At 46.9% G+C, this 71331-nt stretch overlaps 2 protein-coding genes and 1 pseudogene across 13 annotated transcripts; 1 reads left to right on the forward strand and 2 right to left on the reverse strand.

Annotated features, from left to right (window-relative positions):
* Positions 1-2501: 2501 nt before the first annotated feature.
* Positions 2502-28900, forward strand: LOC146631347 (sodium/calcium exchanger 1-like). 12 transcript variants are annotated; one of them, XM_085355275.1, is made up of 11 exons: positions 2502-2621; positions 5883-7699; positions 14320-14426; positions 16650-16670; positions 16801-16818; positions 16910-16924; positions 20049-20117; positions 21889-22016; positions 26157-26256; positions 26384-26650; positions 28524-28900. In XM_085355275.1, the coding sequence occupies exons 2-11, from the start codon at positions 5904-5906 to the stop codon at positions 28898-28900; spliced, it is 2898 nt and encodes a 965-aa protein (XP_085211401.1). In that variant the 5' UTR covers positions 2502-2621; positions 5883-5903. The 12 variants fall into 12 exon arrangements, with proteins under 12 accessions (XP_085211401.1, XP_085211408.1, XP_085211406.1 ...); XM_085355282.1 differs by lacking the exons at positions 2502-2621; positions 16650-16670; positions 16801-16818; positions 16910-16924; positions 20049-20117 and adding exons at positions 17768-17779; positions 17953-17964 and having other exon boundaries at positions 5969-7699; positions 14320-14434; positions 21891-22016; XM_085355280.1 differs by lacking the exons at positions 2502-2621; positions 16650-16670; positions 16801-16818; positions 16910-16924; positions 20049-20117 and adding an exon at positions 15584-15621 and having other exon boundaries at positions 5969-7699; positions 14320-14436; positions 21922-22016.
* Positions 28901-31516: 2616 nt separating this feature from the next.
* LOC146631348 (phosphofurin acidic cluster sorting protein 1-like) lies at positions 31517-54343 on the reverse strand. Its single transcript, XM_085355291.1, has 24 exons — positions 54189-54343; positions 50794-50881; positions 50634-50723; positions 50412-50537; positions 50079-50241; positions 49518-49609; positions 49163-49246; positions 49024-49083; positions 48414-48565; positions 48166-48241; positions 47963-48019; positions 45802-45890; positions 45578-45710; positions 43896-44000; positions 43689-43789; positions 43366-43520; positions 36245-36355; positions 35886-35988; positions 35146-35188; positions 34030-34075; positions 33854-33947; positions 33584-33771; positions 33397-33507; positions 31517-31629 (listed from the first exon to the last, which is right to left on the reverse strand). The coding sequence occupies exons 1-24, from the start codon at positions 54341-54343 to the stop codon at positions 31517-31519; spliced, it is 2535 nt and encodes an 844-aa protein (XP_085211417.1).
* Positions 54344-57776: 3433 nt separating this feature from the next.
* Positions 57777-58865, reverse strand: LOC146631349 (transmembrane protein 121 pseudogene; annotated as a pseudogene).
* Between the last annotated feature and the right edge of the window lie 12466 nt (positions 58866-71331).

The raw sequence follows: 71331 nt of genomic DNA on the forward strand, positions 1-71331 counted from the left end.
AAAGTGGGTGGATGACACCATTTTTGAAGCAGCTACTTTGCCAGAGGCCAGGAAACGACAGTGAGCACACTGGGGGTGATGCTCTGTGGGACATTTTTGATCTGCTGGTGTAGGTAACAGAGATGGTACCACTAAGCTCGCCAACTCAGGTAAAGTTACTGGTGTTGGACAACAGGCTGAACTGGTGTAGGACAGATACAGATAAATAAAAATAACACAGCGCTGGTCCGAAGTAAAAATGTCCTGAGAACAAGGTCCAGAGTGCCCTTTGGCGTGAGCTGAGCCAGATACATGCTGGTAAAAACGAAACGTGTCCATGACTCTCATAAAACTCCCAGCAGAGGTCAGAGCCATCATCAGTATGGACGTTAACATCCCAGCTATCATGAGCCTCAAACAGCACCTGCTCTCACCTGCTCTGAGCAGACACCTGAAAGTTTACCCACAATGCACCAGTGCTGGTTTCTGCTCTCTGATCCATGTCACTGATGCTGAGAGGAGGTCCGAGTTTCTGTAAACTTGCACTGATGCAGCGGAAAATAACAGAAAATGAGACGTAGTTCTGGGAGGGTCAGCTGACCCCCGTGTTTATCTCATGATTGGTCTGCACAGACACCAGAAGCACGAGTTTTACAGTTCACTCCTAAACCTTCATCGTTGAGACTGAACCGCAGCACGAGCATGTTGCTGCAGGAAATGATCACGATAATCACAGGAAGTGTTGCTCTGTGAATGCTTAAAGCTGAACTCTGTCCTCATAACCCCGCAGCAAGGGTTTCAATCTGCAGGTGAACCTGCACAGGTGTCAGCCTCAGTCACAAAAAGCATCTCGTTGTAATATTAAGAACTTACAATAAAATCAGAAGTTGTGCAAGGCTCGTCTGCTGTGAGGAACCGTGTTTAAAGGTGTGAGTGTGTCGCTCTCTGGATGCCTCCCTGTGAAGGTTGTGCAGATGTCATGTGTGGGGGTTTGGGGATGGGGGTGGCTGCGAGGCACTTGTCCCAGCATTCCTGCCTCTGTTAGCCGTTAGCGGTTATCTCCCCACGTGTCGGTGGTGACGAGGAGCTGCTGAATGGCCCCGGGCCCTGCAGAGCCTTGTATGGCCATGGCCCGCCAGCAGAAGGACGATAAGCAGCACGCAGGCAGCTACGCAGCCATGTTTAGTACGACATGTTTTTCTGTTAAATTTAGAGCAGTTATCGGACTCGGCTCTCCCTCCTGAGCGCACTCTCTTCTCCTGCTGCTGCTGTGTCAGGACCAGAGGTGAGTACCAGCTCAGAGAAGCACCACAGGCCGGGTTTACTCTGCGGCAGCTGGGCTTCTTCAGGTCATCGTCACGCCTCTGGGATGGAGTGATGTAATGCAGACGTAGGTGATGCTGTAGGGTAGCTGGTGTAATGTTGTGTGATTTTATAGGGTGTAATGGTGTGGTAATAGTATACAGCAGTACTTTGGCGTGTGAGGATTAGTACTGTTGTTGCTGGTACTTTGTACCACAAGTGAAGGACCAGAAGGACCAAAGCCTGCAGTTCCTCTGACATCCAGCGGAGGCAGCAGTGAGTCAGTCCTCATAGACTCCCATGTTAAACTTCCCATGCTTACAGCCTGATGCACCGATTGGTTGATCTCAGTAGATATTTCCATCCTTCACGCCACCTGTACGGCGGGAGGATGATTTCATAACTCGCCTGTTTAAATCTGACTAAATCGGAGCCAAACAGCTGTTTTTGGACACAGCTGATCTCTGATTGTAGCTCAGGTTCAACTCTCAGAGGGGAGGTCTGTGTGAGAGAGCTGAGACCAGAGAAGTACAGCTCGAGTACTTCTGGATAAGTTTTCACTGTAGCGGTGGTACAAGGAGAAACTCCTCCCAGCACTGATTGAAGTGAAGTAAAGGAGACGAGGCTGAGGTAACGGGGTGAATAAAATGCAGTTTGGTCCATAGATCAGTCTGATAAACGGCGGTTTCTTCCTGTTAAAAGGGAGTTTTTTCTTCCCACTGTCACCAAAGTGCTTGCTCATAGGGGATCATGTGATTGTTGGGTTTTTCTCTGTATGGATTATTGTAGGGTCGACCTTACAATATAAAGCACCTTGAGGCGACTGTTGCTGTGGTTTGGCGCTGTGTAAATCAAACTGAATTGAAGTTTGCAGGAAGCAGAGGAGGACCAAATCAGTTTAGGATGAGACGTGAGGTGTGGACTCACCAAACTCCAGATTCAGTAATCTGACCCCCGTTAAAGAGGAAACGTGAGAGCGGAGCTGCAGGAAACAGCCTGGCTCTGAATGAATTTGTTACACGTGATCTGATTTGCTGATTTCGTGTCCTCTTTGTTAACGTCACCCTGCGGGCGGCAGAGGGAGAGGAGGTGCTGAGGAGAGGACGGCGCTGCTCCGTCGGCTCTGTTGTTATTTCGGTGTTATCATCAGGTGGTGTTTCTGTTCCTCGTCTCCACGCCGTCTGACAGCCTCTCGCTGGTCCTCTGGAGGAGGTTTAGTGTCGGAGTTTCAGCTCTCTGTCAGATGAAAAGTCTTGTGCATTTGTCACCCTTCTGATTTTTTCTTCTTTTCCATCGTCCATCAGTGAGTTTGATCTTCACCTGAAACAGTTTGAGCCAAGGTAGGTTTCTGATTTTCTCCTGAGCAATCGTGCTCCAGCGTTTCAGCTGAGCTTGTGTTGCTGTTCATGTCACAGCAGGTCACAGCATCTCTCCCTGATCTAACTCTGACAGGGATGGTTTGGATTAATCGGTCTACGATTGTTCATTTTCGCACACCCATCCTTGTTTATTTATGTATATATTTTTTTATTATAAATTAGCATTTTTGACCTGGACGCTGACACGCAGCAGTGTTTGTGATCAGTGTGTGTGAGCTGCAAACTTGGTTGGGTTATTAAAGATCATCGAATCATTTTAAAGATGTCCATTCAAATTTTATCTTTATTTAAAAAGCTTGAATATAAAAGAGACATAAACGAATTTAAAGGACTGTGTCACTTTAGTCATTTTTTGTCACTTGTTTTAACAGTTTGATGTCCTCCAGTAGTAGTTTTTCTCTTTTCCAGCAGGTTTGCGGCTCACTGGTTGTCGTTTTCTCTTCGTAGCTTTGTCTTCTTTTATCACATTTCTGACAGCTTGTGTTGACGTTTTTCTTTCTTCTAAAGTGATTTGCAGTGTTCGTGGTACTTTTCTGTTTCTTTTTATTATATATATATATATATATATATATATATATATATATATATATATATATATTTATTTATTTATTTTATTATATACTTTTGTACCTTTGATTTCCTGTCTCGCTCTCTTGCAGCAGGTTAGTTTGCCTTTGTGTAATTGGGCTGCTTTGTGTCTTTTCATAGTCATACTGAGGTGTGAAATGTGACCTTGTAGGAACAGCCATGGTTGCTGTTGTCAGCTGTTATTGTAAGAGCAGCCTCTCATTAGACTTCAGTGTTGCTGGTGTAGGGTTGAAATAGGAGGAGCTGCTCTGTGGCTCCGCCCCATCTGCACTATCACATTCACACAAACACTTTTTTTCTACTCAAGTGCTTTCTCTCTAACAGCCACACTCTGAAGAATGCCTCAGAGAGCAACATGAGGTTCAGTGTCTTGCCCACAGATACCTTGGCATGGAGACAGGAGCAGGGATCAAACTGCCAACCTTTTGATTAGTACACAGCAAATCCAGCATGTCCAAATTAACACTGTCGGATTTGATTTCAACACTATTAAAGTGTCTATATGGGTCCACACCAGAGAGTGTTAATTTAACTCTTTTTGGAGAGTTGGTACGTTAACTCTGATTTAGTGTTAAACACCAAATCTGTCTGGAGTTGATAATTTAACACTTGGTGTTAAGAGTTTATATATTAACTCTCAAAGAGTATTTTAGTTTAACTACGTAAGAGTTATCTTCTAATTCATTCTAAAAAGCAGGAATTTTACTGTTCTGACCTTCTAGAAATTTCTTTTGGAAATAAACATTTACTAAAAAGATGCAATGGTTTTTGAAAAACATTTATTCTGAACTGTGCACCACAATTTCAAAACATTTTCTGAAAGATGTAACAGTATACATGTTCTCACTTTCATTAGAATTGTGTTTATCAGAAGGTCTGACATGGTAAATGCAAATAACAGCATTCTCATCACTTATTTCTTCAATACAATATGCATGTCCTTCATTCATCCCTTTGTGGAACTTCAACGCACTTCTGCTCTCCCCCATATTCCATCTTCACAAGCATATCCTGTGCGGAGATTGAATAAAAATTAGTTGACACTAATTAATGGCACAAATAATCCAGTAAACAATTGCAGCACAGAAAAAAAAAAGGAATCCTCTTTGAGCCATTACTTGTGTAAAGTATTTTCCCAAAAGACAAGGACACAGGCAACAGGTAATACTGAACTAAATGTAAAACCTCAACCTTTTTAATTTTTACCTAAACCGTGTGCACAAAACTCTGGAGGGATCTAAATGCTAACGTAGAATCGAGTCAGGACGTCAGCTACTGCTGTTTGCTCGTTTTTTTTTTATGGGCGATCGTTTTCAGGCTTCAAGTAGCACCATTATACCAACATTTCACATTCTAGACATTGTTTTAGGTGTATTTGACCAAAAGTTTGACTGAAAATTCACATGCAAGCTTTTTTCAGTGCTGTGGTATTTGCCCGCAAACAATACCTTTCAGCTAGCTAAAACAGAATATTATGCTATCAGCGAGCAACATGGCTAATGCCTTTCACACAGCTTTGTCTCAACTCCAAAGAGCCACAGAAGTAAAAGCTCATAATAATAATTGAAACAATCTTTGAAAAAATGACTTACCAAGCATGGCAAACAACTCAAATATGTAGAGCAAAATGTTCTGAAACGGCTTCACTTCAGCTTCGATTGGAGCCGTGCTGGGGGCGGAGTCTGTGAATTTACTCTGTTGGTGGTTAAAAGAATGTGACTCTACTTAGAGTAAAATTAACTCTACTTTTGCAAGAAGACTATTAACACCAAAACATTTAACACTTTTGAATTTGCTGTGTAGCTGACCTGATCTATTCAATTCAAATCACAACAACAGTCGGCTCAAGGTGCTTGATGTTGTAAGGTAGACCCTACAATAATACATACAGAGAAAAACCCAACAATCATATGACCCCCTATGAGCAAGCACTTTGGCGACAGTGGGAAGGTCACCTGGTCCAGCCCTAACTATATGCTTTAGCAAAAAGGAAAGTTTGAAGCCTAATCTTGAAAGTAGAGATAGTGTCTGTCTCCTGAATCCAAACTGGAAGCTGGTTCCACAGAAGAGGGGCCTGAAAACTGAAGGCTCTGCCTCCCATTCTACTTTTAAATACTCTAGGAACAACAAGTAGGCCTGCAGAGCGAGAGCGAAGCGCTCTAATAGGGTGATATGGTACTACAAGGTCATTAAGATAAGATGGGGCCTGATTATTTAAGACCTTGTATGTGAGGAGCAGGATTTTGAATTCTGGATTTAACAGGAAGCCAATGAAGAAGAAATCTGCTCTCTCTCCCTGTCAGTACTAGAAGGAGAGAGCAGATTTCTGAGCTACAGCCACCCCATAAGATACACCAATAATATTGTTCAGCCTGCCAGAAGCATTTCATGTTTCACAAACCAAGCCCATCTCATGAGAACATGACTCATGTGTGGGTCAGGACAGACTTTAGCTTTCATACAGATGAGAGGACAGACTCTCCTTTTTTCACTGAAGCACTGCTGCTGCCAGTTTCACAGCCACTTTTAGAAGTAGAGCTAGTTTGAATGTGGAACAAGGCTTCAGCTCCAGCTCGGTTTTAAACATAATTAGGGAGAAACCAGAATAATGAGCACTCTCTCTGTATCTTACAGGTTTAAGGGAGCTGAAGCACCATGAGCCCAGCCAGGACCATGCCGATGTTCTTCACCTATAAGCTGATTTTCTTTCTGACCGTCATCTCAACTGAGTTTCCATATTCAGCAGCAGCGGGCTCTACTCTGACTCTCACCTCCAACCAGACAGCCACCAACCACAGCAAATGTGGTGGAAGCACCAACTGCATAGAGGGCGTTATCCTTCCTATGTGGAAGCCAGAAAACCCAGCCTTCACTGACCGCCTCGCCAGAGCAACCATATACTTCGTGGGGTTAGCGTACATGTTCTTAGGGGTCTCCATTATCGCCGATCGCTTCATGGCATCCATCGAAGTCATCACCTCCCAGGAGAGACGGATCACCATCAAGAAACCAAACGGTGAGAAGATCACGACGACTGTACGCATCTGGAATGAGACAGTGTCCAACCTGACCCTGATGGCACTGGGTTCATCCGCCCCAGAGATCCTCCTCTCAGTGGTGGAGGTTTGTGGGCACAACTTCAATGCCGGGGAGCTCGGTCCCAACACCATCGTAGGAAGCGCCGCCTTCAACATGTTCGTCATCATCGGGCTGTGTGTGTCTGTCATTCCTGAAGGAGAGACCAGAAAAGTGAAGCACTTGCGCGTGTTCTTCATCACCGCTGCCTGGAGCGTCTTTGCTTACACCTGGCTTTATCTGATCCTGGCTGTCTTTTCTCCAGGAGTTGTGGAAATATGGGAGGGGCTTCTCACGCTCTTCTTCTTCCCACTTTGCGTTGGATTGGCGTACATAGCGGATCGCAGACTTCTTTTCTACAAATACATGTACAAGCGATACAGGGCGGGGAAGCGGAAAGGAGTGATCATCGAAACGGAGGGAGAACCAGAACTTCCCTCAAAGGTTGACATTGAAATGGATGGAAAAATGCTCAACTCTCATGGAGAGGAGTTCACAGATGGAGAGGCAGGATTTGAAGGGAAGGAGCTGGACGAGGAGGAGGCCCGCAGGGAGGTGGCGAGGATCCTGAAGGAGCTGAAACAGAAACATCCGGAGAAGGAGATGGAGCAGCTGATGGAGCTTGCGAATTACCAAGTTTTAACCCAGCAACAGAAGAGTCGAGCTTTCTACCGCTGCCAAGCGACCAGAATCATGACAGGAGCGGGTAACGTCCTGAAGAAGCATGCCGCTGACCAAGCCAAGAGAGCCACCCATGATATCTTCTCTGAGGTGTCGGTGAACGACTTCTCTTCCAAAGTGATCTTCGACCCTGGTACCTACCAGTGTTTGGAGAACTGCGGCAGCGTGGCACTGAATGTGGTTCGACGTGGCGGAGACCTGACCAGCACGGTCTCCGTGGATTACCGGACAGAAGACGGCACCGCCAACGCCGGCTCAGATTATCAGTTCACAGAAGGAACAGTTGTGTTCAAACCCGGTGAGACGGAAAAAGAAATCCGCATCGATATTATCGATGACGACATCTTTGAAGAAGACGAGCACTTCCTGGTTCACCTAAGCAACGTCAGAGTTACAGCTGAGGGTTCGAACAGTCACGAGGCAAACCACGTGGACACCCTCGCAGGTCTGGGTTTGCCCTGCACGGCCACCGTTACCATATTTGATGATGACCACGCCGGGATCTTTACGTTCGAGGAGCCAGTGATGACCGTGAGCGAGAGCGTCGGGGTGATGGAGGTCAAGGTGATCCGGACCTCAGGAGCACGCGGCGTTGTGGTAGTGCCCTACAAAACGATACAGGGGTCCGCTAAAGGAGGCGGCGAGGACTTTGAGGATACACACGGAGTTCTGGAGTTTGAGAACGATGAGATTTCGTAAGTACGAATCCTCTTTAACGATCTGAAACAACTTTAGCTCCACAGGTGTTATAGTAACAGTATCTTACATGCTAATCGCTTCGCACCCACCAGTGTTTTGGCTCCTCCTCCAGGACTAGAGTTAGGGTTTGAGTTCAGTCATGTTTGGATTAGTTCATGGATCAGCTTTTTAAGGAGAATTGCATTTCTTTGTGACCTAACATTTTCTACTGTCTGTTTGGCATGTGGCTGAAACAAAACCGAACATGTTAAGAGGTTAGCCCTTACACCATCACGTGGCAGGCCTGGCTTCTCTTACATGGTTTCTTATTAATCCTAAAATATAAATGGATTTATGTACGGATCACTCTGTAGATTTCAAACCTTTCCAGATTATTCTAATGAACAGGCATGGGAATTTTTTCATCACCTCTTTAAACTGTACACGACGCAGACAATAGTTTCAGCATCAGAAGCATCACTTCCATCGAGTTTAATCACTCGACACCTGAAGCACCATCAGATGCTGCTGACACTAAACAAGAGTCAGAGAACTCAAATTTGTCAGTGTGTGAATGTGAGAGTGAATGATTAGTGGCATTGTAAAGCGCCTTGGGTGCCTTGAAAGGCGCTTTATAAATCCAATCCATTATTATTCAGCTTCTGCTTCCACGTCACACACAGCTGGTCCTGATCTTTAAAGGTAATTAATCCACAACTTTAATGAATGAATCCACAATCCTCATGTAGAATTAAGACGCACACACACACACACACACATGTGCGCAAACACACACACACACACAGACACACACACACACACAGACACACACACACACACACACACGTGCACGCACACACACACACACAGACACACACACACACACACACACACAGACACACACACACACACACACACATGTGCACGCACACACACACACACAGACACACACACAGACACACACACACACACATGTGCACGCACACACACACACACAGACACACACACACACACACACACACACACACACACATGTGCGCACACACACACACACACACACACACATGTGCGCGCACACACACACACACAGACACACACACACACACACACACACAGACACACACACACACACACACACACACAGACACACACACACACATGTGCACGCACACACACACACACACACACACAGACACACACACACACACACACACACACACACACACACACACAGACACACACACACTCACACACACATGTGCGCGCACACACACACACACACACACACAGAGACACACACACACACACACACACACACACACACAGAGACACACACAGAGACACACACAGGTTGCTGGTGGTGTGGAGCCACACGGCGGGGGCCAGCTGGGCTCCCGTGCATAAATATAAAGCCACAAGTTAAGAAAACTACATCAAACATTTGGGGCACACCATGTGTAGAAGTAATCTAACTACTGTGTTTAGGTAGAGTAATCCTAGTGACCACTCAGGGTGCTGAGGTCGTAGGTCACGATGAAAACGAGCGAAATGCCTCACAGCTCTTGTACCCCGGTCTGAGTGTAACTCCGCCTCCACACAGTCACGTGACTTGTGTCTTCAGCCTTACATGCCTGGCATAGTGGCTGCAGGTCGCCTCTTTCCACGTCTCAAATGAAAACATTTATATCCGCGAAAGGAAGAGGACGGCGTGCTGGAATGGAGACGCTGCCTCGCTCGTCCTGTGTTTGAGTTTATTAATGAGGACGCTGGCAGCGCTGCGGCCGCAGCCTTATATAGACCGATGGAGTTATCGCAGCAGAGGCAGGATCTCCAAGCTCCACGGCACGTCCTGTTTTAGGCTGCGTTCAGTCACCCGGGAGACAGATGGCTGCAGGCGGGTCGTTTATAGTCAGTTTATTAGGCGCACCGTCAGTCTGCACGCCTCCCCGTCAGCACTGTGTGTGCTGCTCAGTGAGTTTGAAGGAAAGTCCTCCAGTGACAGAAGCAGGACAAGCCGCACAGCTTGCATCCATCAAAGCTGCAGCGAGTCAGGTACACAAACGCCTGCACGCTGCACGGCGGCGGTGAACGTGCTCGATGGCATTCAGTTTGACACGCAGCTGATGTAGTGATGTTGAAACAGCTGGACAGGTGATCCAGGTGAAGGGCTGCTGCAGTCGTCCTGACGGGAACATTTGATGGTCTTATCCAAGTGATTCTTTTTCCCAGAGGCAGCGTCTGCTTTGCCTCAGGCAGACTGTCAGGTCATGTGATGGCGCCCAGCAAATCAGCCACTGTGTGCTTTGTGATTATGTTACAGCGTGACTCGATGCGTGTCACACCCTGCAGGTGTCCCCTGGCTGTAAACAGCTGTCTGTGGGGACGGCGGTGTTTGCGCCTCAGCAGGTCACGCGTTGTGAAGCTGCACCCTCGATGTGTTTGAGAGGGCGGAGCTCTGATTGGCCCTCCGACACGTGATTGATCTGGATCACCTTCTTCTAGGTGTCAGACAATCCAGTAAATGATGAGATATTAAACATATGAAACTCTTCCTGGAATGTGTCTGCTGTCCTGGCATCATTGCGCCGGTTTATAGTTCGTAGCCGTCACCGAGGCAGCCGTAGCATATCCTGTGTCCGGTTTTTGTCAACGCGAGGAAGGAGCGATATGACGGCTCCAACAGAAGAGCAGAGACCGGGCCCTTCCTTCTTTCTTTCCTTCCTTGTCTTCTTTCCTTTCCGTTTTTCCTTTCCTTCTTTGTCTTTCCTTCTTTCCTTTCCTTGTTATTTCTTTCCGTGTCGTGTCAAGGCTACATAAAGCGTTACTTTTCTCACTGCCACACTACATTATGACTCCACCCATGTCTCCAAATATGCTCACTTTGTGTCAAACGAATGTGTAACATCACCTCACTCCTGACCAGTGTTGGTCAAGTTGCTTGAAAAAAGTAATCAGGAACTAATTACCGATTACTTCCCCAAAAAAGTAATCCCGTTACTTTACTGATGACTTATTTTCAAAAGTAATTAATTACTTAGTTACTTTTTAAAAACACGATTTACAACCTGAAGAGGTGATAGAGCGATAGAGGTGATTCAGCCCAATTCTACTTTTTCTGCATAATCCATCATACAAAATGTAATCAGATGGAAAAGTCTCTTTTTAAAACTTGTTTTATCAGTTTTAATCTTTTAACTTTATGCATGAAGCAAAAATTTAATTATCTGCAACATTCTCTGACTGGAAGAAATTAGTTTAACATTTAAACCTATTTTCTGCACATTCCAGCTCATAAAATAAAATATTTTTTGTGTTTACACTCAGTCTTTCAAATAGATGCAAGTAAAACACAGCAGAAAATAAATAAAGTCAAAGACTCAGCGGTCCTGTTGCTCTATTTTCACCTGTAAAGCAGGAGTGGGGTAGGCGGAGGTTTACCCTGGTGCAGGTGTGCCGCGGTCAGTGGAAGAATCCGCGAGTTTCTCTGTGAGTTTCCCATTACGTCGTAGCTACTCGGTGCTTGTTGGAAGTTTAGGGGTTTTCGCTGTAAAAAGAAGTTTTCTTCCCACGCACAGCGGACACTAATGTTTTTGTCACTTTTTATGGAATCAAACTCAAAGTAAGGTCAGTACTTCCACGCTTTAAACGCTGCACGCTCATACTCTCTCTGCACTCGATATATGATCCATTGTTGATCTGCACACAGCTGTTGTCACTAACGTCGCACTCGCTTACGTCACTGTCATGAGACACTCGCAAAAAAATCACGGTTTTAGTAACGCAGTAACGCAGCGTTCCTACGGGAAAGTAACGGTAATCTAATTACTGTTTTTGCAATAGTAATCCCTTACTTTACTCGTTACCTGAAAAAAGTAATCAGATTACAGTTACTGCCCATCTCTGCTCCTGATTGGGTGGGCTCAGTGAAACTAGGCCTTCTGTCATTGGCCAGACTCTCCTGTAATTATAAAACATAAAGTTTCAGTTAAGTCACAGAAAAAGCTTTTTTCTCATTAAGGACGTTTGTGAAATAAATAAAAATCTGACGTTTGTGTCGTAGACGGCAACACAACTTTCAGTGTTTTCTGTCACGTTGGTGCAGCGTGAATGAGCGTGGCAGGAAATGTATTCAAATACAGCCAACAATTTATGCCCTCCTTCACATTTTCCAAAGCCATCCAGGGGCCCGATTGTGGCCCCCGGGCCTTATGTTTGACAGCCCTGGTGTAAGGTGTCTGTCGCTGCCAGTCAAAGCAGTCTGTGACATCATGGCGGTGTGTGGTCGGATGCCGGATCAGTGAAAGTGTGATGATTTGAAACGTAACAGCTGCTGCAGGTGTGCACACCTGCATCCTGCATGGCAGCGGCTCGCTGAGGGGGCGGCCTGCAGCTGCCTGCTGCTGCCTGTAGCTGCCTGTAGCTGCCTGCTGCACGGATGCTGGATGTTCGCTCGTGTTTCCATCTTTTCTCAGGCGGCTGGAGGTGTGGGGGATTTTCAGTGTGTCAGATGTCTTCTGTCTGCTGTGCGGAGCAGATAAACACCACGCTGCTCTCTTCCTTATTAGGCCAGCCCGCGTTCAGGCAGCAGCACCTCGTCCCTGCTCTTCGTCGCAGCATCAGCCCATAAAGCAGACACATCACTGCAGCTTGTTCCTGTCACGGCCGACGACGGGGGAGGTCGCTGCTGGCCGGCGGCCACGTCTGCAGACTCGGTGTACTTTTTATCTCGTTTCTCCTTCCTCCACAGAAACCCTCTGCAGTGATAAAAAGCTGACTTACGTAGAGTTTATATGTAATCTCTGATTTTTATAGAGGCAGTAAATCACACAGACCTCTGCAGCTCGGAGAGCGTTTCCATTTGTAGCTCCTCGGTGCATTCACGCTCTGTCACTGCAACGAAGCAGCTTTCAAGATTTTACAACCCAGATGCACAAAACTCAGGATGCTTATTTTATTTACAATAAAACACAGACAACGAATCAAAGCTTTAAACTGACAACATTTTCCATTGTTAGAAAAATATGAGGTCATTTTGAATTTCATGGCAACAACTTTAAAAAAATTCTGCAAAAAGAGAAACAGGTGAAGGAAGAGGACGCGCGATCACAGCATCAAACCGCCGTCTTAGAGAGGCAGAGGGTCGCCGACCTGCGAAGTCAGCGTCTGTGAGCAGCTCAGCGTGTCTTCCATACATACAAGTTACAGCTCCAAAGCTCCTTTAAAACTGATCTGAGGTCAGACCCAACCAAACATCAGCCTGCAGCTCTGATGGGGGCGTGTCAGTGCCTGTGCACCTCATGATGGAGCAAGACGATGCTAAACCCGCAGTTTAGATTTGCTGTCCTGCTTTAAAACTGATCTCAGAACAGCTCATTTTGTCAGCTTTAACGTGTGACGTGTTTCTGTGTTTGATAAAATGAGTTTATGAGCTTCTGTTTTCAGTCCTGTTTACACAGAGACCTCACATTTACACAGTTAATATCTGAGGACGCGCCGTGGACGTCCGAGTCTCTGCGCGTTCTTTGGTTTACGGCAAAGCTGTGAGTGTGGTTGTAGCTTTACGGCAGAGAGTCTCGGCCGGGCGGGTTCAGTTAGTGTCCATGTTTGTCCCGTCCTTTCCTGTCCAGCTGTCCTTCCAGCTGTTTCCTTCTGATGGGACTTTTTAGAGTCTTGTGTTCCTGCTATAGGGAACAGAAGGTGCTCCTCTGGTGCTGTGAGATTTACCTCCACCTGAGAATCACCTGGGCACTCCTTCCATGGTGACATAGTCGATCTGTAACCAGCACTAAATATACTCGAGGTGGAAACAAACAGACGAGTATTAAAATGAGCAGCAGTAACTGTAATCTGCATTATCAGGTTCTTTAAAGATGACTTAAAAGTTAAATAATAATGAATCGGCACAAAGTGAGATCTAAGTCATCCTCGCTGATCCCAAACAACCTTCTGTCTTTGCAGATAACTTTGATGATGATTTACACTTTACTGGTTTTAAATCAGCTCTTTTGTCTGTGAGTTCTTTGATTGCTTTTATTTTATTTACAGATTCTTTGGATGAATAAAACTGAAACTCATACATCCACAAAGCTGAAAGTGTCCTGAAACTGTGACACCAAACAAACCGTGTCCTTGGATCACTGAGAAAGCCCCAAAGCATCAATCTGCTCACATTAAATAAACATGGGAGTGGATGCAGTTTCCATTCACACACACACACGGCCTGCTGTAGCCTCCAGCTCCGCCTCCAACACCGAACAAACAAACTGTGTCATCATGAGATCTCCTCGCCGTCCTCTCGTCTTCTCTGTTTCACATGAAATTCAGAAATGACTGACTCTCTTCTGTGCGTCCTCACACTCCTAACTCTGCTGCCTCACCTGAACAACTCAGATTTGATTTCCTGGAGTCATAAATATTAAGCATAGTACTGGCCTGGTTTAGGGTTGGAGCTCAGAGAGCTGCGCACATAACGTTCGTACGAAGCGGTGCCGGCGAACAGAAACACGAGGTCACGCGGTGTGTGTGTAAATGTCGGCGGCGTCTCCCTCTGCCCGCCGTGTTTCTCCTTTTGCGGTGTCTCGGGCTTCTGCACGCTTCTCCTTCTGCAAACTCTCTTTCCGGCTTTTCTCTGTTTCAGCAAAACCATTCGGATAAATATAATCGATGACGAAGAGTACGAGAAGAACAAGAACTTCTTCCTGGAGATCGGAGAGCCTCGGCTGCTGGAGATGAGTGAGAGGAAAGGTGGGGGGGTGTCGCCTTCCTGTACCCTGACCCCTTCTATATCACTGATAACCTTTGACCTCAGTCAGCCCTGTTGATGTGGTGTTTAATGTCATAACGAGTGCGGGGAAGTTTGAGTTGAGCTCATCCTTTAATAATCTGAGCTAATCATGTTTTTGCATCCCAGCAGGCAGACAAGGTGTCTGTGTTTGTGTGAACTAATGCATGACCCTTGACCTCTGACCCCCCTCCCCCCACAGGAAGATCATAGCCATTAAAATAATCGATCACGAGGAGTATGATAAGAATGCCAGCTTCTACGTAGAGCTGCAGGAGCCGTACTGGAACAGGAGGAGATGGACAGGTGTGGACGGGCACCTTAACCTCTGACGACCTCTGACCTGTCCTCCTTTGCCTGTCTTTGTGGAGTTTGTCTTTGCTGCTGTCACTCCTTTGCCCTCAGCTGGCGTCCTATTGGTCCAGACTGAATTATCAGTGCTGAGAGGTGCTAGGACAGTTTGAGTCAACTTTATCGATATATAAGGCGACAACAAAATCAAGGCGTTGATTATTTTCTCCGGGTTCATAGAAATCTTCACACAGTATTGTTGCCGTTCACTCAGACGTTTATGGCGAACACCCGGTGTCGCTTTTTCTTCTCGTCGGGTTTGTGATGTGAAGGCACGTGTAACCAGGTCACCTGTGGCGTTTAACAGCTCTTGGATGGCCCCGCCCCTCCCTGAGCCTGGTTCTGCTGGAGGTTTCTTCCTGTTCAAAGGGAGTTTGTCCTTCCCACTGTCGCCAAAGTGCTTGCTCAAAGGGGGTCATATGATTGTTGGGTTTTCATTGCAGGGTCTTTAACTTGAGGCGACTGCTGTGGCGATTTGTGATTTTTAAATAAACTCCTTTGGACTAAATTGAATAACATGAACAAATAATGGAAAGAATTTTCATGTGATTAAATTGCTTTATTTTAGCATTATGCAATGCTGTTATTATAACTTAATGGAGTTGGATCAACTTATTTACTGCAGTTGAGTCTAACTTAATTTATTTAAGTTGATCCAACCCATGAAAATGATGTTAGTCTGAAAAAAATGCCTAATGCTGACAGAAAGCCATTTATTAATGTGGAAATCCTTTTCATTAAGTTCATTTAAAGACTTAATTTTTTAGAGTGTTCAACAAATTCTAGACCAGGGGTGTCCAACTCCAGGCCTCGAGGGCCACTTAACGTAAAAACACTTTTACCATGGTTACCGGGGCCTATCCGGACGTGATAGGGCGAGAGGCGGGGCAAACCCTGGATAGGTCACCATTCTGTCGCAGGGCTAACACAGAGAGACAGACAACCATTTGCACTCACAGGTAATTTAGAAACACCAACTAACCTAACTTTTCAGTTGTGGGAGGAAGTCAGAGTACCCACTGCAAACTCGGCCAGATTGTGGATTTGACCACAGGACCTTCTTGCTGTGAGGCAACAGTGGTAACCGCTGTGCCACTGAGCTGTCAATCCAGGCTTAAAAACAGCAGGAAGGTTCTGATCACAAGGCTCGATACACAACTTTCTGCACGTTTTTGTCTCTGACAGGTTAAACCACAATAAAGAGCGATAGCATACACGTCGTCTGTGTGGTCGTCTGCCTCTTATAACTCCAGTGATTTTCCTGTGGTCTCAAATCTTTGGAATTATGGTCACCACAGAAACAGGAAGTTATTTTGTTCAGATTACCAGTTTGAATCTTTTAAACGTAACAACCGCCCACTTTCATTTCCCTGAGTGTACTGAGGCAGCCTGGGTGTTTCACTGGGTTTTCAGGTGGTTTTTGTGGAGTTTGTGTCTTCGCCCAGTTCGCCTCACTAGAACATGCTAGTTCGTCTTATCTTAGTCCCGGAGAGGCTAGGAGAGAGATTCTCGCTTCCTTGTTGGTCCAGGTGTGGACAGATGCGGATGTGTCCGGTCAAGCTGTGATGCTGGCAGGTTGGGGAGGACGGGTCAGGTCCATTCAGCCTGGACTCTCATATGAAACCTGCACGTGTCCGTGTTAATCGCACACTTTAAATTTGTGTTAGATGTAACAGTAAACTAACAGCTGACCATCGCTCGAACCGTCGTTGGCGTCACGTTTGTCACGCGTTCGTTCAGCAGCATGAAGTCCAGATTGAGGACAGGTGTGTCAAACAGAGACCTTCTGATGTCACTTCTGCTTCATGTCTCTCTCGTCTCTTTCTTCTCTTCAGCTGTGTTGCTTCAGGAAGTCGGTAAGCCGCTTTCTTTGTCCCCTTCCTGTCTGCAAACCGTTTATGTGTGTCGCTTTCATGATTTCTAAGAATTGCCACAAAACCAAATGACTAACTCTGACTTCCTGTTTCGTACTTGCTGTCCTTTCAGGTGGATTCGTTAAGACAGGTAGGTGAAAGCCAGCAGTGAGACGATATCTGACATGTGAGCATTCACTGTATGTGTGTGTTAATTTGTGCTTTTTGTGACTTTTTGATAGACAAACAGCTGTATGGTAAGACACCTGTCAGTGGTGTAAATGTTGGCTTTCAAAGTGTGTCAACACATAAAGCAACGTGTACGATGGTAGCGGCGTCTTGTAAGCTCTTCACGTGACTCTCATTCATCACCTTTAAACGTTGGGCGCCTGAGACGAAGCCCCGAATCTCAGATTTACAAACAGACCAAAGCCCGTTCCCGCTGCTCCACCAGGCCCGAGAAGCGTTTGTGTTTCACTGTGGTCACCAACGTGCGACGGGTGATTGGCATATCCCGCGTAGAGCTGGTCATGTGACTGCATGCGTCCTGAACGCCGCCACAGAGTGGACCTAGCTACAGTGGCTTGCAAAAGTATTCGGCCCCCTTGAACTTTTCCACATTTTGTCACATTACAGCCACAAACATGAATCAATGTTATTGGAATTCCAGGTGAAAGACCAACACAAAGTGGTGCACACGTGAGAAGTGGAACGAAAATCATACATGACTCCAGACATTTTTTACAAATAAATAACTGAAAAGTGGCTTCAGAATTGGAGTCCATCTTTTACGTACAGGCTATGCTCAGCATTTGAAATGCCCTGACCCGTTCTGTGCGTCATCGTGATCACAGATGAAACAGCACCAGCGCACCTCTTGTTATGTTTTCTTTCAGGGCATCACGCAGGGGAAGAAGCTCAGGGTAATTTAAACATGGCGTCCATCGGCACGCTGCAACACCATCATTCCTGTTATTTCGCCGAGCCACAGAGCGTCTCAACTTTAATGAAGTTGGTGGAAATAGAAGAGAAATTATAGTAAATAACATTTTAAGTCAAACACATCAGCGAGTATTTAAAAAATCATCATCCCAAAGCAGCTGGAAGAGCAGGTGTGACTGTCAGGCCGGCTGTTTCCAGACTTCCGGCTGAGCGTGAGACATGCTCTCAGTGTAGAACGAGCAGTTTCCTGATGCAAAGCGATGTTTTGGTCCAATCACAAGCTTTCCCTGAACCTAACCATGCAGGTTTTTAGTTCCTGAAGCTAATGAGTGAGGGATAACAGGAGAAACCCGATGTCAGGACTTATCTTTCACATAAGGATTAGACACAGGCAGCGTCAGACACAGTGGGATGAGAGGGCAATGGCTGTTTGCTAAATGAGAGCCTGTCTTTGGTATTGTGTCCTAGCTGAGACACAATACAGATGAAAACATCTGGAAAGACATTCATTCAGTTCTGTGAAGGCGTGACCTCCGTGGTTCCTGCAGGAACGATCCCATTCAGCTTTCCCTCAAACAGCGATCCTCTCTGGGGTCATTTACACTCATCCGCCTCAAACTCCCAGAGTTCATTTCACCATCCAATCGCCAAGCTTGAAATTCTGTGACGTGAGCTCCCGACAACTTCAGGCTCCGTCTCTGTGTCAGTCTGAACCATCAGCTGCTTCTCCAAGGCAGCGATGACAGACGTTTAAAGAAGGACTTAAACCTGGGAGATGATGGGAAACCTGCAGGAAACGGCGGCTTTGCACCTCACCACTTTGACAACACGTGTGCTCCTCACAGCTTGTGATTGGCAGAAATTTCTCTAAGATCCATTAACCTTTGATCAAACGCTTCCCCGAGGAACCTTCAGAGTGTCCAACATGAAATCTGAGCAGAAACTGTCTCAGACTCGCTCACAGCAAAACCTGGCCTTCGAATTTCTAACTACTGTAGTTACTTCTAGTTACTGTAACAACCCAAAAACCTCGCTGCCATTAACTAACCTTATGACTCCGCCCTCTTATCTAAATATGGTCACACAAAAACCAATCAGGCGGCCGATGCTGATGTCACCATTTCTACAGTGTACAGACAACACGTGAGCTTTAGAGCCTGTTATTGTGCCAAAAAATCACCTGTTTTGAGCCAATCAGTGAAGAGAAGACTCTTTCCTGACTAGGAAACATCTGGAGGTTTCCGGAAGCCTTAAAATTGTGAGACAAGGAAGGTTATTTCTAACCAAACTGAGCATGCTCAGATACACACAAACAGGTCCTCAGCGCTCTGAGATGCTGAACCGTCAGTGTGATCATTAATGTGAATGTTTGAAGGTAAGACCTTCAGAATAAAAGAGGGATCATTTAATCAGACTCTCTGCAGGTTCTCACAAACGTTTACTAAAAAAGTCTTAAACAGCATTAAATTAAATCTCAGACTCAATTCAATTTTATTTATATAGCGCCAAATCACAACAAAAGTCGCCTCAAGGCGCTTCATAGATACAGAGAAAAACCCAACAATCATATGACCCCCTATGAGCAGCACTTTGGCGAAAGTGGGAAGGAAAAACTCCCTTTAACAGGAAGAAACCTCCGGCAGAACCAGGCTCAGGGACGTCATTTTATTACTGTTATTATTATTTCAGTTCAGAGAGCAGCACAGCTCATCAATATTTTAAAAACATCAAATAATACTGCCGTCAGCAGACAGGATTTGTTTTCACTCCTCGCTGCTTCCTGTTAGCGTCACATGACCTCTGTAACTGTCCGTTAGTCTAACGCTCAACCCTCCACCTGAATGCCCACCTGAGGAGGAGCTGCAGGTGTGAGCGTCAGTGTTCTGCTCGTGTAAGCAGAGTGGGTGTAACCCCGCCCCCCGGCATGTGCTGATGGTAAAGCACACCCTTTATATTGCTCAGCACAGCCAGCCTAGGCGAACACTGCTACGATGCTAGCCCCATGGTGCGATCATAGACTGTGTACAAAAGAAGTAAGCCTGTCACTGTTCACGTGCTCACAGCTGCAAAATGCCGTTTGTGGACCGAGCGCACAGTTACCATCCAGTAAAATTAAGTCTCCACATCTCCCACATGAGCCGAGGTAGAGAGACATCAAGCTAACCTTTTAACTAACCTGCACTGGTTGAATGATAACTAACCTTCGTTAATGAAAAGCATCACAGGAACATAAATCCAGATTGAACAGCAAACACACACGTTTCATCCCGATTTTTGAAGTCTATTACTAAACAAAAACACCTCTGACATTTCACAGACTTACAGATTCTGTCCCTCTGAACAGACGCACATTAAACACACAAGCCGTCAGCTTGGTGCTGGATACAGGCTGTGATGATTCAGCCCTGTTCTGGTTTCAGTTTCTGTTCACCTGTTCAGGCAGAGACATCTACAGGAAGGTCCAGGGACGAGAGCACCCCGTCCCCTCCAACATCATCAGCATCGCAGGTTTGCCCATCATCTATCTTTTACTGTGCTAACTTTTATCACAGTGTCAAACGAACCATTATGATCATTTATTTTCGTAGCTCTGATCAGGACAGGCAACGCTCATATGTACACAGGTATCAATGAGAGCTGAGCTTTGAGAAAACTCGTGTTATTGATTGTGGGCTTTTGACTGGCCAACATTTCTTCACTGTCAGGGTTTAGACGTCTTCTTGGGAAATCTTTAGTGAGAACTGAGAGCAATTCAACCATCTCTCTCAAAAAACGACTCAACCCCATTAGAAATAAAGTGACAGATATTGGCTTCTGTATCAAGAATAGGCATATTTATAAATAGCTGCTCTCTCACATAATAAGGTAAATGAATCTTAATACACTCAACAAAAATATAAACGCAACACCTTTGTTACTGCTCCCATTCCCCATGGGATGGACGTAGAGACCTAAAATTCATTCCAGATACACAATATAACCATCCCTCCCAAACAGTGGTCACAAATCAGTCCAAATGTGTGGTAGTGGGCACATCTGCTATATTGAGATAATCCATCCCACCTCACAGGTGTGCCACATCAGGATGCTGATCTGACATCATGAGTAGTGCACAGGTGTACCTCAGACTGCCCACAACAAAAGGCCACCCTGGAATGTGCAGTTTTTTGCGCTATTGGGGGTCTGGGGACCCAGAACCGGTCAGTATCTGGTGTGACCACCATTTGCCTCATGCAGTGCAACACATCGTCGCATGGAGTCTATCAGATTGTCAATTGTGGCCTGTGGAATGTTGGTCCACTCCACTTCAATGGCTGTGCGAGGTTGTTGGATATTCGTGGGAACTGGTACACGCTGTCGTATACGCCGGTCAAGCACATCCCGAACATGCTCAATGGGTGACATGTCCGGTGAGTATGCTGGCCATGCAAGAACTGGGACATTCTCAGCTGCCATCTGCCCTGAACAATGTGAACCATGATTCATCCGTGAAGCGCACACCTCTCCAACGTGCCAGACGCCATCGAATGTGAGCATTTGCCCACACAAGTCTGTTACGGCGACGAGCTGGAGTCAGGTCAAGACCCCGATGAGGACGACGGGCATGCAGTTGAGCGTCCCTGAGACGGTTTCTGACAGTTTGTGCAGAAATTGTTTGGTTGTGCAAACCAATTGTTCCAGCAGCTGTCTGGGTGGCTGGTCTCAGACGATCTTGGAGGTGAACCTGCTGGATGTGGAGGTCCTGGGCTGGTGTGGTTACACGAGGTCTGCGGTTGTGAGGCCGGTTGGATGTGCTGCCATATTCTCTGAAACGCCTGTGGAGACGGCTTATGGTTGAGAAATGAACATTCAATGCACGGGCGACAGATCTGGTTGACATTCCTGCTGTCAGCATGCCAATTGCACGCTCCCTCATTGCTTGTGGCATCTGTGGCATTTTGCTGTGAGACAAAACTGCACATTCCAGGGTGGCCTTTTGTTGTGGGCAGTCTGAGGTACACCTGTGCACTACTCATGATGTCAGATCAGCATCCTGATGTGGCACACCTGTGAGGTGGGATGGATTATCTCAATATAGCAGATGTGCCCACTACCACACATTTGGACTGATTTGTGACCACTGTTTGGGAGGGATGGTTATATTGTGTATCTGGAATGAATTTTAGGTCTCTACGTCCATCCCATGGGGAATGGGAGCAGTAACAAAGGTGTTGCGTTTATATTTTTGTTGAGTGTATTTTTGTTGACTCTACAACCTAATGTTTCCTCTCTGATTCAGAGGACGGGGCTGAGGAGCCTTTGACAAAGAAAGAAGAAGAAGAGCGGAGGATTGCAGAGATGGGCAGGCCAATGCTGGGCGAACACGTCAAACTGGAGGTGATCATCGAGGAGTCGTATGAGTTCAAGGTAGGAGACGTTTCTCTTGGGTTAGTGTGAAATATGTAAGCCCCTTTCAGACGAAACTGTTCTGAGGAGCTCTGATGGCTACTCTGCATCAGAGAGCACCAAGAGATAGAATAGAATAGAATAGAATAGAATAGAATAGAATAGCCTTTATTGTCATTGTACAGAGTACAACGAAATTGGAGTGCCACTCCCTTGGTGCAAGTTTCAATAATAAATATAAATGTAAAATATAAAAAGTACAAAAAAAACAATCGTAAGTACTCAAACAATAGTATGTACAATATATACAGGATAGCAGCATTAATATGATGACAGTATGAATAGCAGCATAATATAATGACAGTGACGGTATGGAATAGGTTCAATTGTTTTTGTGCTTATTTACTACGGTGGTAGCTCTGGGAAAGAAGCTATCCCTGAATCTGTTTGTCCTGGTTTTATGTGACCTGTACCGTCGGCCTGACGGTAATAGTTCAAACAGTTGGTTGCTGGGGTGAGAGTGGTCCTTGATGATATTGCCAGCTCTGCTGAGGTACCGAGAGTTTGCAGTGACCTCCAGGCTGGGCAGAGAGCAGCCAGTGATCTTCTGGGCTGTGTTGATGACCCTCTGCAGTACTTTCCTGTCTGCAGCTGAGCACCCTGCATACCATGTTGTTATGCCGTACGTTAGGATGCTCTCTATGGTGGCTCTGTAAAATGTCACCAGCAGCCTCTCCTCCAGGTTGTTCCTCCTGAGCACTCTCAGAAAGTGGAGACGCTGCTGGGCCTTTTTAACCACCGCCGTAGTATTTGCAGTCCAGGAGAGGTCATCAGATATCTGCACGCCCAGAAACCTCATGGACTGTACCCTCTCCACACAGCTCCCGTGAATGTAAAGTGGGGCCGGGTCTGCTCTGCCCTTCCTGAAGTCCAAGATAAGTTCTTTAGTTTTCGTGGTGTTCAGTTGGAGGTTGTTAACTGAACACCACTCAGTCAGTCTGTTGACCTCATCTCTGTAGTCCGACTCATCCCCCCTTGAGATGAGTCCAACCACTGTGGTGTCATCCGCGAACTTTATGATGGTGTTTGAGAGATGGGTAGGGGAGCAGTCGGATGTGTAGAGCGTAAACAGGAGGGGACTCAAAACACATCCTTGTGGAGACCCGGTGCTGAGTGTGATGGTGCTGGACCGGTGGGGGCCGAGTCTGACAGACTGTGGTCTATTTGTCAGGAAGTCCTTGATCCAGAGGCAGATGGGGGTGGAGAGTCCCAGGTGAGACAGTTTCTGGACCAGGATCTCCGGGATGATATGATTGAATGCTGAGCTGAAGTCCAGAAAGAGCATTCTCACATAGCTTCCTCGGTGCTCCAGGTGACTCAGCGCAGTGTGGAGCGCTATGGTGATAGCGTCCTCAGTGGATTGATTTGTCCTGTAGGCAAATTGGTGGGGGTCCAGAGTGGGAGGCAGACCGGCCCTGATGTGCTGACAGACCAGTCTCTCAAAGCACTTCATCACTACAGGCGTAAGTGCAACAGGCCTGTAGTCATTTGGGCTGACCACAGCTGTCTTCTTGGCGATGGGGATGATGGTGGAGGTTTTGAGGCAGGGCGGGACGGTGTTTGATGACAAGGAAAGGTTGAAGATTTTAGTGAAGACTCCGGTCAGTTCGTCAGCACATGCTCTGAGAACCTTTCCATGTATTCCATCAGGACCTGCCGCCTTCCTGGGATTCACTGACCTTAGAACACACCTCACTTGGTGCTCCCTAAGTGTTAGTGTGCCAGTGCTGGGGGCGGGTGGAAGTGGTGTGGCAGCTGAGGGCTTGGTCGTCTCAAAGCGGGCGAAGAAACGGTTTAGATCCTCAGCCAGTGAGGCATCAGTCCTAGATGTTGCCTGGTTATTGCTTCTGTAGTTGGTAATGTGATTGATCCCCTGCCACATTTTTCTGGGGTCGTTGTCAGCAAAGTGATCTTCAATCCTCCTCCTATAGGCAGCCTTAGCTTTCCTGATGCCTCTACTCAGGTCTGCCCTGGCCGCCCTGTCCCCTGACTTGAAGGCAGTGTTGCGGCTTTTTAGGAGGGATTGCACTTCGCTATTCATCCAGGGTTTTTGATTTGGAAACACCCTGACCCTTTTGTTGACGGTGACATTGTCAACACAGTTCCTGATGTACGAGAGTACAGTGTCCGTGTACTCCTGGAGGTTGTGGCTGGAGAATAAATCCCATACAGTTGTTGAGAAGCAGTCCTGCAGTTGAGAAAGGGCTCCTTCAGGCCAGGTTTTTATTGTCTTTGTCTGGGGCTTTGTTTTTCTCAGCAGGGGGGTGTAGGTGGGGGTGAGGGACATGCAGAGGTGGTCAGATCCAGCCAGGTGGGGGAGGGGTGTCGCTCTGAAAGCATGCCTGATGTTTGAATAGACATGGTCCAAAGTGTGTTCTCCTCTCGTAGCAAAGTCCACGAACTGGACAAATTTAGGAAGCACAGTCTTTAGGCACGCTTTGTTAAAGTCGCCGGCGACAATAAAAACCCCATCGGGGTGGGCAAGCTGTTGTTTGTTTATGGTGTTGAGCAAGAGGCTGAGAGCCGTGCTAACGTTAGCATCCGGCGGTATATAAACAGCTATCACAATAACTACTGTAAACTCCCTCGGGATGTAAAAAGGTCTGCACGAGACTGCCAGAACCTCCAAATCAGGAGAACAGTGTGTGTGAATGATCCTGCTGTTACAACACCACTCGTTATGCACGTAAACACATAGCCCCCCTCCTCTGCTTTTACCTGAGTTGCTGTTTCTGTCATGCCGGTGTAGCGTGCGGCCTGCTAACTCGACTGCAGCGTCGGGAATCAGCGGGTGAAGCCACGTCTCCGTAATAAGAATAATGCTGCAGTTACGTGCAAAGCTTGTGTTGGCTATCTGTAGCTCCAATTTGTCAAGTTTGTGGGTGATGGATCTGGCGTTCGATAGGATCAACCAGGACTTTGTTGTTTGTACCACTAACAAAACAACAAAATCCTCAAATGTTCAGCGCTAACTGTTTTTAACATAACTAATTGAAAGAGAGTACCATGACCCCAAAAACTGAATTCTAAGGACTTTCCCACATAGTTCCTGCAATGTGGGCACACATAAAAAAGGAGACTTCCTCTAACAGTGATTAGAAAAAGGTCCTTTAGTCTGAACTAGCCTGACGAGTCGGATCTAAAGGACACTCCAAAACTCTCTCATAGATTAACGGATAGTTCAGAAATCCACCTGCCAACATCAAGGAAGTCCAATCCCTACACTGTCTTTACATTTTATACATCACTCCTACCACATAGCATGTTGGACTGTGACCTGAAAGACTAGTATGTTGACTTTGTTCCCTTTGAAGTCGAGCTGATGGCTTTACCTTCAGAGTTACTGAACGGACATTTAGTTGCATCATTAAACCAGGAGGAACGTGAATAGCTGGAGCATCTGGCATTTCTAGCCTTTTATGTGGGATTTTTCATCAGTATGTCCTACATAAATGGCTAAATGGTCAAATGCATATAAGAGATTTTCTTTGAAACCTAATGGCATCTGGTTTGTGAAGCTATACTTGTTAAGCTTAAGGTTCTGCACCCTGATCTGACACTGTTCACCTGCAACATTCTAGCTAGTGGTGAGTCAGCAAAACGAAGACTTCTTCTTGATATCTGCTTGAAGCGTCTTTAGGCCCTTAAAGGCAGAATATGCTGCCTTGACCGCTGAACAGTGGAGAAACATTCAGAGCTGGAGTTTTATGTCAGATGCAGATGTTCACCACATTCAGACTGGTCTATAAACAGTCCTTAGCCTGAAAGAGTCTGTAATAGAAAGGCACAAGTCGGACTGAGCCTGAAATGATCATGATGGGTTCTTGGTCCTGCTTCCTGTCCGCTCTTCCCTTGCATCATGCTCACAGAAACTGAAGAATTTCCGATAGTGAGAGAACATCTGAAGTAGGCTTTCATCAGCTATCTTCTACACATCAGGCAGTGTGACAGTTTCAGACTGAACTTCAGATGCTGTCATCGTTTGAAATGAACGCTGAGAATTCAGCATCAGATAGAAAAAGCTAAAGTGAGGTGGCTGATTTTCAAAATGGTCAGCAGGGCAGTGAAGCTGACATTAGATGTTTCCTGGATGTGTTTCAGAGTACAGTAGATAAACTCATTAAGAAGACCAACCTGGCTCTGCTGATTGGGACCAACAGCTGGAGGGAGCAGTTTGTGGAGGCCATCACGGTCAGCTCAGGTATGAACTAACTCTAACTGTCCTTCTTCAGGTATGAAAACCAACATTAATATAAGCCCTGATTAAGGGCTACCAGTCTGTACCCAAGCCAAGCTTTAAAACTGATTCCTGGCTCTGCTCTCCTCAGGCGATGATGATGAATGTGGAGAGGAGAAGCTGCCCTCTTGTTTTGACTACGTCATGCACTTCCTCACCATTTTTTGGAAGCTTCTGTTCGCCTTCGTTCCTCCTACAGACTACTGGAATGGTTGGGCCTGTTTTGTTGTCTCCATCACTGTCATAGGCATGTTGACGGCAGTGATCGGAGACCTGGCGTCGCATTTCGGCTGCACCGTGGGCCTCAAAGACTCAGTCACCGCTGTGGTGTTCGTCGCTTTGGGCACTTCTGTACCAGGTCTAACACAAACATCTCGTTTTCTTTACTAGGACTTTCAGTCCTTCAGATTTTGTCCAAGGCAAATCCTAATAAAAACATTACAGCAAACAAACAACAGCACATTAAATCAGAACTATCTGTATGAAAACCCCAAAGGTTCTGATTCTGTTCATCTGGACGTTTTCAGTGGGAGAAACGTTTCATCATCATCCAGGTGACTTCTTCAGTCTCAGGTTTCCAATCTTATAAACAGTACATTTGCATAATGACTGAAACCAGCCCACTGAGGAACAATGGGCTGGGAGGTCAGCTCCTTAATCTTAATTATGCAAATTCTCATGACCACTGATCAACAACCACTGACCAATGGCCATGAGTCCCATTCACAGAGAGTTGGGGAATGGCTGCAATCACAGCATTGTAAGATGGTGACGGATGTACCCTTAGGCCCCTCCTTTATTCAGAGATGGTCTTTCCCTTTTCACGTAAATGGCCTCCTTGACTCCGCCCTCAAACCAGCGTTCCTCCCTGTCCAGGATGTTATATCCTCATCATTGAAAGAGTGTCCACTGGCCTGTAGGTGTAGATAGTCTGCAGAGTCCTGGCCTGACGAGGTGGCTCTTCTGTGTTGTAGCCAGAGGTTGTTTGGTTTCCCCGATGTATAAATCCTGGCACTCCTCCTGCACTTAACAGCGTAAACTATGTTACTCTGTTTGTGTCGGGGGACCCGATCCTTGGGGTGGACCAGTTTTTGGCGCAGCGTGTTTTGGGGTTTAAAAGCCACAGAGACCTGATGTTTAGAAAAAATGCGTCTCAGCTGCTCCGATACTCCTGACACGTACGGGATCACTACAGGTTTTCGCTTGGGCAGCGGTTGTCCTTCTCTCCTGGATCAGCTGGAGCTTTCTTTAGGCGCCTTCCCAGCTTTGACAAAAGTCCAGCTGGGATAACCACATTTACTCAGGGCCTTCTTGATGTTCTTCTGCCTCCCTGGCTGCTGTGTCAGTGGGGATGGTGTTCGCTCTGTGTTGTAGCGTCCTGATGACTCCCAGTTTGTGCTCCAGTAGATGATGAGAGTCAAACCTTAAATACTGATCCGTATGTGTAGGTTTACGGTACACGTCAGCTTGTAGATGTCCTCCATTACTGATGGAAATCTCACAGTCTAAGAAGGCTAACCTGCCACTGTTCATATCCTCCCTGGTGAATCTGATGTGTCGGTCCACCGAGTTAATGTGATCCGTGAATTGTGGTACGTCCTGAGATTTGATTTTCACCCAGGTGTCATCCACATCCAATGGATTGGTGGTGTTCCAGGGTAGGATAGCAAAGCCCTCTTTTCCACTTCCTCCATGTACAAATTGGCCACGATGGGTGAAACTGGGAGCCCATGGCACACCCATGTTTCTGCCTGTAGAACTGACCCTTGTATGTGAAGTAGGTGGAATGAAGACACAGTTCAAACACACACTGTCGATGCTGAGAGCGGTCCTGCTGCTGAGGTTGGGGTCATCCTGTAATCTCTTACGAACTACCTCCAACGCATCCGTGACTGGGATGCAAGTGAAGAGAGGTGTAACGTCGTACGAGACCATGGTTTCATCTGCCTCCATGATGACATCTCTCAACTTCTCAACAAAATCCAAAGTGTTCTGGATGTGGTGTTCAGAGCTGCAGGGTTGAAGGTCAAAGCCAGAAACTTAGAGATGTTATAGGTGACTGAGTTGATCATACAGACAATTGGTCTTAAAGGCATAGCCCTTTATGTATCTTCTGTACAGCCAGATGAACAGAATTAATTTTGGGGAATTTCTTTAACTGGATGATTGAGCATGCATCAAGCCCTTTTTATCTCCTCAAACATATCTTCTCTCCACTTTCTCATCATCAGACACCTTTGCCAGTAAGGTGGCAGCCATTCAGGACCAATATGCCGATGCCTCCATTGGAAATGTGACGGGGAGCAACGCCGTCAATGTCTTCCTAGGTATTGGCGTGGCCTGGTCAATCGCTGCTGTCTACCACTACACCCAAGGTCAGGAGTTCAAGGTCAGCCCTGGCACACTGGCCTTCTCCGTCACACTCTTCACCATCTTCGCATTTATCTGCATCGCTGTGCTCATCTACCGCCGCCGACCGGAGATTGGCGGGGAGCTAGGTGGACCCCGTATCCCAAAGATCCTCACCACTTGCTTGTTCTTCAGCCTGTGGTTAATGTACATCGTCTTCTCCTCCCTGGAAGCCTACTGCCATGTAAAGGGCTTCTAACAGTGCCACTCCAGACCCTCTTCAGGACTTTTCTGTTGGATTCTAGGTTGCTGCATATACCAGTGGGCTATTGTCAAACATTTGCTGCATATCTAAAGGTTATAAGAGGGATTGACCTGAATGGATTCGCTGTAGTTCAGTTCACATTCTTCACGATCATGATCATGAACAGGCACATAAAACAAAATAAAATACATTTTAAAAAACATCTTGAATGGGTTGGGGTTACAATCATACTGGGTGGCTTTTTTAAGGGTTTGAATAAAATCTAGTGACTTAGCAGTTTCTATAATTTGTTACTTGTCTGAAAGTTTAGATTGATGAACATTTCAACAGGTTTCTAAAAAGTTTTGTTTGTTCTTTTTTCACCTATCTCTGAATATCGGAGTTCTTTAAGGTTCTACTAAAGGTACAGAAGTTTCTCATGTGACGCCATGTGCACATTGCTCGAGAGCTGTCTGCCACATCAGACGTGATACAACCACTGGTTGCTGTGGGAAAATGTCTATTTCCTGACTGATTTGCAGTGGTTGCTGGTGATTTCTGCCTCTCACTGGGTGAAATTAGATGCAAAAAAAGGTTTGCACCAGAAAACTCAGAGTGATTGCTTTGGTTGCTACCAGGTTGCCATGGGGAAATGTAGTTTTTCACATTTGTCTTCAAATCCTTGCAAATTCCCAGCAACACCCACTGGAAGTTCAGAAAGTTTGCCTTTAAAGTAATAAGACCACGACAACTGCCATCAGCCTCCAGCAACAACTTACAACCAGTGGTTTAATACTGCAGTTTCCCTCACAAACAGATGGTTGCAGCCGCTCTCTAGGCCTGTGTGACCTGAGTACTATTCACCTGATTCTACAGTATCACCATGATCCAAAATGGCAGACAAGTAAGCGTCACATGGTTGGGGTCACATATTTGCAAACCCTCAGTGAGAGGCTCAAAACCTCTTTGATGGCTTTCTAAAGGCTCCGACAGTACCCGATGGACTCTCTTCTGCTGTGAAGGATCCCTGAAGGTTCTAGTGGAACCCTGAGAACTGAAACTGACTGACTCTGGTGTCCATATTGAACTGTTCTCTGGCTGCTGAGCAATGGTGACTACTTTCATTCTCACATACCTCCCAACCATGTAAAAAATCCATCCGAACCTTTCAGCGATGTCTAATGTAAACTATTTAATTTTGACGTGCATGGACTTTAAACCACATCACGAGTAGCCGTGGCGATTAAGGAGAACCGGAGTGACTTTTAGTGTTTTAGGTGACTCAGAGGGTAGTGTTGCACCTACATTAATATCTGCACTGAGTTTGAATAAAGGGAGAGTTTAATCAGAGATGCTGTGAACAGCAGCTGGCTTGAGTTGGACCTGAGCTGCTGCTTCAGTGGAGTCAAACACTGAGGAAATAACGATGTATGCTTGAGTGTGAGTTCCTACACCGATGACAGAAATCTGTTAGCAAAGACAAAATTCTGTCATGTGATTGGCTGCTTGGGTGATGTAAACATTAGTTGCGTCTTCATAATGCAGTGTCTTTGTTTCAAGTATTAAAGTAGAGTGTCAGTAAATCGTTCTCCTCTTTGACTGGATCACAGAAATGTCTGCTCAAATCCAAGGCATCAATTTCATGTCAACAAAGAGCAGAATATTATAAATGATACTACAATATTATACATGTATTATACTAAACGAGGGCTGCGATGTAAACCTGACAGGTGCATCGATAGCTCACAGTTAGGGAGCTAGGTAAGAGAAAAGCAACAATTTCAGGTGTGTTTATTGATATTTTACAAAACCAACGTCCCTGTGAAGGGTTAAAGCTCTACTGTATGACAAACTGCTGACACAAACATCGGAAAAAAACACAAACACCGATGACACAAGGTTAAAGGCTGAGCTTTGAGGACTGTTGGTTCTATATGACCATTAGCTCTCTGAGGAATCAGAATGTGAAACTTTTGGTTTTGTTTGTTAAAAAGTTCTCTGAAGACACAAAATAAAGTTTATGTAACTGTAACTGACATGAATATAAAACTATTCAAGCTTTTCCAACAAAGCTTTCTCTAAGGGTTCCTGGCTGTTCGCACCTTTGATGACAGACCTCACAGGGTTAAAACAGTCACACCACACCGTTGGTTTTGCATGTTTGTAGCTGTCTCTGCTGTTTTTGTCTCTTTGTGGACCCTATGTCCCCTCTGGGATCTTTTTCTCTGTGTTTTTGTTACAGAAATGTTCAGAGTCACTTCAAACAGAGGCTCTGGCCAATTTTAATGAGTTCCACTGAAAGACTACTCCTTAAAAATCCAATTAACCAACTCATCTGAGCCATATATAAAAGATGCTATTATTAACATTAATATTAATACAGGACAAACATGTGCGCATTACTTACTCCGTGTCAGACACATCCATCACATAAAAAACTTTCTGATGAGGTACAAGTATTTCTACTCCAACATGATGTGAGAGAAAAAGGCAAACAAGGTTTCTGCTGCTCTGCTGACACTGAGAGGACGAGGAGGGGTTACAGGTTTACTGCCCATCATGACCAGCAGCTCAACACGATGCGTCCGCAGGGAGGTCATGTGATCCGGACAACGATGAGAGCGAGCAAGGTCAGGGTTTGTTGTATCCAAAGATTCCAACAGGAAAGTGTTTGACGTGTGTCGGCCACTGAGCTGCCAGCTGGAAAAACTTTACGTCATTCCACTCCACGCCGTCGACGGACACTGAGAGACACAAGGAGGAATTCAGTTCAAGTCATGCAGCGCCAAATCAAAGTCACCTCAAAGTGCTCTACACTGTAATCTTGAAAGTAGAGATAGTGTCTGTCTCCTGAATCCAAACTGGAAGCTGGTTCCACAGAAGAGGGGCCTGAAAACTGAAGGCTCTGCCTCCCATTCTACTTTTAAATACTCTAGGAACAACAAGTAGGCCTGCAGAGCGAGAGCCAAGTGCTCTAATAGGGTGATATAGTACTAGAGCTGCTCGATTATGGCAAAAATGACAATCATGATTATTTTCACTGAAATTGAGATCTCGATTATTTGACGATATTTATTTAACAATAACAATGTGTTGAATAATGACTTTAAAGACTGTCAAAAAATAATATAAAACAGTGTGCAAATACTGATAACAGTGCAAATGTTTGCAATATAAGAAATAAATGAAAAATGTAAACATCTATGTTTAGTGAACTTTGCAGTGTTGCTCTGTGGTGCAGCTACGACACTGTAGCAAAGTTTACACACTGTGTCTACTTGACCCACGTCTGACTCCGCGAGCCCATAATGTTTCCACACCACTGAAGTTTTTTACCTCTTTTCAACCAACGGCAGTCACTCTCCTCTCCAAATAACTTCTGCTTAGCTTTCCGAGCTTCTCTCGGGTCCTCTTAATCAGCGGTCCCCAACCCCCGGGCCTCGGACCGGTACTGGTCCGTGAGTCGTTTGGTACCGGGCCACGAGAGTTGAGGCTCAGGTGTGAAATGTATAGTTTTCAGGGTTTTTATCGGTTTTGAGCGTTATTTTGTTATAGTTTTTATCTTTTTATCTGTTTTCCTGGGTCTTTTCACATGTGTTATGAATAAATCTTCTTTTTTTCGGTACCAGTACTGGTTTTATTTTGTTGTATTTATCCGCGACACGTTAAAGGCCGGTCCATGAAAATATTGTCGGGCATAAACCGGTCAGTGGCACAAAAAAGGTTGGAGACCGCTGCTCTTAATTGTTGTGACACGTGTTCGAAATGCAGAGAGGTGCGCTCGATTTGCCACACGGAGCAGCGCGAGAGTAAAGCACGAGGGAGGGGCTAATAATCGGCTCAGTCATTTTTAATGATCGTTGAAAGCCCAGATCGTAATCGAGATTAAAATTCGATTAATTGAGCATCCCATATGTTACTACAAGGTCATTAAGATAAGATGGGGCCTGATTATTTAAGACCTTGTATGTGAGGAGCAGCATTTTGAATTCTGGATTTAACAGGAAGCCAAAACAGGAGAAATCTGCTCTCTCTTTCTAGTCCCTGTCAGGACTCTTGCTGCAGCATTTTGGATCAGCTGAAGGCTTTTCAGGGAGTTTTTAGGACTTCCTGATAATAATGAATTACAGTCGTCCAGCCTGGAAGTAATAAATGCATGAACTAGTTTTTCAGCGTCACTCTGAGACAGGATATTTCTAACTTTAGAGATGTTGCACAAATGGAAGAAAGCAGTCTTACATATTTGTTTAATATGTGTGTTGAAGGACATGTCCTGGTCAAACATGACTCCAAGGTTCCTCACAGCGTTACTGGAGGCCAAGGTAATGCCAAGTCTGTGCTTCTTAAGTCTGTGTGTGTGTGTGTGTGTGTGTGTGTGTGTGTGTGTGTGCGTGCGTGTCTGTGTGTGTGTGTGTGTGTGTGTGTGTGCGTGTGTGTGTGTGTGTCTGTGTGTGTGTGTGTCTGTGTGTGTGTGCGTGTCTGTGTGTGTCTGTGTGTGTGTGTGTGCGCACCTCTGAGTGTGTGTTGGTGTTTGGAGGTACAGATCAACCTGCTGATTCCTTCAATCAGCTGACTCCTTGACTCCGCCTCCTTCTCCTTTGCCTTCTTACTGAGAAATATGACTGAGAAACACACGTTCATTATCACCTTCATCAACACCTTCATCTCCACCTCAAACTTCATCCTCCTCTTCCTCACCTTTCTTGTTCTTCTCCTTCATCACCACCGTCATGCTCATCAGCTCTCCTCCGCTGAGCCTCGACACCTGCAGACAGCGGAAGTTGCTCTTCAGCGTGTTCTTCATCCCGATTTCCTTCTTCCGCTCTCCTCCTCCACCCTGGCTGCTCCAGTAGTCCACCTGCAGTCCCATCACCTCTGTGGGACAGCTGCACAGAAAAAAAGGAGGATCATGACTCTGATCACAGAGGAACGGCGTTCGTCTGGGAAAAAGCTGCGGGCAGGAAGTACCTGGTGGAGGGGGAGGGAGGAGGTGTCGAGGTGATGTTGATCGGTGCTCCTGATTGGGAGGGAGGAGATCCAAGTATGATGTCATCAGAGTCCACTGTGGAGGAGCAAGAGGAATATTTAACAGACATCAGAGGCTGTCAGAGGTCAAAGGGCATGGGGAGGGGGGGCAGGCATACCTGAGGTGGACATGAAGTTCTGCTCCACGATGCCGACCTTCACCAGCTGAGAACAGGCACACAAACAGTTATGTCCGTCACATACCTGTCACTCCAGAATATGCTTTACGTCCCTGCTGCTGTACGTTAGCACGTTAGCGCACGTGGCAGGTGTAACGTTGGTCCATCAATGCTGAACCAGAGCTGCAGATGTAAGCTGCCATCAGCTCTTAGTTCAGCAGACGATAGTTGAAAGCACAGTGCTCAAGCAGAGAAGAAAAGCGCTACAGTCCATTCACCATTTTCAACCATCCATCCATCCATTCATTCGCTTCCGCTTATCCTTTTCAGGGTCGCGGGGGGCGCTGGAGCCTATCCCAGCTGTCATAGGGCGAGAGGCAGGGTACACCCTGGACAGGTCGCCAGTCTGTCGCAGGGCCAACACACAGGGACAGACAACCATTCACACTCACATTCACACCTAGTGACAATTTGGATTATCCAATTAACCTATCCCCACAAGCTGCATGTCTTTGGATGGTGGGAGGAAGCCGGAGTACCCGGAGAGAACCCACGCAAACACGGGGAGAACATGCAAACTCCACACAGAAAGACCCCGGCCTGATGTTGGAATTTAACTCAAGACCTTCTTGCTGTGCGGCAACAGTGCTAACCACCGTGCCACCGTGCTGCCCTCCATTTTCAACCATGCTGTTCTAAAGACTGCACCTGCAGCACACACCTGTCACCTGTTTGAAAATAGTAGATACACCTGTGGTAGTCCACACCATCCGGTCACCCACCCTGCGGGGGACGAGCACACCCAATCAGCCTTTTACAGCTGAGGGGGTAGAAAGCATTGCAAAACCAAAAGTGTGACCTGCTGAGCAGCTGAAATCCAGCTTTAACATCCAGCAGCATCCTCAGCTTACAGACAGTTAAAAGAAACTGATGCAGGTCGCTGTGAAACTTTATGAAACAAATCCATTTATCAGTTTAAAGACTTTTTTTGGACCACTTCCTGTTAATTGAAGGTTTTGCACTGTCTTTGTATTTATACTGCTATACCGTGACCCGACGTGTTTGCCGTTGAATGTGTCATACAGGAACACGCAGGAGCACAGCAGCATTTCTTACCCCGATAAAAGGAAGAAACTTCTGGCAGGAGTCATCGTCGGGGCTGTGGAGCAAGAGCAAAATAAACCGATAACAGTGAGAAGATCGTTTCGTTATAAATGAAAGTTTCTCTTGCTGCAGTTTCTACGATGGCCACTGGGTGCTGCTGTGATTTGGTCCTGACTGAAAAGCAAACAGGAAGCGTTCAGCTCTCAGTGCGTTAAAGGTTTTTATTGCCAATTGGCAGCACGTACAGGAGAATAGGAATACTGTTTCTCACCTTACTGTACAGAAGAATACAGAAACGTAAGAGTTAAGAAAGATGAAGGACACTCAAACCTATGTACAATAATGCAATACTGCAAGTTTTTATTTAGTTATCGTCGCGCTCTGTCAGAAAAACATTATTACACTGGTACACGCTGAATTCTACCGCCAGCATGGCGTGGCTTCTGCTTGGGACGCATTGTTCTGAACAGCTGGGAGGATTTTAACCACAAATAAACGGGTTCAGAGCGACAAAGTACCAGCTGTGCTGCGGCGCTTTCCTTCAACACGGCTTTGCTCAGTGGCACCAAGTGTCCAGCAATCGAAAGCAGACCGAAGGCAGAACCATTACAGGGGTCAGAACTTGAGTGGTGGAGGTTTACAGCAAAGGAGAAAAACTATATTTGTGCAACAAACACAAAGAGGAAGTGACTGAAGTGTTTGATAAGCATTCCCTACTCTCCAGTCAGATCCTGATGCTGAGGGGAACATACCTCTTGTGTTTGCAGGTCAGCATGGCCTCGGAGATCGGACACAGGTGAGAAACAGCCGCTCCGGCCAAATACTGAGAAACCCGACTGGCTACACCCACAGGATCTGTCAGAAACAAACCACATCACATCCTGTGGTTTTTATCCTGGGTCCAAAAAACACTTGGAGAGGTTGGATTTGTGTTTGTGCGTTTGAAGAGACAGAGCTACTCTCAGCCAGAGCAGCATGCTTCAACCAGTAAATGACACAAAGAAGAGGCCAAACGACAGAGTCTCATCTCATATAAATGCTTGTTTTACTGAAACCAGCTCATTAAACTGCTGCTAAGATGTCAGGCTGCAATAATTGTGAGGAAACCTACCGAGAGGAGGCGGCTCCGGGCGTCCAAACAGCTCCCTCCAGCCGGCGTCCATGAACAAACCGCTGAACTTCCCATCCAGGGAAGACAGGTACTTGGCCAGCGGGTGGACTCCTGCAGAGAAACGCATTAGAGGAAGGTTCATGAGCCAAAACATGCTGTCCACCAGCCTAATGAGCTGCCTCACATGAACTCTACATAGCTTTAAGGAGCTCTACTCAGATCTAAAGAGAGCTGTGGATCTTTAAGCTTTCACCAGCAGCTACTGGAAACGCAGCTGGTACGAGTAAAGTTCTCACTGTGTCAGGGGAAAGGATGTAAGAAGCTTCAGGTCTTTACCCAAAACTCAACACATGAAGCACCTGCTCACTGATCCATGTCGGGGTCATTGGTCAAAAGAAGGAATGTAGGTCACTCCATCTGTAACCTGACAAATTTAAAACACTTTCTGATCAAATGTCTCTGATTTCAATACAATTTTTTATCAAGTATAAACATAGAGAGATGGAGAGTGAATGAATGAATGGTGGTGAAAATGAAAAAAAGGAAACAGAATGTAAGAAAGGGTTAGAGCACAAGTAGAAAAGTGCACTGGGTCACCAACTGCTGCACCTGCACTGGGATAAGACCAGCACCCCTATTCCCCACAGCCCACCACGGCGGGGAATAGTGGATCCAGGGCCCGCAATGACAACACCCCACAGCACCATCTGCATGCTGTGACCGGTCATCCACTCAATCGACAACAGACACACAGAAAAGGAACGAGACGGGACGGTCCGAGTCGGAGTCAAGTCTCCTCTTTGGACTTAGGTCTTGACATATCCTCTGCCAGACACTCTGAACAGGCGTCCAGGACCATGCAGCACGCATGCAGCTATCAGCAGAGATGCCTGTGCAGGGGTTTCAGGCTGGAACACCAGAACATCCTTTGTCTGGTATCCGGTTGTTCAGTCTGACGTCACTAGCCGTGTCTGGGTCTAAACTCCGCTGCAGGTCCATATATCAAACGATCACTATGGCATTACTGAGAGTTGAAAAACTGTCTAAAGTCTTTCATCTTTAATAAAATGATCAGCGTTCTGCTCTACCAGGTGTAACAATTGAGTTTAACATCCAGGCATCCATGAAAACGGAATTTATGACATTTAACGGAGTTAGAAGTTAGCAGGGAGTTAGCTCGCTAGCTTCTATCTAAATACAATATAGCATGTCCTGACTGCGGGGTTTTGGAAACAAATTCAAACGTACAGCTCTGTTATCACTTCCAGCATAAATGAAGACAGAAAACTAAACAGCACTGACGTTTGTAGGGTTACTGAAGTTGGGCTAGCTGGTATATAATGATGTGCTACGTGACCGCTAGCGACACAGCTATGTTAGCATAATATAAACAAGCTAACTTTTTTTCCACTCGATAAAAGTTAACGTGAGTGTTCTCGGTGGTCAGGAACAAATGTAATCGCATGGCAGGATGCTGTAAAAGGACCAAACTTCAGCCAGGAGAACAACTGAGATAATCCATCCACAATACGAGGTTAGTCATTCATATACTGCTGCATGGGCTGGGCTGTAGTTACATCCTAAGGGTTTAAAAACTGAGCTTAAATAAATGATTAGCGGTAATAAAAGCCGAGGGAGGTCAACAGTGATCACTGACTGTTTTAGGAGCTTTTTGAGATCAAATAGAAGAAAATACAAAACATTAAACATGTTAACAACACAAAAGCCATATTAAACGCAGACTACTTTAGACCCGGAAGTAGGATTCGTCACGTCATCACTTAACGACCGGATTGTGTGTCAAACTGAGAGTTTTGTACTGTGTATTTGGGACATTAGTCATCGTGACTCCACATGTTTGTGTCCAGATGTTTTGACCTGGGTTGATGCACCATCGACAGCAGCTCCCTGTCCTAACACGTCTGTAGGTTGTGAAAGAAACGCATCGAGTTACACAAGCAATAATTGTATTTCCTCCAGGATGTTACAGTCACGTATAAACCTGTAATATGGAAGCTCATCAAACAGCAGCTCTGGTTTTGGATGAATGGCTTTCATCTCTAAAATAAATGCAAGCTTTTATTAGCCTCACATAAATGATAGAAATATACTGGTCCCAGCACTGTGACTTACAGGATTGGCTTTTTGGATTTAAAGGTCAGTTCTTCCAAAGTGATTTGCATATTTTTGTCTCTATCAACTCCTGCGAGGGGATCCTTTATGAACAATCTCTGTGTCTGTATTCACTGCTGCATGCACTGTGTGCTTTCAGAAGATATTTTCTGAACACCTGAATGAACAGGACGAAGGAGCCGTGAGTCCAATGAGATGTAAAAAGGCTTTGAGGAGCTGCTTTATTAAATCGTCTGTGACTTCACCTGTCCAAGCAACTGCTTTTAAACCGTCACATTAAGACTCAAAACATTATTATAGAAATAATGGTTCACTTCTCTCTGTTTTCTCCACATAGAGATGTTACTGTGGATAAAGAGAAACCATTTCTTTGTTTTAAAGCAGTTTGGTGAACACTGATTACTTTGGCACATTCACAGTAAGAGGAGCACACTTCCTGGAAACACTGACTGCTCTGGAGCATCTAAAATACGTGCCAGTCAAAACCATGACAGCTAAGATAAATAAATATAAGTCCCACATTTGAGCACACAGTAATAAAAACTTCACATTGTTAAAGAATGGTGTATTTGTCATGGTTAGCAGGGCAAACCCAAGACTCAGGCACTACTGATATGAAGGAGCTTTATTACAGTTTTTCTCAGTTGCTTTGGTGCATTTCTCATAACAGAATTAAACTTTGCACAATAGTTAGTTCAACCTCCACAACATGTAGTCGTTTTGGCACAACCTTGTGGCGGTTTCATGTTCAAGGCAAATGCCTTTGGACATGAAGCAGTTGAGTAAGTACAAATATCTAAAGAATGGTCACTTTTGACTTGCTATTCATCACTATCTCCTTGCTTTTATCATCCATCCATCCATTCGCTTCCGCTTATCCTTTTCAGGGTCGCGGGGGGCGCTGGAGCCTATCCCAGCTGTCATAGGGCGAGAGGCGGGGTACACCCTGGACAGGTCGCCAGTCTGTCGCAGGGCCAACACACAGGGACAGACAACCATTCACACTCACATTCACACCTAGTGACAATTTGGATTATCCAATTAACCTATCCCCACAAGCTGCATGTCTTTGGACGGTGGGAGGAAGCCGGAGTACCCGGAGAGAACCCACGCAAACACGGGGAAAACATGCAAACTCCACACAGAAAGACCCCGGCCTGATGTTGGAATTGAACTCAGGACCTTCTTGCTGTGCGGCAACAGTGCTAACCACCGTGCCATCTCCTTGCTTTTATCATGAATGTCACAATTATTTATACTTGTACCGGCTGAATAGTCATTGTCCTTACAACTAATAGTCTTCATTTCATTGCTTGTGTCAGTGCACTCAAAATTGTTGAACATCTTGTCAAACAATTTGTACACCCATTTTGAAAACCCTATTTTTAAGGAGTTTCCATGAAAATCTCCATAAATTACTTTTCTCAGGTGAACCTTATCTCACACTAATGAAAATTGGTGTGTGTTACTCTTACTTGCAACCAATGAAAAGCCTCTTCAAGGTTCAAGGTTCAAGGTTCTTTATTTGTCACATGCATAGTTATACAAGTATAACACACAGTGAAATGTAGCCTGACACGCTCCTCGACATGTGCAAAAAAATTGGGGGGGTGTAGAGGAAGAACATATATATATATATATATATATATATATATATACACACACATTGGGTGAATGTGCAGTAGTAGCAGCAAGCAGGTGAATTCTGTACATTAATATGAATAGACATCTGACTATTTTACAGGATAGACAATATAAACATATTTAAAATTAAAGGAATTGAAATGTACATTGTGCCTTGGTTTAGTGTCTGGAAGAGTCCTGTCTCAGTCAATTATAGATGATGTGAGAGGGCGGGTGTGTGTGTTTAGGGCACGGATGGCTTGGGGATAGAAGCTCCTCTTGAGTCTCTCTGTCCTTGCCCGGAAGATGCGGAACCTTCTACCAGATTGCAGAAGTTGGAACAGTTTGTTGCCAGGATGGGACGGGTCCTTCAGTCTTCTACCCAGTCACAGGTGAATCGCGTTACAGTATCCCCTGCTCTACAAGTATATATATAATGTAAACCAGGATTGGCATGAGGTGCATACTGAATCTACAAAACTGCAGAACATTTAACGTCAGCCTTGTGGAAGAGGGGTGAGGATCGGTGGAGGACGAGGACAAAACCGGGCAAGAAGAGGCCAACCACATAGACACGTTCCTGACGAAATCAGGGCAACACTTGTGGGTCATGTGATAAACCATGGCCTCACAATGGCCGAGGCTGGTCGAAGGGTGCAGCCAAATGTTGGGAGAACTACTGTAAGTTCTATTATTCAGACATTTCGTCGGGAAAACAGGTGAGCATACTGTAATGTAGTTATTCAGCACAAACTAATTTGCTCTGCACTTTCATAGTCATACAGGAGATTTGCATTAGGACATGACCTTATAGATCTTTACATATAGACGTAGTGTAACTGAAGCGCAGACTTGGCCCAGGTGTGGCATAGTGTGCTGTGGTACAATACAGTAATGCTGTAAAGAAAGGAGTTTAGAATGATAGTCCTGTAACCATTACTGTAAGCATGTTTGCGTTTATTTATGTTTGTGTTTTTTCATCTGCATCTCAAAAAGGACTGCCAGACAACCTAGGAGAGGTGGAAGAGGTCCACTTTTGACTCCACAGCAAGAGGAAAGAATTTGTGCAATGGTGGCTGCAAACAACGCTTTGAGACTGAGAGAAATACAAAGAGCTGTCGTAGAAGATGACACCATCTTTGGAAATATTCAGTCAATATCAATGCCCACCATAGACAGAGTCCTCAGACGGAATGAAATGTCCATGAAGCAATTGTGCAAAGTACCATTTGAACGGAACAGTGAAGGAGCTCCGTCACCAGTATGTACAGGTAAAACATGTTTGCATATGTACCTCTGTTTACTGTAAAAGTTTAGGCCATGTACTGCACTTACATTTATGCATGTTACTGTAATCCTATTCACAGTTCAAACTGTACAATCTGTTGTGCCAAATGCACCATTACAGACTTTTTTATTCTCATCCTTTGGATAGCGTATCCTGGAATTGGAGGCCAGGGAACCCCTGCACACGTTTGTATATCTTGACGAAGCTGGATTCAATCTCACAAAAGGCAGACGGCGTGGACGAAAGAGCCACCATTGATGTCCCAGGCCAACGAGGAGGTAATATTACAATGTGTGCAGCAATCTCAGAAAATGGCGTTCACACCCATATTCCTCGTATTGGTGCATACAATACACAACACCTGTTGGCTTTTCTGGACGCTCTTTATCGGGCCCTAATCCCACAAAATGAAAGGGATGATCCTGGTGACAATCGGACAATGTATGCAGTGGTTTGGGATAATGTTAGCTTCCATCACTCTGCTGTAGTCAGGCAGTGGTTTGCAGCACACGACAGGATGCTTATGGAGTTTCTTCCTCCTTACACTCCATTCCTAAATCCAATTGAGGAGTTTTTCTCTTCCTGGAGGTGGAGGGTATATGACAGGCATCCACATACCCAAATGACCCTGCTAGCAGCTATGGATGCAGCTTGTGATGACATCACAGCAGAGTCCTGCAGAAGGTGGATTCGACACTCCAGAAGATGCTTTCCCCGATGCATCGATAGAGCTGACATTCGCTGCGATGTTGATGCAAATATGTGGGCAGACAGACGGGAGCGTCTAGATATCAATGATTGATATGCAGCAGTGTCTGTTTTTCAGGTTTTTGTTTCATGACTACTGCAGTAAGGTTTACTGTCTAAGTGAGTTTGTTTGCTGTAAAATGTTTGATTTGCTGTATTTCCCCAGTTGCACAAAGCTGTGAACAGTTTCAATTAAATATTATCAAGAGTGCAGAGGAAGTGTCTTGATTTTCCTTTACAATTTCTGGTTTTCAACATGCCGTGCATGCTGTCCAGACTTGACATGTCATTGGGAAGCACCTACAAAGAACTCCGTCACAATGAGAACATGTTCAAACCATTTGATTTTGTGACCAAAGGTGCTGGTGTGATGACTTGTAATTGTGACAGCCCTGACACTTTGATATAAGTACTTGCTTTTGATGAATATATCATCTGTTTTGATTAAGGGACTTGCTTTTGAAGCATTGACTACTTATTTTGAGCAACTGACTTTTCTTTTTGATGAAGTACCAAAGCAACTGAGAAAAACTGTAATGGAGAGTGAACATATAACAAAGGTGAGGGTGGCGGAAACAGAACTGGGAAAACGAAGCAAACGCAAACCTTGATGCAGGGAGACAGAGGATGATGCAGGGAAAGAACACACGGGGCTTAAATACTCACAGGAGTAATCGTGGGATGGGATACAGGAGGGGAACACAATGCTCCTTTCAAAACACTGCAAATTGTCACGTTTATGAATAAGTAGATTGGGTGAAATTTGGCTGACGAGACACAGACGTAAGGCTGACAACACTCACATGAGACAGAGACCTTCAGAATAAAACAGGAAACTCACAGACACAGAACCCGACAAGACACTGAACTTAACAGATTCACGAGCAGACGGTGAGTGACACCACACAGACAGAGGGAACACAGAGAAGTGTGAGCACAGAACAGAAGCCAAACAAATGGCAAACCTCAACAAAAGACATAACAGAATAAACAAGAACATCGAATAATATAAAGAAATACAAAATGCTGAGTCGTCACACTCAGGGCCGTGACAGTATTTCTGAATGATATATATTTAATAAATCTGCAAACTAACAACTGCACAATACTTGTTACAATTAAATTATTTGTAACAAAAATGAAGAAAATGTCATTTTCACCCAACTTTTACGCTGAACAAATACAAAAACCAAATGATCAGTAGATATAGAACAAATACTGGCGTCTCCAGACGGTACTCTCATCGCAACTGAGACAATGATTTAGTGAAATGTGTGTATGTTTCGTGTGTGTGTGTGTGTGTGTGTGTGTGTGTGTGTGATAGGCGCACCAATAGGGATGATGAGAAAGCGGATGTAGCTCAACCAATCAGACGTCTTGCTGGCCAGCTGCTCGACGAAGCAGCAGAGCACTGTGGTCAGGTAGCTCTGATCTCCTCCCACTGCCACCTTCATGGTGGGCGGAGTCTGCGAGTTGCAGTTACAGCTGCAGAAACGGATTCAGGTCAGAGAGAATATATATTCATACATATATGTATGCAAACTTGTTTATAATCAAATGAATTTTTTGACGTAAGTATGCAGGACAGGATTCAGAGCTCAGCCAGATTCAAACACTGATGTCTGTGCAGAATAAAAGTACGGATGTTCTTACAATCTCTGGATGCGTCCGATGATGGCGCTGAAGGCGGCCTGAACATCAGCCGTTGAAACAGTGCAGACGATTGGCTGATCGAAGAGAACCTCAGAGAGATACTAAGGAGGGACAGCGCAGACACAAAGACACGTTGGGCTCTGAACGATCATAGAAACTGAACTCAGCTTGATTCAAACCCCTGAAAGACAGAAAAAGGATGCGTACCTGTCCCTGCCAGTCTGTGGTGTTGATCAGGATAATGGAGTCAGGTATCTGATCATCAGAGAACAGGATGTGGTTCAGCTGATCCAAAACCGACTTTCTAGCTACCTAAAAACAAGCACCAGTCTTTAGTATCAGATATGAAGTACTGCAGTTCCTCTAGTGCCCACTTGAGGCCCCAAACGTGAATCGGTACAGCGACTGTGTCTATCTTTCACTTGGAGATAAGTTATCTGAATTTCAGTAGGGGGGCCAGACCTCAAACACCCCCCTCCTGGTTCGCTGTCTATCTGTGACCGCCCCTGCACTTTAAACTGTGTTTTCTCGTTTTGGTGCCCGACCAACATCCTTTTTTCAATTCATTCACTTCTCATTAGTAAATGCACATCTGCCCAGCCCGGAAGCTAACACCAGTCTCCTCTGAGGGCCCCAAAACGGAGCCTCAATTCATCCTCACGCCATCCGCCATTATCACGAGAAACGGCGTGACAACAGGATGTGGTCCCAGCTAAAGAAATACAGGTAAGACAGACAGTTCACTCTGACCCTGAACCTGAATCTGACCCTCTGCAGGCCATCAAACAACACGGCATCCTTTCATTCCTAACATGTTACTCGTCGACATCAGAGATATCCAGCACGATCTTTCCCATTGAGACCTGACGTGTTTCAAAGTGTTACATTTCTGAGAGCAGTGTACACATCTGCAATTTTCTGTATGGATGAAAAGGAGGCGGATGGCACAGTGACGTCGCACACACACACAGATAATGAGGTGACGGCATGCAGCATCAGTGATTTTAACACCAAAACAGGAGCAACACTGACACCTGGTGGTGGAACATGTTCCTGCTGACACTAAGGCCCCTTTTCCATTAGTGCCTGCGTGGATCGACTGGGCACCACTCGACTGGAATTGACTGGTTTTCCACTACAATCCAGTACTCAGGTACTCAGCTCAAGGGTTGTCAGGTCCTGTGTGGGGTGATGGAGCACCTCTTCAACCTGAACCTGAGGCTGGGGAGAGTCCCACAGCTCCCACATGGATTCTGGACTACCTCCCCGACCGACCACAGTATGTGAGGACTCAGGGCTGTGTGTTGGACAGGGTCGTCTGCAGTACAGGGCCCCACGGGGAACGGTTCTGGCTCCGTTCCTCTTCACCATCTACACTGCGGACGTCTCCCACAATTCCACCCACTGCTTCCTGCAGAAGTTCTCTGACGACTGCAGGCGGCCCATCACTGATGGACAAGGATACAGAGGACTGACCCAGGACTTTGTGGACTGGTGCCAGCCGAACTACCTCCAGATCAACACCAGTAAAACCAAGGAGCTGGTGGTAGGCTTCCACAGGCACAAACATCCCCCACTGCAACCACTGAACATCCAAGTTATGGACATCGGAGGTCTTTCCTTCCGTCAGCTGTCAGACTCTACAACAAAGACTTTACAGATGACCACACACGTGCAGACAGACACACACATCCCATACACAATGGTAACTTTCGCCCTGTATCCCTGATGTGCAATATTACCAAGTGCAATTGGTAGCATGCAGGCTGATGACATCACATTTTAGTCTCTGCTCGGATCACCTTTCCCGGCTGAGAAGGTGCTAAAAATCGATCCGACTAGCTACTAATAAAAAGAGGCTTAAACCCCTGGAACTGACGCTTTCTCACCTGTGGAGCAGGTATCCTGCAATCAGACGATGTCCCACTGTCGATGCTGCTCGTTCGGTCCATGCCTCTCGAGTTCTGTCTGTCCTTCATAGCGATGATCCACGTGTGGCGAGACGACTGACTTCCCGTGTTACTGCAGGAGGAGCACACAGGTGTATGAGGCGTTTTTACACAGCTGTTCATACCTGTAGGAGCTCAAACATTACGTGTGTGTGTGTGTATACCTTGGTGACATGTGTGTCTGAGACTCTGTTTTACATAGTTTGGCAGCTGGGCCTGTGTCTGTTCCCATGGCAACATCATCTTCCGGTTTCTGTGGAAAACAAGAAGAAGAACTTTATCTGTCCATGAAGCCAGATAACACACACCAATGAGTTAAACTGCAGGAATGTCTTAAAGACATAAAGACCTGGATGGCCGCTAACTTTCTGCTTCTTCATTCAGATCAAATTGAGGTTTTTGTACTCGGCCCTGAGAATCTTAGAAATATGGTATCTAACCAGATTCTTACTCTGGATGGCATTACCTTGGCCTCCAGTAACACTGTGAGGAACCTTGGAGTCATTTTTGACCAGGACATGTCCTTCAACGCACATATTAAACAAATATGTAGGACACATGTTGTCACTGTCAGAGCTTCATTACTTGAGTTAACGGCTTGATGGCTCGTAAACTCTTACGTGAGCTCGTCTTGGAGTAGAAGATGGAGAGGGGGTGCTCGGCTGATTAATTTACTTTGGGTAAGGTAGCGATAACGACTGTGTTGATTTCTGAAACAAAGAGAGGTGATGGTGAGCAGTCTTGGAAGGGCTGGTTGAACTGAAAGCCTTCGCTTGGAGAGTTGTTTTGAATTCTGTGTCAAGGGGGGAGGGTTTAAATGATGCTAGTGATTCAAGACTCAAGATTCTTTATTCGTCACATGCATAGTTATACAAGTACATGTGGTGAGTAAAGAAGGTTGAATCTTGAATCACTAGCATCATGTGAAAGCACATGAGAAGTGAAGGGATGCCTTGAGGAATTTTGTGCACGACAGAGTTCAGATAAAAGGAGATGGATCGACGTAGCAGACCGGATTATTGGCTGGCAAGAAAAATGCTAGAAGGTTTTCCAGAGCAGCATTTGGTCTCTTTGAAGCGCCGCCATGACATTCAGAGTGTTTGCGTTTCTTGGATTGCTGGGAGTGAAACCGATGAAGCAGAGCTGTGTAGTCCTTCATCTGAGGTGCTGACGGACGCGATTGTAAGCAAATGGAAGGGTGAGTAAGATTATGTTACTCGTGTAAGATAAGCTGTGTTAAAGACTTTCTCGAAAGGTGTTTCCACGAAAACAAGAACGGACAAGTTGTAGAGCTGGGGATGTGTATATAGACAAGAACTGGAAGGGACGTGTTTGGAGGCGTGGCCCCGCTCCTGAAATTCAGATCATTTATTTCCAATTATTATTCATCTCAGTCTCTCTTCCACAGCATGTCTTTATCCTGTCTTCCTTCTCTCATCCCAACCAATCACAGCAGATGGCCCCGCCCCTCCCTGAGCCTGGTTCTGCTGGAGGTTTCTTCCTGTTAAAAGGGAGTTTTTCCTCCCCAATGTCACCAAAGTGCTTGCTTACGGAGACCCGCGAGGGACATGGGAGGAAGAAAAATGAAGATGAACTTTGAGCTGGTGGGTAAGACGTCTCTGAAAACGTCGGAGCACTTTTGCAAATATAGACAGATATTTGAAGTTTACACAGCCCGAAAATATCTTACAAGTTTATTTTGTGACCATTTGTGAGTGATAAGAGTAATATTAAAACTAAGTAGCTGCTGCCATTGTTGGAAAGGATAGGTTGGGCCACGAAGGATGCATTTGGAGCAGCCTTCGAATTGGGACTGCCTTCGTCGCCTGGCTCGTCACCTATCCCAGAATTCATAGCGCGGCCCAGTCAATTCCAGTTCCCAACAATGGCAGCAGCTACTTAGTTTAAATATTACTATTATCACTCACAAATGGTCACAAAATAAATGTGTAGCATATTTTCAGGCGAGAATGCAGCTGTGTAAACCTCAAATATCTGCTCGCTTTATCAAGACACCACATATTTGCAAAAGTGCTCCGACGTTTTCGGAGACGTCTGTTACCCACCAGTTTGATGTTTTGCGAGATCTCGCAAAAGTTTTGCAAAAGTTTACCTTCATTTTTTTCCTGCCATGTCCCTTGCAGGGCTCCGTACTTGCTCATAGGGGGTCATATGATTGATGGGTTTTTCTCTGCATGGATTATCGTAGGCTCTACCTTACAATATAAAGAACCTTGAGACGACTGCTGTAGTGATTTCTAGGGATAAAATTGAATTGAATATAACAAGTGTGTGTGTCTTTGTGTGTGTGTGTTTCAGATTCACCCTCGGCCCGGTCTCCTCTCCTTTCACCTCCCCAGAGTCTCCTCGTAGATCTGCCGCCTGTGTAACAACAGCAGGATGCAGTTACACAGCTTGATCTGCAGGGGGCGACACAGCTTCTAAAGCTGCATCCATCATACACCGATGTCTCCTGACAGGAGCTTCAGGTTCTGGATGTTCACATGATGATGCTGTGTTTCACTCACGGCTGCAGTCCGTTCTCTCTGCTGACTCCCGATCTCAGTCTGAGAGCTCGACTGAGAGACGTCCTCGAAGAACGGCCTGCGGGTGGAAAACAGCCAGCATAGTCACCACCTCACACCTCAGATAGACTCAGAATTGCGATGGGACACTAAAAACACACAAATATGTTTGACTAACATTTTGACTGGAGGTCAAACTTCCTGTCCAGCTTGACGAGCTGTGAACGCAGACAGGTGTGTTTCAGGCTCACCTGAGCTTGGGTTTGGGAGTGCTCTGGATGCTGTCGTTGTCATCCAGCTCAGGGCCGCTGTCGCTCGGGTTGTAAACTTCCAGGCTGTCGTACAGGAGGTCCAGGTTCTCCTCGGCCTCCTGACTCTGACCCACGGGGTCCGAGTCCAGAACCTGCAGGAAACGAGCCAATTGGGGTCACGAAACAGAGGTCCTACTTTTTACAACTCATGTCCTACAAACCAGGTTATGGTTTTATTTTCACTGATGTCAGCAGCAAAGCTGTGTTTGATTCAGTTACTCAGTCGACAATAAAAAGTCTTTTTCAACTCTGATCCTGGGTTCTTCACTCAGTATTGTTACTGAAGGATTTTCTGACAAAATATCGAGCTGGAAACGTCAAGAAGAACCAGTACAAGGACGCTGACAGCAGTTCTGATGAAGTCCCAGAGGTCCAAGGAAGCAGAGAGCTGATCCTGAGGACACCAAACCAGAAACCCTGCACAACTTAACTGTTCCTACAAAGTTCTAACCAGAACGGGCGACTGTCACCGGGACACCAGTTTAAAATAAACAGCTCTACCTGAAGTTCCTCCAGATGGAGTTTGAAGGTAATGAAGGTGAGTACCAACCTCATCACTGACTTTGAATCTCTTTAGCAGAGCCACAAACTTCTGCTTAAAGTTCGGCTGCTGAATGACAGAAAACAGAAGAAAAGTGAAAAAGACAGCTTCGGCCCCTCAACCATCAGCTGCTCTGATTGGTCCTTACCTGAGTCAGCGAGGATGTTCGCATCATTTTCCTGTGAGACGTCTTAATCTTTCCCCGGACATCCTCGTCATCATCAAACATGTCCTGAGGGGAAAAAAGAGGCTCATCGAGCATTTGTTTCAGTGAAATCCTCCACAAATGCTCAAAGTGAAAGTCGTGGTTTCATAGCCTGCGCACAAAATACAATAATCAGAAAAAGAGAGCAGCGTGGACCCACTGTTGCTCCTCTCGTACACCTGTTGTTGATTTCATGAACACCAAAGCCTCTGTTACTGAACCACATCCATATCCCCGAAGTTTAACTGACTTCATGCTGTACCCAGAGCTGCTTTATAAGATATAAAGGTGAGGTCACCTGAGGCAAGACTGCGTCGTCACTTCCTTCCTGTTCAGAGGAGAAGCTGTCGTCATCGTCCTCCCAGTAGTTCTCCACATCAGGAGAGCGGTCTGTTTGCACACACACACACACACACACACACACACACACACACACACACACACACACACACACACACACACACACACACACACAGCTCATTTTGTGGCAGTAGCGACACCTGCAGCCATTTTCTGTGAACAGGTGACCTGATGTGTGTTTCATTTACAGAGTGATGTCACAGCTCTCAGCAGTGACATCATCACAGACTGCTGTGAGTGTGTGTGTACATTTGAAAACTGGGATGTTACAATACTGATGGGGACAAAGTGCCCGTCCCCACGAGCCACAGTTAGGCGATGGTGAGGGTGAGGGGCTCGGGAAAACATTGTGTCAGCTAGGTGTCCTCACTAAGATATGAAAACAAAAATGTGTGTGTTGTGCCTTTACATGTACTCTATTACTCTATGTCTGACCAATCAGTAGCCAGTTTATAACAAGTACCTGATGCAGGGATGGTCAGACTCTCTGTCCTCCTACCTGAGGCCTTGCCCTTGTTGCCATGGTGACCAGTTGTGTCCTCTATTTCTATTGGATGGCTGCAGAGAGTATGAACGCTCAGTTCCGCCGCACGCACAGAAGCATCCTTCAGGTTGCTATGGAGACCGAGTATGTGGGCACCATCTGTTGGACGCTGCATCACCTGGGACACACACACATTTTTAAACTTTTCCGTCCCATCTCACAGATCTGACGACGGCTGCTGGAGAAACAAAATCTTGTGGTGTAATTTTGCTGACGGGGAGATCTTTGAGCTAAACGTGCTACACGCTGTGGCGAGAGTTCCCGATGCAGCAGAGCTTCCTGTCGTACCTCGGCCATGTTGACAACACCCACTGCGAGGGTTTTGTAGCCCAGGATGGTTCGGTTCTTGTACCTCTTCCTCCTCTGCAACATCACATGCAGACGGTTCACATCTCGCTTCAGGAAGTGAAGATACTGCATACACACACAATTTTACATCAGAGACAGGGGGCAGTGTGCGATCTGTGTGGTTCTTCATGCTGAGAAGGGAATTTTTGTTAAATGTGCAACCTGCAGGGAGAAGGTGAGCTCCAGGTCTGTTTCCATGAGGCCGTCGGGAGGAGGAAGGTACTCGTTGGATCTCAACGTCCGCTTAGAGCCCTGAGACACAGATCCAGGGTCAGATCGACAGCACAGGTGAGTGTCAGGCCGGCGACTGCCAGAATCTCACCTGGATTTTTACAGCGATGATGACGGAGCTGAGCTCTCTGTCCAGCTCCCTCAGAACCTTCAGCTTCTTCACGGTCAGAATGCAGAGCCTGCAGAGCACAGCAAACAGGAAGCAGCTTCACTGTCAACACAAACAGCAGCAAGTGTGAACAGACTGACAGCCTACAGACGAGATCACAGCACAAGTCTGATCAGCACCTGCAGCTAAACTTACTCCAGCTTCAAAGTCGGTGGAAACTCAGCAACTAAAGTTTCAGCAGATTATTACGGGCAAGCAGTTTGAAGACAATCACAAGCAATTCCTCTTGCCAACCGTCTGCATGTTGGTCTTCACTACATCCATGAACCTCCTCTGAGGTCTTCCTCTTCTCATCCTGCCTGGCAGCTCTGTCTTCATTATCCTTTGTCCAACATCCACCCTCCCTCCTCTCTCAGCCTCAGCTCCATCTGATTGGCTCACGTCCGTCCTGCTCGGCCTCCTGTCTGTCACACCAGCGCCTCTCTCTGTCCACGTGGAGATGAAAGCTAGTCTGTTTTTTTTCTTCTAAATTAGCTGCTAAAGCTTTAGATGGTTTCCAACACAAGTTTTTTTATTTCGCCTCTGTCAGTGCGCCCCAGGGTGGCTGTGGCTACAATGTAGCTGCCATCACCAGTGTGTGAATGTGTGTGTGGATGGGTGAATGACTGAATGTGTGAAGCGCTTTGGGGTCCTTAGGGACTAGTAAAGCGCTGTACAAACACGGGCCATTTACCATACTTAATCTGTTGCTCCCCAAAAGGCCCCTCCCTTCTTATTGCCGTTGTCCAGAAGCCATCAGAGGGGCAGCAGCCAAAGTGTGTTTGCTAAGAAAACAAACTGAAAACAGAATCAGTTCTTGGCTGAAAGCCTCTCAAATGCATCCAAGGATGCATCGGAGAGCAACATGGGGCTGCCCAAGGAAATTTGGCAGGGGATCGAACCACCAACCTGCTCAACCACCTGAGCTACAGACACCCCAGAAAATATCAGTAATTATCAGTAAATATCACACTCTGGGGCTGATTATCGAGGTTTTTATGCTGGAATGAAATAAATTTGTGACTCTGCTGACTAAAAAAAATCATGAAGGACAAAAAAGCATCTTAAACTGAGCATCCAGAGCCGTGTGATTCACCTCACCTTCATTTATCTCCTTCTTTTACACTCTGGCCATGTTTGACCCGGAGATCCATCACTTCAAATATTCCAGTCGTGTATTCCTGACGCATCGTGGAGGCGGGGCCTGTTTAACCTCCTCAGCTTCCCTTCAGCAGTGAGGTGGACGTGTTTAATAGAGCTGAGTCCTGAGGGAGCTGAGTGTGAGAGGCTGACCTCCTGAGACCTCATTACTGCGAGGTCATGCTGGGACTCGTCCTGTAGGCTGCAGCTTCCTGTCAACGCCGGCCAGCAGGAGCTAATCCTGCTAATCCTGCTAACAGTGCCACCTGAGCTCTGATCCGCCCTCCCGAGGACAGAAGGCTGGCTCTGCTGCTGAGGACGAAGATTCACACATTTCCTTCTCATTCGTGCAAAGACAGTGATGTGTAACACCAAATCTGATACACGGCCACTGTTTGCCACGTAGGCGGTGAAAAATAGATCCAAACTTTGTGTGAAGGATAGCTTCTGTTTTTAATGTGCCTGTGAGGGTGGATGACTTGTTTGTTTCGTGTGTTTTACCCTCACTTTCCACTTATTTGGTGCGTTAAGCTTTAGCCTACGACTGTTGTACATAAAACTGACAGTGACGCTCTCAGCTCCTGAAAAACGTCAGCCTCGACAGAGGGCACGCGCCAGCACAGGCCCCAGTCTGTAACAGGTTACTTGTCCTTCTACGTTCACATGCCGACCTGATGGTGGCGCTGTTATCTTTGATCAGATGCTTAAACTCAGGCACAGCGATGAGGGTCACTGTAACAGAGCAGCGTGATGATGAGGAGAGTTCATCATTTAAAAGCTGCTCTGCATGAAGACAAACACATCGATCGCTCTCATCTCGAGATTCAAGATCCTTTATTGGTCACATGCATAGTTATGCGAGTTCAACACGCAGGAAATGAGTTTTAAACCAAACAGCTCTGTGTGGGAAAACCTCTGAATTAACCCACAAATTTCTCACTTGGCTCCACATCGTCAGTTTTCCAGGACAAAGCTCCAGTTCATGAATCTGGAGATCTGGAGAAAATTTTGATGGAGGCTCCGCAAGTCTTTACTCCAGACTGACCTCAGAACAGCGGAGCAGTGAGGCCAGGCTGCAGTGACTGTGATCACTGACTGATCCGGGTTCAGTCGGTGTTGGAGTGTTGATCACTCTGATGAGACCGCAGAGTTTAATATCTGCCGAGATAATGAAGAAGATTTCCTTTAAAATCATTATTTCAGGTATTATTTGCACCTGTTTGGAGGTGATGCATGACTTGCTTTAATCTTCGCTGCTTCCTGAGTCAACAGGACATTTAAGAGGATTAACACTGACTGCTTGGCTTCCTTAACCCCTGCACGAACATGTTGCTAATCTGCCCGGAAACAGGCAGGTGGCGATCAGAGAGAACGAACGCTAATCGGCTGTCATCAGGAATTTTTGTCCACTTCTAATTGGCTGCTGAAAGCTGATGTAATCACTGAGGTCATGACCTTGCAGGTGTCTCTGGTCTTAACACCGCTGATAAGCCAGAACCAGGTGAAACCCCTGAGCATTGCGGGACAGTGAGGAGGAGCAGCTTCTCTTTGAACCAGGAAGTCTGAAACCATCCTGTCATCCTGTGGATGAACTGCTGAATGACAGCAGGCACAGCCCTGCTCTCCCTTCTGTTGCACCTGATCAGTTTAAAAGGAGAGTTTCACGTTACTGTGCAAACACGGTGTTTTACAACCATCACCGACAAAACAACTGGACGGGCTTCACCTGCACGCATCAGCAGGTTGAAGGGCATCAGTCTTAATAATAAGGTATACAGCACAATGCCAGGGTGTGTGCGATCATAAAACACCCACAGACCTCTGAGAAACTCACACTGCCAATTCAGGTTTAACAAACTGCAGACAGAACAGCTCTCAGCAGCAGCAGGATCCCTGTGAGCGTCCACAGTCACACGCTGTACAAACACCTCTGACTGGACTGAAACTAAAAATGAACACAAACTAAAACAACAGGAACCAAGTCTGGACTTCTGCATGAGCAGGTTCATGGAAATGATAAAGATCATCATTCATCAGTAATTACAGGCACAGAGGCTCGAGTTCCCCAGACTCACCTGAACGCACCTGCTGCATCTTTACTGATCACACATGAAAACATTTACACACACACAGAACAAACAGGTGCTGTGTAGAAGCCCGTCGTCCTCTCCTCTCTGCCCGGGCATCGATCCTCTTACCTGGGCACGCAGCTCGGGGAGGACCGGTCGATCTCCCAGGTAGCGAAAAGGTTCATGGGCACCGGGCCGCGACCGTCTGGCTCCCCGGCAGCCTCGGTCCCCGCTGACGTGTCGGTGGACCACCGGAGTCCTCCTCGGTCCACAGCCGCCGCCATCGTTTCCTCTCCCGGTCGGCAGTCTCTGCGATGCCGTGAGCTGATCCTCCAGCCCGGCTACCAGTAAGGGCGGGGCTGAGAGCCGGGGGAGGGGGGGCTGATCCAAGAGCAGACACAGCAGAGCTGCTCAGCACATCCTGGTGAGGAGACACCTCCGTCTCTTCTTCTGGGTTTCCAGCAGAGCGAGCCCTCCACTCCTCAGCTCCACCTTCAGCATTCATGCTCAGAGAATCCAGGCATGAAATAAAAATGTCCCACTTCAGCTGATCCAAAATGCTGCAGCAAGAGTCCTGACAGGGACTAGAAAGAGAGCAGATTTCTCCTGTTTTGGCTTCCTGTTAAATCCAGAATTCAAAATCCTGCTCCTCACATACAAGGTCTTAAATAATCAGGCCCCATCTTATCTTAATGACCTTGTAGTACCATATCACCCTATTAGAGCACTTCGCTCTCGCCCTGCAGGCCTACTTGTTGTTCCTAGAGTATTTAAAAGTAGAATGGGAGGCAGAGCCTTCAGTTTTCAGGCCCCTCTTCTGTGGAACCAGCTTCCAGTTTGGATTCAGGAGACAGACACTATCTCTACTTTCAAGATCAGGCTTCAAACTTTCCTCTTTGCTAAAGCATATAGTTAGGGCTGGACCAGGTGACCCTGAATCCTCCCTTAGTTATGCTGCAATAGACGTAGGCTGCCGGGGATTCCCATGATGCACTGGGTGTTTCTTCTTCACTCACTATGTGTTAACAGACCTCTCTGCATTGAATCATATCTGTTATTACTACAGCCTGTACATACTTATAGTTATAGAATATTCACAACATACTTCATACCGTGTACATTATAACATACCATAATAGACCCATTTCTGTAATATACTCACATATCTATATTATTGCTAATATATATTGTAATATATCTATATCACTAAAGCACTTCTGGATGGATGCAAACTGCATTTCGTTGCCCTGTACCTGTGCATGTGCAATGACAATAAAGTTGAATTCTATTCTATTCTATTCTGTTATTAACCTCTGTCTCTCTTCCACAGCATGTCTTTATCCTGTCTTCCTTCTCTCACCCCAACCAATCACAGCAGATGGCCCCGCCCCTCCCTGAGCCTGGTTCTGCTGGAGTTTTCTTCCTGTTAAAAGGGAGTTTTTCCTTCCCACTGTCACCAAAGTGCTGCTCATAGGGGGTCATATGACTGTTGGGTTTTTCTCTGTATGTGTTATTGTAGGGTCTCCCTTACAATATAAAGCGCCTTGAGGCGACTGTTGTGATTTGGCGCTGTGTAAATAAAGTTGAATTGAATTGAAATGTTAGCTAACTAGTGACAGAATCGATACCTCAGAGGAAAATGAGGACACTAAAACTAAACATCAGTGTAAGCGAACAGGTCAGTGCTGCAACAATGATCTTATGTTAAACCGAGGATACACTGTGGCTGTTCGGTGTTTGGCTTGCTGCACTGAAGCGGGAAATTCCAGCTGTTAGTCGTCATATTTGGGTTTGTGAAGCACTTTATAAACGAGGACTGTGGAGGAGAGCCTGTCTGAGTCAGGTGACAGGTGGTTACCAGACCAACAGAAGCTGATTTTTCCTCCTCTGGCTGAGAGCAGTCAGCTGACACGATCAGCACTAATTCATGCAATAAAGCACATGCAGACAGTTTACTTCATACTCATCACACCACAAACAACTACGTTTCTTCCTGAACCACGATCTGCAGGGAAAGTAGGTGAAAAAGAACATCACGTCACATCATCTCACTGACTGGATTCCTTCATATTAGAAGTGAGGACTGATGGTGAAGGAGACAGTAAAGCTGAGGACCTGCTGATGGACGTCAGGATTTCGACTTCAGTCTTGTTATGTCAACCTCTGATGCTGTAAACTGTTTGGATGTGTTTAGGAAATATAATATTTTATAGTTACATCTGTGTGAGTGTTTGACGGCAGGGTTTAGGGGGGTAAATTAGAGTTTCATGTCCCCTTTAAAAATGAACTCAGCGGTCTCAGTGTAGCCTCTTTGTGATAATTACTGCGATTTAAACAGAGCAGAGAAACAGCACAAACATGCTCATGCGTGTCTGTAGGAGAGCTTTACGGAGCTGAACAGCTGCCCTGGAAAAGAAAGAAAAAACAAGCAGTTTACTGCCAGTGTTTTTCTGCCTGAAATGGCATCACCATCACATTTTAATTCTCTTTTCTTCTTTTTTAATTTGTCCTTCACCTGACGATGAATTTATTTTAATGTGTGAGGTCTGGCTCCATCTTGTGGCCACACTGGCGTACTGCAGGGATGATTCTGTTTACATGTTCGTGCACTGGCTTTGAAATAAGAGGGAAAAAACTTAAAATCAGACCTGAAGGCAGATAAAACGAAGAGTCTGCAAACAGGAAACTAAACTTTCACATTTTAGACTGACCACAAAGCTGCTTTGCTTTGAAAGCATACTGGCTTCAAATTGTATTTTAGTCATTTTATTAGTTTTCTTTTCCAAATATGAACCATCAACAAAAGCAGCACAGTCACCTCAGCCCTGCGTTACATGATGATGGACTTCTACAGGTAGGACGGAGCCTTGTCAGCCGTTTGCTGGTCGTGTCGCTGAGTTGACGTCTGTTGCTCTGTCATAATTTATGAATATCCTGAGAAACAACTTCTTCACCAAACGTCCGTACTCTGAAAAGTGTCCAGAAACTGAGATTACACCTGTTCAGGTAACGACGCCACCTCCCTTGCTCCTTTCCTCACACGGCCCGTATCTTTATAAGTGTAATGTGTGGAAGCACACCAGGTAAAAGCTCCAGCATCGTCTCCTCAGCCAGTGAAGAATCATCATTTTCATCCACGATATCTTCTCTTCATGCTGAGGAGCTGCTGTGCGGCTTCAACACTGACACTGAGGAAGGGTTCGCTTGGATTTGTGTTACTGTTTATGGACCTAACAGGCTGAGCTAGTGTTTCAATTCTCTCAGATTACATCAGAGCCCTCTGAGCCCAAATCGGCTCTACTTCATATCTGCTCACAGACATGAGAGCAGCATCAATCTGAACCTGCCAACAAGAAGCTTTCAGGGCATTTTCCAAGTGACTGGTTCTCAGAGACGTGTGACAGGTTTAATTTCAGCACTCTAAAAATGAATTTTACATCCCCACCATATATCTGTGTGAACAAGATGATTTCTACTCATGTTTTAAGTGAAATTCTTTTTATATCAGAGCAAGAGCAGGACAACAACAACAAAAACGACCTTTCCTTAGAAACGGTCACGTTTGAGTTCATGAACAAGAATCTGAAGAAATGTCCAACCTGTTGATCAGTATTACAGCAACGCAGTGAGAGCATGTTGGATTCTGGGACTGCAGACGCTGAGTCAACCTGCGCTCCTCAGATCGGGAAGTTTCTCCACGGCACCGCAGATGCTCGTTTATCCCAAACCAGTCGTGTCCCGTCGCTTCAGTTGGGTTTCTCCTTCTTTTATCTCATCGCCATTCAAGCTCACCTCTTGTTGACTGGCATCATCACCGCCCTCCTCGCCTTCCTCCTCCTCTTCCTCCTCTTCTGGGATGCTGGTGAAGTCCTCAATCACGACTCTGGGCAGCCCCACGTGCTGACCGCCGTACACCTGAACCTCCTCCTGAGAGTTCTTCTGGATCTCGGCGCCCCGATCCGCCGGAGGAGCAGCCGGCTGGTGTTTCCTGTACTGCAGCAGGCTGCAGCTCTTCATTAAGATGGCGATCACATTCTTTCCCATCATGATCCCCGACACTCGGATGTCCCCGTAGACCAGCAGGTTTCCCGTGCGGATCAGGAGGGTGATGATGTTGATGGTGGCGAGGCTGAGGATGGGATAGAGCATCATTTTGTGGGGGACGATGTTCACCCCCTGCATGCTGATCTCGCTCAGGGAGACACACGGCAGCACCAGGAGGAGGATGTAGCAGTAGAAGAACATCAAACCCTCCACCCACAGAGGGAGTCCTTCACTTTGAAGCTCCCACAGGTTCGCTTGAACATCCACGACATCCAGCAGGTCCAGCACCACCCAGAACAGGCGGCTCCGTATCTCCTCTCTTTTTTTGTATGGTCGCAAGTACTCCAGGTGATCTATCGCAGCCAGTGTTATGAACACAATGGGAATGCAGATGGACAGCAGCAGCGTAAGACCTCTCCGGGACACACCTACATCCACCACCTCCACACCTGCGGCCGTGTCCTGGGACTTGTAGTTCTGATAAACAAAGTAGACCTTGATCTCCAAGACAAAGATGTAGAAGAACCAGAGCATCATGGCATAGCCTCGCCTCGCGGTGTGCACCTCTGACCCAGCCCAGACGGCCACGTATCGAAGGACGACGAGGAAACACGCGTCGCTTGCCAACACGGTGACGCACACAGCAAGCCTCCGGGAACCCGGATTCTGCTCCACCAGGTAGGCGTCTATGAGTGCCAGGCTGGTCACGATGAGGACTGCCGTCAGGCACACGTGGGGCTTGTTTGGTTGCGGGGTAACCATCTCTATTTGAAGCCAGCAGAGAGTCAACGGTCCAAACGCTTACGCCAGTATTTCTGCGAGAGAGTCGGCTACGATCCGAGTCATGACAGCGTCTTTATGGAAGGGTGCAGGTGAGGTTCTGCTTGGGCGTAACTTTCAATCGGAAACAGCCCTCAGTTCAAACTCTGCAGTCCAGTTACAGAAAGAGGACGCTTGGACATCAGCGTTCATCCCTTATTTTCCAGATCTTTATGCCACAGCTTACGTTGCCTGAGATATTTAAGATATTTCACTAAATTCCTCACTTTAAAGCTTGGATGAAGGTTGTGTTCATGTTTTCCTTTGGTCCACGTCCAGCAGCAGTTTCGAACTACCATCCAAACCGAGGTGAAACAAACTGAAGGTTAGCATCAGTGCTCCTGCTGTCTCTCTCTGAGACGACAGTGTGGAAATCTTTGGATTGTTGTGGGAGCAGAATCAGCACATCCACCTCTGGGCTTCCTGTTAAAGCTTGGTTAAATTTAAAAGTCTGTGATCTCCACACAAGCTGCAACTTTAGAGACTTCAGAGTTTCTCTTAGTGTTTCTGAGGAGGAGATGAAAGCTGCTCGTCTCCCCTGCGGCTCCTCGTAACTCAAAGTTTGTGCTGTAAAGTTTTGCAGAAAAAGCTTTTTGTTTTTTGACACGTTTTAAAGAAAGCTTCTTCAAAAATCAAAACACTGAAACAATCAGGACGAGTGAGCGGGCTCATTATTGCCTCCACGGCTGAAATCCATCGCCACGGCGCCGATCATCAAGCCGGACCGTCGTCGCTCCCTTCTGAGCGTGCAGAGAGTCTTCCTCGCGTTTTCTATCTGCAGGCTCTGCTTTCAGCACGAGTTTCCCAACATCTGTGAGGGAGGGAGGGAACGAGCCTGCTCGACTCTACGTTTTTTTCTTCACCCTCAGCAGCATGTCCTTGTTTCTGCACACACACACCAAACTGTTTACACCACCGAGCTGCGCTCTCAGGGAGGAACGCTGTTTTCCATAAACATTTGAAGGGCTTCTGGAACAGGAAGTCTCTTCAAATCACATTTGTTCATTCTTCATCAACATGTTTTACAGCGAACAAAGTGAAACGCTGCGTCCAGATCTCTAATCTAGCTGAAACTGTGCTGTAGTCACAGCGAACTGTGAATCTGAGCGCCGCGTGACCACCCACACAAAACCTCCACATCAGCTCATAGAGGAGTAGAAGAAGTTCAAACTGGAAGCAAAGAAACGGCAAATTTTCTCCAAAAATCTCACCTTTTCAGGCTGCTGCAGCTCCTCCCTGCGTACAGTCTGAGACTCTCTGCACCCACTCATCAATGAACAGGTGGTAAAAACCAATCAAACTAATCATATGCTCGTATTTTCAGCCACCGCGGATGCAGCATCTGTGCAAGGGTGGCTGAAATGGCTGAAACGATGCTAAAGCACGACATGACTTTTGCGTGCGGTAGTATCCTGGTGCAGGTGTGTGGTTCTCTTCTGAAAATACTGGGCGTAAAGCAGCGTCTCAGACCTCGGTCTGTGATCCCTGTGGAGAGTCACTGGAAAATGAGGTGAGCCTCAGGTCTGAAAGGAGTTTCCTTTGGGCCCAACGTAGGAGGCAGGAAGCTCACAGACAGCTTCCAGGAGAGGTTTTGAGTCCAAACATTAGGGAACTCTCAGGGAACATCGGGGAAGAGCTGGCTTTGTACGATCACTTCTTTTCTCTGCTTTTAAGCTCTGCTGAAACAAAGTTGGTCAAAACAGAGGAAGCATCGTCTCAATGGCCTCTGACGTCTTCCCCATCCTCCCAGTGTGGGCTACAAACGCACTGATGGGCCACAGGAAGCCTTCCTCTCACACAGAATGAACTGTGTTCCTGTTCTTCTGCTGGTCACAGGAGTTTACCTGGAGTCTGATGGACACACGAGGACAAAGTTTGGTGCTGTTGACGCTGCTCTCTGTGTTTGTGTTCAAAGCAGTGATCACAGGCTGCGCTTCGTGAGCTTCAGGTGTTTGTTGATCATCAGTTCAGTCTTTTTTTGGAAGCTCTGATCTTAATGACCTAACTTTTATCTGGGCTAAGCTTTTTATGGGAAGACCACATTAAAAAGTCATGAGAAAATGCTCTGGAGCTGCATGAGGATGAATTACATTAGCCCAGTTACTGCCTCATACGGCTGACTCCCGCTCAGCGCCGCGTTCAAGGACGGATCTGACATTCTTTCAAGCTCGCTACTGCTGCGACAGGGCCAGCGGTGACACGAGGGGACGCCTGGCTCCACATCAGAGGTGCAGATTTCTCATTTAGTGGGTCACGAGTGAAACCAGCTGGTGGCTTTGCAGCACATTAGGATAAAAATCCTAACGAGGCATTAGAGCTGAAAGAAACTAAAGCATGAACTTAAAGTGGAGCATGAGCTCACTCAGGTGGCTGACCCATCACAGCAGAGTGCGGCGAGAGGCTGTTAACAGCAACTGCATCTCTGCAGTGCATCCAGCATCAGAAACATGTAAATGGATCAAAACAAAAGGAAACGCACGTGAGCAGGAAAACCGTCACACCACAATCGTCTGCTGAGGTGAGCGTTAGCGCCTTATCTCATGTCATCGGCGTAAATGCAAGCAGCTGAGCTCTCTGTGGAAGGAAAGCGTCTCGCTAAGACCGCAGGCCGACGGCCTCGGCTCTGCCTGCAGCTCCATTTTTCCCTGATGCAGGAACTCTGCACTCCTACGCTCACTTCAAAGCCAGCTGGAGGGAACACAGGAGCCATTAGCATAGATTAGCATATACCTACAGACGAACCCCATCCAGCAGCAGCTGTAAACTCTCCATCCCGGGATGAGAAGCTCTCAGGAAACAGATTTTCCTTCTGATCCTTCCTGGAGCCAAGCGCATTTTCATTAAGCAGTTCGGCGCTGCCAGCATTTCAGAAATCTTTGTGTTAGCACGTCTGATGAAGCTGGTCCGTCTGCGTTTCCAGTTTGGGGTGAGGTTTGTTAGGAGCGGCCGGGAAAGGAGGAACAGCGTCGATGGGAAGTTTTGTGGATGAACACTGAGCATCAACAGGAGCAGCATGAAGGGAGACATAAAGCACGAAGCAGCCGTCCTCCATACGACCTCTGACCTCTCTCATGTTTTCCTTCGAACACCTGAAACCTCAAAGCTCACAGACATGAAGTCCATGTAGCTGTGCTCACATTTAAGCTGCTCAGCATCGAGCCGCTCTGGCGCCATTTCCAGCGATAACTTTCCAGAGCTGTGATGTTGTGTTTGTTCAGTTTCTGCTGCCTTGATTGCAAAGCCCTAATAAAAAAGACATTTTTACTGTCACACTGTTACCTGCTTAAAAGAGGGAAATATAAAATAGCAGCTTCCAACCTGTGGCAGGAACACTCTTATTCAGAGTTCATTGTCCAACAGCTCAGACATGGACAATCATTTGTTGGTATAACACTGTTCCTGAAAATAAAAGGGAGCCGAGGTCCTACTGCACAGTCTTTTATATTCTGTGTCACTGATTCCTGTAGAGAAACTATGTGTTTACTAGCTGCTTGTTGGTTATGGTATCACACTGCATTATTGAAAAATGTCACATTTAAATGTCATTACTTCTCCCACAGCAGCAGAAGGTTAACAGCAGTTTCAGAGTCTGTCCACTCTGAGCTGACCCATAGGAAACACCGCCGGCTAACTCTGAGGGTCATTGTGGATGATTCAGCTTCACAGCCAGACACCAGTGAAAATGAAGCAGGATGTGCAGTGCTCGCAGGACATCTCAGCACGGGGGATGTAGCTCGGGTGGTGGAGCCGGTCACCTACTAACCAAATATCCTTGGGCAAGATTCTAACCCCACGTCTGATGGATCTATTGCAGTGTCGGTGCATAAATACAAAGTGTTTGTGTGAGTGAGGTAGAGTGCTCAGATGCTGAGCATGAAAAGCAAGCAGCTGAAACCACAAGGTGTGAAAATGGGCGTCGCTCACAAGTGTCGGGTGAGCTCATTGTGAAACCTGGCCCCACCCTATCATGTGACTTCCTGAGGTCAGATGGCCCAGGGTGTGTGTGGGCGTTAAGGCGTCTGGGAAGGATCTCAGAGCTGGATTATAGATGGCAGACAGTTGATGTCATAAGCCCCGCCCTCTGTTCAAAGATGGATGTTCACAAAAGTCGATTCTGTTCATCTGGACGTTTTCAGTGGGAGAAACATTTTGTCATCATCCAGGTGACTCCTTCAGTCTCAGCTAGGGATGGGTACCGGTATCTGGTGCCAAGAACGGTAGTAACCAGACCGAAACGCAGCGCACATTTCGGTGCTTTTTTTTCCTGAGCTGTGACACACTTTGGATTCTAGCCAATCATTTTACGTTTCCGAGGATAGTAGGCGGGGCCAGGTACGTACGTTCTTTTAGAGCAGAGCTACAGATTAAAAATGCCCAAGGCGAAGCGGTCAAAGTCTGGCTGTACTTCACAGCAAAAGATGCAAACTCAGCAGCAACAAGTGCTTTAAGCTGATACTGTGATACTGTCAAAGGAGGTAACACCTCGAATCTGATGAAACACCTGGCGACGCATAGCGTTTTGTTAAAAGCCCAGAAATGCGCCGTATTTGATAGCTTGCTGCGAGACCTCACACCGAGCACATCTACTGCGGGTGTGGTGCCTGTTATCGGACCCGGAGTTAGCAACATCCCCAAAAACACGAAGAGGAGAGTCCTGGCCCCTAGCCCTGCCAGTGTAGCAGAAATGATGAGGATGATGATGCAGCAGCAGCCGTTCTTCTCTGCGTGAGTAGCTTAATGTTGTTCGTGTGTAATTTACGTTGAGTAGGCTAACCACGTTATTACATTAATGCATGTAAGGTGAACTAGCAAACATCATCATAGCTACATGCGGCTGTCTTCTTGTTTGATGGCAGATACTCCCTTCACCCTGGCCAAAAAGGCTAAAATGACCAAAGAAAAAGTGGGAAACAGCTGAACATGGCCGAGGATGTGAGTGGGTGTTAAGGCGTCTGGGAAGGATCTCAAAACTGGATTATAGATGGCAGACATTTGGTGTCCTCTCTGTCCAAAATGTGAACACTGGCATCCTTGAAAGAGTGACCTTTGACCTTAGATGCCAATGGACAGCCGAGTCTTGTCCTGTGGAGGTGGCTCTTCTATGTTATGTGTTTATGAAGTGGCTGTTTGGTGTCTCCTATGTAGAGGCCTGAGCTCCCCTCGCTGTTTTTGAGTCACTGAGCGTTTGTTCACAAGGACATGCACGATGAGCCTCTATGTGACAGAGACACTGTGGGGAGTGTCATCGGTCCCTGATCATGTGTGTGCTCACACAGACTCACTCTGTGTTTGTCTGATTGTCCCTCAGACAAACAGGTTTCGTCAGGGACCGAGCGACAGCACACACAGTGAGGAAATCACTGCTGTGCTGTGACTGTGAACTCTGAGCTGAATCTGCCCATGACCTACACTAACACATTAATGTACACTACAGTAAAAGTAACAAAACACTGTGTGGATAGATGCAGCATACACACATCACACAGATGATCTGTGTGATGTGTGGTGGCTGTGTGGACACACATGGCTGCTTTACTTTACTGTGATGGCACTAGCATCAAAGTTAGGTCAGAGTTTGAGGTTTTAATTTATCCCCAGGTTCAGTCGCAGGCTCTGTCCCCTCATTGCAGAGTTAAGCGACATCTTTGACTCTAACGTGTCTGCGAGTCACATCATAGGTGCGAGTGGACGGGTCACTGATAAAGCACACAATCAAATTCACATGGAGCCTCTTCTTTCTCTGAACATGTGATAAAAACTGTGTTATGTTGAGTAAAGACTTGTTGATTCCATTAAGTTGTGGACTTAAAGCTGTCGTCCCTGATGGACAACATCTCCCACCCCATGCAGCAGACTGTGACAGCACTGAGCAGCTCCTTCAGTGGCTGCAGCACCCACGGTGTGGGACGGAGAGATTTCACAGGCCTCCCCACTGTTGTCAGACTCCACAACAAAGACTCCAGCTGATCAAACACATCCACACATGTGCAATAACACTAAGCGCAAAACTCTTTCTGGCATCGTTGTATTATACTCATATTGTATATAGCATTTGTCTTCTATTTTATTCGATTGTATACAGTATTTTATTTTATTCTATTCTACTGTGTACAGTTGTGGACAGTATCTATTGATCTCTTATTCCAGTGTTTTTCTCTAATTTTTATAGCTTTGCACTGCTGTAACAAAACAAATTTCCCACATGTGAGACTAATAAAGCTTATCTTATCTTATCTTATCTTATCTTATCTTATCTTAAGCAGCATGTCTCATGACATTTGCATGTTCATCCTAACAATACTGTTGATGATAGTTCTGTTACAGAAACAGCCACTAAATTAGGAACACTGGCTGATGGATTTAAAGATAAGGTTTGATAAAGACGTCTCACATCAAATGGCTTCTTAAACAACAGTTTCTCAAAGATCAACGACCAATGCTATTTCATATTTCCATGTGTAAGAGGTTTATTGAACTGACTGACAGTAACCGCTCTGTCCAAAGAGACTGACCCCGGGCCTGGGCTGTGATTATCGGGTGAGGAATGAGGGAAACAAAGGAGGGTGTGGGGTAACTTGGAGGACAGACGGTAGTGTAGGACAGGTTTAAACTCCAGGTGACCACGGCTGTCCCGTACAAGGACACAAATGGAACAGATGTTATTGTTCCCGCCTTGAAAGGTGTAAAAGGACGGACTGTTGGGTGTGGGCCTCATTTGGGTTTAATAGAAGCTTTAGTTTCTTACTGCTTGAATAATTACTTAGAAACCTGCAGACATATCAGTATAAAATAATGTGCAGCTGTAGTCACCTCTCAGCGCAGGGCAGCTTCTCCCCACCAGTTTTTACCAGTTGATGCACATCCTCATACAAAACTCTGTGAACTGCCGGGGCGGTTACTCTCTTTTGGAAAGTCTGACTGCAGCTGCTTTACAGCCTTAACAAAAGAGATCCATGTACATGATAATATGGAATCATCCAATCTTCTAATAAATAAAAAGTGTGCTACTGGTGATTCCTCGAAGTGGATAAATGAACATGCAACACTGCTATTCCCTCCTCCCACAATAATCTATAGATCAAAGATTATTGTGGGAAGAGCAGAGGCATGGGTTGTAGCACTATCACCCGGTGTGAACACAGTCTACACTCGAGCAGCTACAGTAATGAGGTCGGTTGACCCAAAACCTCGAGGCACAGCATTTGGGAAACACTGATGCACTCTGCTCAACTAAAAACAGCAGATGTAGCTAAATGATGCATTATCCTGCACGCTGCAGCCATCATGCAGAGCTGGTGCGATTGTCTGCATAAGAAGGAAAGGACACATCAGTGCTTCCTTTTGTACCTCCTTTAGCAGAGAAGACATTGTAGCATCCTTGATGAAAGCAAAGGTGATAACACCATCCCAGATTTCACAGACAGACCATCCCTTTCAGTCTGTTGCCTGAAGCTGCTTTACACTGTACAGCAACGCTGCTGCAATATTACTCTCAGCAAACAGATCGATGATGCTGGAACTTGCTGCTCGCCTCTCGTGCCCCGCACGCCTGTATTTTAAAAACTAAAAAACTGTTTATCAAAACCTCCTGCTCGTACAGTTGTTTCCTGTCTGAAGCACAGGTCGTAATGCAGGTGTAACTCGTTGGTTATGTCCTCAGGTGTAGGATCGTCACCCATCCATCTTCATCCGCTTTGTCCGGGGCCGGGTCGCGGGGGCAGCAGCCTAAGCAAAGAGGCCCAGACCTCCCTCTCCCCAGCCACCTCCTCCAGCTTATCCGGGGGAATACCAAGGCATTCCCAGGCCAGCTGAGAGATATAATCACTCCAGCGTGTCCTGGGTCTGCCCCGGCGCCTCCTCCCGGTGGGACATGCCTGGAACACCTCACCCAGGAGGCGCCCAGGGGGCATCCTTGTCAGATGCCCGAACCACCTCAGCTGGCTCCTTTCGATGTGGAGCAGCAGCAGCTCTACTCTGAGCCCCTCCCGGATGGCCGAACTTCTCACCCTATCTCTAAGGGAGAGGCCAGCCACCCTTCGGAGGAAGCTCATTTCTGCCGCTTGTATCCGCGATCTCGTTCTTTCGGTCACTACCCACAGCTCGTGGCCATAGGTGAGGGTAGGGACGTAGATCGACCGGTAAACTGAGAGCTTCGCTTTTACACTCAGCTCCCTCTTCACCACGACGGACCGGTGCAGCGTCCGCATTACTGCAGCTGCAGCCCCAATCCGTCTGTCGATCTCCGGCTCCCTTCTCCCATCACTCGCGAACAAGACCCCGAGATACTTGAACTCCTCCACTTGGGGCAGGAACTCATCCCCGACCCGGAGTGGGCACTCCACCCTTTTCCGGCTGAGAACCATGGCCTCAGATTTGGAGGTGCTGATCCTCATTCCCGCTGCTTCACACTCGGCTGTGAACCATTCCAGTGGGAGCTGGAGGCCCTCACCCGATGAAGCCAACAGAACCACATCATCTGCAAAAATCAGAGATGAGATTCTGAGGCCACCAAAGCGAAAGCCCTCCGCCACTTGGCTGCGCCTAGAAATCCTGTCCATAAAAATTATGAACAGAACCAGAGACAAAGGGCAGCCCTGGCGGAGCCCATCACCCACCGGGAACAAGTCCGACTTATTGCCGGCAATGCGAACCAAGCTCTTGCAACGGCTATATAGGGATCGAATGGCCCGTAGCAATGGGCCAGACACCCCATATTCCCGCAACACCTCCCACAGGACACCCCGAGGGACACGGTCGAATGCCTTCTCCAAGTCCACAAAACACATGTAGACTGGTTGGGCAAACTCCCATGCACCCTCAAGTATCCTGGAGAGGATAAAGAGCTGGTTCAGTGTTCCACGACCAGGACGAAAACCGCATTGTTCCTTCTGTATCTGAGGTTCGACTAACGGACGATCTCTCCTTTCCAGCACCCTGGCATAGACTTTCCCAGGGAGGCTGAGGAGTGTGATCCCCCTGTAGTTGGAACACACCCTCCGGTCCCCTTTCTTAAAGATGGGGACCACCACCCCGGTCTGCCAGTCCAGGGGTACTGCCCCTGATCTCCACGCAACATTGCAGAGGCGTGTCAACCAGGACAGCCCTACAACGTCCAGAGCCTTCAGGAACTCGGGGCGGACCTCATCAACACCAGGGGCTCTGCCACCAAGGAGTTGTTTAACTGCCTCAGTGACCTCGCCCCCGGAAATTGGCGGGTCATTCCCCTCATCCCCAGACTCTGCTTCCTCCTCGGAAGACGTGTCAGTGGGATTAAGGAGGTCCTCGAAGTATTCCTTCCACCGCCTGACAATTTTCTCAGTCGACGTCAGCAGCGCTCCGCCAGCACTATACACAGTGCAGGTAGAGCACCGCTTTCCCCTCCTGAGACGTCTGACGGTTTGCCAGAATCTCTTCGAGGCAGTCCGAAAGTCTTTTTCCATGGCCTCTCCGAACTCCTCCCACACCCGAGTTTTTGCTTCAACCACTGCCCGAGCCGCATTCCGCTTGGCCTGTCGATACCTGTCGGCTGCCTCCGGAGTCCCACAGGCTAACCAAGCCCGATAGGACTCCTTCTTCAGTCTGGTGGCTCCCTTCACCTCTGGTGTCCACCATTTGGTTCGGGGATTACCACCACAGCAGGCACCAACCACCTTGCGGCCGCAGCTCAGTGCAGCAGCTTTGGCAATGGAGACGCTGAACATGGTCCATTCGGACTCAATGTCCCCAGTCTTCCTCGGAATGCTGTTGAAGCTCTGCCGGAGGTGTGCGTTGAAGATCTCGCGGACTGGGGCCTCTGCTAGACGTTCCCAGCACACCCTCACTACGCGTTTAGGTGCACCAGGTCTGTCCAGCGTCCTCCCCCGCCACCTGATACAACTCACCACCAGGTGGTGATCAGTTGACAGCTCAGCCCCTCTCTTTACCCGAGTGTCCAGAACATATGGTCGCAGGTCTGCTGATACGATTACAAAATCGATCATCGACCTACGGCCTAGAGCATCCTGGTGCCACGTGCACTTATGGACACTCTTATGTTCGAACAGGGTGTTCGTTATGGCCAAACTGTGATTAGCACAGAAGTCCAATAACAAAGCACCGCTCGGGTTCAGATCAGGGAGGCCGTTCCTCCCAATCACGCCCCTCCAGGTCTCGCTGTCGTTACCCACGTGAGCATTGAAGTCTCCCAGCAGGACAACAGAGTCTCCAGGTGGAGACACCCTCCAGCACACCCCCCCCCCCCCCCCCCCCCCCAGGGACTCTAAGAAGGCTGGGTACTCTGAACTGCCACTCGGCGCATAAGCGCAGATGACAGTCAGGACCCGTTCCCCGACCCTAAGGCGCAGGGAACAAACCCTCTCGTCCACCGGGAAAAACCCCAACGTACCGGCAGCAAACCGAGGGGATATTAGGATACCCACCCCAGCCCGCCGCCTCTCACCAGGGGCAACTCCAGACTGAGACAGAGTCCAGCCCCTCTCCAGGAGACTGGTTCCAGAGCCCAAGCCATGCGTAGAGGTGAGCCCGACTATATCTAGCCGGTACCTCTCAACCTCACGCACTAACTCAGGCTCCTTCCCCACCAGAGAGGTGACATTCCATGTCCCTATTGCCAGTCTTGGCAGCCGGGGGTCAGTCCGCCAGGGCTTCCGCTCCTGGCCGCCACCCGGCACACAATGCACCCGACCCCTATGGCGCCTCCTGCGGGTGGTGGGCCTGCGGGAGGATCGTCACGATGGACAAAAGGCAGAGTGAAACTGGATCATCTTCTCTTTTTTTTTTTTTTTTTTTTTTTTTTTTTTTGCCTGTCCCGTTTGGCTCTTTTGCATCAGAATTGTTGTCTAAAGGCAAAGAAAGATGCCCAACGGATTTACTTTACCAAACTGACCATCCCAGCCTTGCCGTAATGGTCCATTTGATTCACCTTTTATTGTTTATTTTATTTTCACTTAATGAATACGGGACAGACTTGACTGGGGGAAAGAAGGGGAGAAAGAAAGAGGGAAAGAGAAACAGCTGAGAAGAGGGACGGGGGAGAAGGGCAAAAGACAAAAACCAACAGAATGAGCAGAGAAAAAAAAAATGCATATATCAATCACCTGGATCACCTGCTGAGAAAGAAAAAAGAAAGCAAGCAGAAGAGAACAAGAGTAATAGAATAAACAACATCACAATGATATATGGGAATATGACAGTAAATACTAAATGTTAAACATTATTGTGCAGCACATAAGATCAACAGAACACAGTGTGCTTTGAGGTAGGAGCCAAAAAGGGTGTAGTTTGTGGGTGTGATCACCCGTGTGTACACCTGTGAGCATGGACGCGCTTGTTTTTTGTTTTTTTAAAGGTTCCTTCATGTAATGATCTGCTAGAGGGTGTGGGGGGGCCACAGCCCCGTCCTCCAGGGTATGAAGCAGGTGTGGAGGAGATCAAAACTCCAGACATCCAGAGGCCCCCAGAACACAAGAGACCAAGGAAGACCAACAGAGGGGCAGCTGCGCCACTGTCCCAGAAAGAGCTGAGGAGAGTCCCAGATGAGGGCTCACTCAGCAGCCGCGGAGCAGAAGCCAGGGGGAGTTGCAGTGACGCGCCCGTGAGCTCCGCCGGCAGCCAGCTGCGCCTGAGTGACCGAGCCCCAGGCCGAGAGGCCGGGGGCACCCCACCTCCGAAGTGGCCCGAGCGAGCCCCAGGCCCCAGGCCCCGATAAGCGGCCGCCAAGGAGTGAGCCGGTGTGTACCTGGACGCCCATCCCCGGACACAAAGAACCACCAACGCACCGATGTCTGAGGGGGTCCGCCACTGGCAGGGGAAGTGGTGGTAGGGGGAGATAGGCCTCCAAACCTTGGAGGGCCTGAGATGTCCCCAGAGAGGTGGCGCCTGACACCCAACCTGACATATAGACACAGACATACAGGCACACACAGATACAAACATCCATTCCCACCCTCATGCTCTCATATGCACTTACTCCACACTCAACCAACGTGGAGACAGACATAAAGAGACGTTCTACACACGATCACACTCCCCAAGCGTACTCTACAAACCGGGTCTAGGTGCCCCCGCCCCTGGAGGGGGGAACTGCACCCAGACCCAGGTGGTGTTTCCCTTTTCCCTGCGGTGGGGGGAGGCAGACCGCCCCGACTCCGCAGAAGCAGGAAGGCTCCACACTCCAGACCACAGTCGGACGGCCAACTCCTCCTCCTAGTCCTAGCCCCCCTGCTCCAGCAGGTCGCAGAGAACGGGGGTGAGAGAAGACTCCGAACCTCCCTCCACCCGCTCATTGTAATGTTGATGCATGTGTGTTCTAAGGTGCATTTAAAACCCAGGAGGGCTTGGAGCTACCTGCCAGAGAGCAGCAGGTAAGCGCATGGTCCCTCCTGCTAGCCCTCAATGTCTACGTGTATTT

This window comes from Diplotaxodon limnothrissa, linkage group LG6, assembly GCF_057381915.1.
Source record: "Diplotaxodon limnothrissa isolate DT_005_m linkage group LG6, D_limnothrissa_male_GT1.1, whole genome shotgun sequence".
Classification (NCBI taxonomy): Eukaryota; Metazoa; Chordata; class Actinopteri; order Cichliformes; family Cichlidae; genus Diplotaxodon; species Diplotaxodon limnothrissa.

Bases quoted from the DNA above. Each gene is read 5' to 3' on its own strand.
- LOC146631347 (XM_085355275.1), top strand. From the start codon at position 5,904: ATGAGCCCAGCCAGGACCATGCCGATGTTCTTCACCTATAAGCTGATT. The intron at 22,017-26,156 runs GTAGGAGACGTT...GATGTGTTTCAG, and splicing joins AGGAGTCGTATGAGTTCAAG to AGTACAGTAGATAAACTCAT. The intron at 26,651-28,523 runs GTCTAACACAAA...TCTCATCATCAG, and splicing joins TTTGGGCACTTCTGTACCAG to ACACCTTTGCCAGTAAGGTG.
- LOC146631348 (XM_085355291.1), bottom strand. From the start codon at position 54,343: ATGGCGGCGGCTGTGGACCGAGGAGGACTCCGGTGGTCCACCGACACG. The intron at 33,948-34,029 runs GTATGCCTGCCC...GCTCCTCCACAG, and splicing joins GAACTTCATGTCCACCTCAG to TGGACTCTGATGACATCATA. The intron at 31,630-33,396 runs GTGCGCACACAC...TGTGTCTCTCAG, and splicing joins ACACCAACACACACTCAGAG to TGTCCGTCGACGGCGTGGAG.